Genomic DNA, 72089 nt, shown 5'->3' on the forward strand with positions numbered 1-72089 from the left:
CATCTCCTTAGCGTTATCCTATTTTTCACAGGGTCCGCTTACTAAATCTGAAGCTTTGATAAGTTTAGTTCTTTACAGAAGGGAGTTTTCTTTTTTTTATTATGTCCGTAATCTAAATACATCGTTTGAATGATGCCGTTAAACCACAGAGGTTTGTCTCGGCACCCATTCGTCGCAATATAACAGAAAAAATAAAAATACAAAATTCTTTTATATATATATATCGTGGCCATATCATAGAATTGATCATTTCATGAAATGATCGACCATTTCATGAAATGGTCGTATTTCATGAAATAGAACAACATTCGTTGGCCACATCATGATGTAGTTTGGCCAGATCAATGAACACAAAACGTTTAACGATATGACCAACTAAATGCATGATTACTTCATGATATGGCCAAACGTTAGCGATCATATCGTAAAATAGTAACATTATCCACCGGTAGTGGCGCTGGTGTCGCTTTGTTTTTGTTTTGCATAATGGCGGCGGTCAATAATTATTCTTTTGTGAACGCGAATAATACGAATAATAATGAGCAAATACAAAATAAAAGTGCAGTGAAGCAATGTTTTGACACTAAGGTGAAAAGAAAAACTCGTATTAACAGTAGACAGCAACTTTATTTTTATTTTTAGGTTATATGGCAAATAATGAAGATCGAGTGACCACGCTACGTAAATCAATGGACTATTATTGGATTTCAAAATATGATATAATTAAAACTGCGAATGAAGCTATATTAATTTAAAAAAAGAAAAATATAGACGATCCTCCTGTCTGTAAAGTTTCTTTTTTTTTGACGTGACTTATTGTAGATTTGCCGCAGATGGCATTAACTACTTGAAACGGGATTCTATTAAAACGCATAAATGTTTTTGTCATAATTTAAATTGTCATAATCCTTTTTTTATAATTTTTACAAGGCATAACAGTAGGTTAGGGTGCGGCGGGGGTGGCCCTTGGGCCACCCCTACGCCGCCAGTATGTTTATCTTACACACGAGAAGTATACTGAATGATGGCCAATGGCATGAAATAGTGTCAAAAAATATGACGACGACTTCAAAGCGAGATGCAGTTACGGCGTATATGTCAACTACATCAACACTCCGTTAATCGAAAATGACTTTTTAATTTTTATTTGAATTTTAAACATTTTTGAACTTTGTACTAGAGTAATACATTATTTCCTACCTTATTTCGCGTTTTTATTACACCACTTATCATGGACACCCTACATTAACGATATGGCCAAACGTGGATGGAAATATCATTAAACGCTGACGTTTAAACGATATGGTCAGTTGAAGTTGGCCATTTCATGAAATACGACCATTTCATGAAATGGTCAATTCTATGATCTGGCCACGACATATACATAACCGGCAAACAAACAAACAAACAAACAAACTGAAGTAGAAATAAATTTTGCAATAGTAGCGACTACAATATTCTTTCGTCGGCTAGTCCAGCACGCTATTTGCCGGTTATTTATATATATATATATATATATAAATAATAATAATTAATATATATATATAAATAAATAACTAACAAATAAAATACATAGCGTGCTGGACTAGCCGACGAAAGAATATTGTAGTCGCTACTATTGCAAAATTTATTTCTACTTCAGTTTGTTACCCATGAATTTAAAAAAAAAGATAATATTATCAAAGATGAAGTCTTAAGTATAGTACAGTTTTATTTTGTAGTTAGCTCAGGTTATTGCAAATAAGTATATTCGCATTTAGAAGGATTATAAAGATCCATTACATGTCCAATAAATACAACAACTCATGTGCATCCTACGAGCGTCTGGCTGTGGTTTATTTAACGCAATGAAACAGTCATTAGTCAGAGGCATTCTTGCCGATTCAGGATTATTATCCGTTTATGGCTTATTGACAAAACGGTTTTTGTGACTACAGCTACTTAATCAAGAGGTTCCGGGTTCGATTTCCGATTGGATCAGTTTATGAAATAAACTTTTTCTGTATTCACTTGAGAACAGACTGTTTTTGCCAATTCGATTTCATTTTTGCATCATAAATAGTTATCACATGCTCAGCGGTGAAACAAAACATCGTGAGGAATTTCCCGGGAAATGCGTTTCGGAAGTATGTGACCTAACCTACATTGGTCAGGCTTTTCCTTCGTTAGTTGGAAGGTCAGACAGGCAGCTCCTGAAAAAAAAACCGGACTTGTCAATTTTTCAGGTTAGGTTAGCAGACCCTGCGAAAACGGGATAACGCTAGGGAGACAATTACGAAAGTCTTCAAGACGAGATGGATTAAAGTTATACAAAAAATGCTGCATATTATATTCATCTTCTATTTATATCTTGTGGGTTGTAAGGTGGATTACCAACCTCATAAACCCTATTACTAGGGTTACTATTTAGCCGCCAAAGGCCCATTACATGACTAATATAACGACTACGTACTAACATCAGTAAGTAGTAACCGGGACCAACGGCTTAACGTGCCTTCCAAGGCGCGGATCGTCTTACTTTCGGACAATCAAGGGATCAGCCTTTAATGTGCTAACCAATCTAGGGATCACAAAGTGATTTTTGTGATATGTCCCCACCGGAATTCGAACCCAGGACCTCCAGATCGTGAGCCCAACGCTCTACCACTGGACCACAGAGGCCGTAATAATATTCTGACGACTTAACTCTCTGCCTACCCTATTTGTTACTAGATATTATTATATATCAATACAATAATCAATCAGTTCCTGCCTGACTTATCGCCAGCGCCTGTATCCGATGAACCCCGTCGACCTTTCTCTCATCTATCCATTAACGAAACCTATTTCTGAGGTTATTTATTCTAAGACTAGTAGGTGGTCGGTTGCTTGTTGTTGGCCATCAATTGATCCAGTTATGCTGTTGATTGCCAAGGTACGTTATATACGATCCTGGTGACCCGATTACTCTAGCTATAGAGGCTCGCGACAACAAACACTTTAGGACAGTACCTACCGAGACCCTGCCGGCGTAGTCGACGATTTACCTCATTCGGCGCTTACCGCTATCGACCAACTAGAGTCGATTAATTATTTCAAATATGATCCCCTCAGATAACGCTGTGGGCCGAGGTTTGCTCCCAACTAGGGAATGCTATCTGCGGCAAATCTACACTTAAATCACGTGAAAAAAAAGTGTTGATCGTGTTTACCCTAATGAACCATATTCGTTAAAAGTTATATCGTCTTATTACAAAACAAAGATTGAATATAATACCAGGTTTAAAATAAAGTCCGGACCACAAAAGAAGGGCAGCAGCCACGGGAGAGGCGAAAAATAATAACAAAGTAATAATGGAAAAATCATCTCTTCAAACCTCCACATGCTTATAACAACAATAACGTGTCATAAATTCATTGCCTTTAAAAAAACGGAAAAGAACTTCCAATAAGCGAAGAGTTCACTCTTTCCAAATTAACTTCGCAAAGCTCAAGTCAAACTTTGTCCTGTCTGGAGCAAAATTGCTTTTTTCCTTTCTGAATGTGCCGTTCAAATGAATGCAATATCGTGGAGATGCGGCGGTGAACCGCTTTTCATATATCACGAATTTTGGCTCACTCTCCACCATATTTCTTCGGACTTCGCACTCATATGAGACTGGAGATTTTTAGTTTTCAAGAAAGCAAAGTTTTTGGCTGTTCTCGTAACAACGCGCTACGAACATGCTACGCGCGTAAACACTCCGCGGACCGCTATGGTTTTAGTTTTACATTTTATCCGGTTATTTTTCTTATACTAGGGTTGATGAGGTTGGTCATTGCCCTCACACCCCACATGAAAGAAGAGAAGATTTTACCCGTTCGTAAAGTACGCAAGTTTTGTTAAGTTGTATATTTTTTTTTGCATCAAACTGACATTATTCTGGACACTGTCTCATGGGTGGAAAGAAATACGCGACGATTATTTATGCAGGAAAATACATTTTTCACGCTACTAGAACCAACACAACACTAATCATAAACCGGACAAAATCCTCTTTCATTCCCGAAATAAACTGGAACATTTTGTATTTGAGTCGTCAGTATTTTAGACTATAAAAGAGTTTGACGAGCGAACACCTGGATCGCTATGGTATTCAGAAACTGGTACTGATCTTCAGGACGGCAATAAAATGAAAACAAATTCGCCGCGGGGCCATCTGCGGAACATTTCGGTTTTATTTTCAATACCGCCCCGTTGTATTGTGGTTCAACGGGACACTCCCATCTGCACTTCAGTTGTATACAATGAAATACTATTTTATTAATATAAAATGAAAAATATTAAAGGCAATAAACAAAATACGCCGTGAACAATAAACATCAGCGTTATTTTTAGTTGTTTGAACTGTATTAATAATTACATATTGTTATTGCACGAAGGAACAGCCTCAACGCTCATTTTAATTAAAGTAAAAACAATATTCTCTTCTTGTTTTGGATACAACATTTCACTTTAATTAATTTTCCTCATTTTTTAGCGAAAACATTGTTTTTGTTCTTTTAAGCGTGTTTCGTTTTTTTTTTAATGAGTCGAGTTGAGGAAATTGATGTTTTAAAGAAATTAATAAGAGCAAAGTAAGACATCGCTCTTGTGTTTGTTTGTTGGCGTCAGATACGTTGAAATTAATTTTGCCAATAACGTTAGAGGATGTGCGCGGCGTACGAAAGAAATTAAATCATTTACTTTTTATTATCCGCTCGGGGCGCCCTCTGAGGGTCTGTGTCGGTAATCGAATTAATCCTCCTTCAACCTGCTTGTTGTCGGCTGGATGTGGTATAAACGCGTACTAAAATGGCCTTTACCTCCTTCTGAATAGATCGGCGACCTTTAGCAAGTTTGGGTGTCGTAACTTAATTTCGTGGGTTGATGGAATGTTTTTTGTAACTTACACATTATTCAGTTGTATAAGCAGTATTTTTGTTTTTAAAATACTATCGTTTAATCCTAAGAATCGGAATAACTCGCAACGACTCGTAATAATGATGATGAATTTTAAAGAGGACTTCGACCAATACACGCGGCGAATGCTATCTCGGATGTAATATGTCATACAGTAAAATAAAAGGCCAGCGCAAAGTAAAAGAAGAAACGGCTTAGATTATAATCTATATATTATACTAGATAATTATTTAGTATAATACAACTAAATAATCAGAACTTTTGTACCTTTTAAAATGCTTATTACGTGATCCTTGTGTCCAGCAGCATCAGCGCTCACCACCTAGTCGGCGGGGTCCAGTAGGAAACGAGACAGTTCCAAGTTTAATGATTACACACTACTGTTTATCTTTTTCACTTTTATCACTCGCATTACTGTCAGTTAGGTAGTCTTACCTCCAAAAAACTGGGAAGGTCAATTTTGTAGATTCACGCACTTTCACTTTATAATATTATTACAACCGGGTCGATACACGATATGCAACGTTTAATAACTTCAAGTAAAAAAAAAAAAAAGTTATTTTCTCGGCGTTACCGTTGCGCTGCAGCAACCTTCGCCGCGGTCACGGCATAAATGACGAAACGACTGCACTATGACGTTGTAATTGTAACTACCCTCATTTCATAATTATTTGTAACTGATACACAACACTAAATAACAATGAAATAAACTAAGAACTTCCTTTAATAGTGTTCTTTTACCTTTTGAATGTGCCATTAAATTGTTTGTTGCGTGTAAATATAAAGTTCGAGTTAAAAAAAAGCAAGACAGGAGTAGACCGGTATCGCGATTCACATCACGTATCTCGCCAAAAGCGGCCGTCAGCGCACAAAGCGCTTTTTATGTCGATGTGTTCATCCGTATGGCAGCACGGGTTGCGCTTAGTTTTTATAGCGCGATTAGACCTTTACGAATTAAGCGCTTTATATGCTATATCGCCCCTATACACACACGTCGGGAATTTTATTCTCATATATTTGACTTTTATACGCTGTTTGTGCAAGGACTTAAAATCAGGTTTTGTTTACAAATTGTGATTGGATGCTGATATTTATTTACTAAGCTTATTTTTTGGCCCATTGATGAAACAAATAAATCATTGATCTGTTACTTTTTTTTAACAGCCTATATACGTTCCACTGCTGGGCACGGACCTTGATCTGTTATTACCGTAATATAAATTTATTTACCAAAAATAAATTAAACTGGTACTTAACATTTTTTTAAGAAACTTAAAAACGTTCAAGTTGTACACCAATGAAAGAAAAGGAGAAATATATTTTTGGTCGCAGGACGTGTTTTAAATAATATTATTTTTTTGTAATAAAATTGATTAATGTTGTAATAAGTTGTGTTACTTTAATAAATAATGTACATTCATTTCATTATAATTGATTATAATTTATGTTTCATATTATAATTTCCAAGTTGTCTTAATTACAGTATTTTGTGAGGCAAACACTATAAATCAAAATTTAAGTCTTTGCGAGATGAATTCAATACTGGAAGGTGCTATCAAATTTATAAACATAATTTATTACTCTTCTTAGTCGATGAAATAAAATACGCGTTCATTTATAATAAAGGTCGCCAACAGTCATAAATAGTGGGCAAGTGATGTAGTCGGTCCCGGTTGCTCAGGACCCCGATACCGACCCCGCCGGCGTGGTCGACGGTTTCCCTCAATCAGCGCTTATCGCTATCGACCTAGTAGGGTCGATTAATTTTTTCAAATATTTTTCCTCTCAGACGACGCCCTGAGCCGAGGTTCGCGCCCAACTGGGCACCCTCAGGCCTGTTGTTTGTACCGGGTGAGAGCCTTCAGCGCTCCCCATTTGTCCGCCTAAGTAGTTACAGCCATCTGCGGCAAATCTACAATAAGTCACGTAAAAAATAAAAAAATAAATAGGTCCCGGCTGCTATTTCTTACGTAAATACGTATGTAGTCGTTACATGAGCTATGTCAGAGGTTTTTGGCAGCTCAATAGTAACCTGAACACCAGAAACCGATAATGTTAAATCATCAAATACACCGCATTGAAAAACGGCCGTTTTTGAAAATGTCTAGCCGTAATGTAATATGACGGATTATACAGTCTGGCGGCGACACCGACGCAGACTTCCGAACTTAAATATTCTTAGACAACTTGCAGCTACTGTTGATATGAAGTCTAAAATGGATATTAGGATCTTTATCGTGACAAGGTATTAGCTTATCACCCATACCTACTTACAGACAAAATCCACGTCTCTATTTTTTCTCTAACGGGGTGGGCAGAGCCATAAACTTTAAAAGACAAGTAACCGCCTCAAATCCTATCATTAAAATAATAAAGTCAGCACCACCACTATACCACCATAACATATTTAAATTTACCTCACCATTGCCTCTATAGTACAACTACAATAGACACTAAAAACAATTACTTTTAAGACAATCATTTACGATTTGCGCACCCCATTTCTATGTAGAGTAGTTTCTGCCGGTGAAGCGATCGCTGGAAACAGCAATATCACAAAGTGCTCGCTATCACGAGACTGTTGCCGAATTCCTCGCAAACTGCAGGCTAGGCATAGTAATGGAGCAGTACGGTTTGCGCTATCGCTCGTTTCGACCAATAGACGCAAAGTATGCTATCTACGTAGATAAACGTCGTACGGGTATTGGTCGAAGCTTGCGAAATAATTCGCGCCGCGCGCGTTTATGTTGCTATGCCGCGGCTGCTGATATTTCAAAAATAGACGTAAAATAGATCGAATGCAATTTACTGTAAAGTACTAAAGATATGCTTGTACGATTCTTTCGTGGAGAAAAAAATAACGATAGATGATTAACGAAACAAATCTACTAAAGCAGATTTTAAAGAAAGGCCTTGGAAAACATAACGAGAGCAAAAGATTATACATTGTTTTAAGTTTACGCAGTTATTATCATAATTAAAGCACATAATAACGGGTTCTTACCGCGTTTAAATGGGGATATGAGACTCCCGATATTTCGACACTGTTGCAAGTGCCATGATCACGGGATGACTGATGAGATTGGAGTGGAGTAGGTAGATCCATAATTTTCTACGGGCAGACATATCTGTCTACCCCAACAAAACGGTCTATTTCTTGCCGGATTAAAGAACATATTAGTGCCATGAAGAAAAACGACGTGCAGAAATCTGCTATAGCTGAGCACGTACTGGAGTCGGGCCCTAACCACTGGATCGAGTTTAACAATCCACAAATATTATCGACAGAACGTCATTACATCCCCAGACTCGTAAAAGAGGCTATTGAAATCAGAAAACATAAAAATTTCAACAGGGAAGACGGGTTCAAGTTGTCGAGTATCTGGAATCCAGTAGTAGGTGTTGTAAAAAGCTTGAAACGGCCTAATGTGGTGAAAAAACGTGAGGACACAGTGAGTGCGGTTTGTCGTAGTGAGTTTCGTGCGAGTTCAGATGGTTCCGAACATTCCGGTATCAAAAACATAAACAAGCGGCAGATAAAGAGGGTAGACAGATATGTCTGCCCGTAGAAAATTATGGATCTACCTACTCCACTCCAATCTCATCAGTCATCCCGTGATCATGGCACTTGCAACAGTGTCGAAATATCGGGAGTCTCATATCCCCATTTAAACGCGGTAAGAACCCGTTATTATGTGCTTTAATTATAGCAAAAGATTATATTGAAACTATACGGAAATTGATGTGAGTTAGTTTCAGTTATGATGTTAATATTTGACTACACTAATTGGATGCAGCGTAATCAATATGCTTTGTCCCTTTGAGTTATAGAGCTAAAACCTATACGCTTAATATACTTATAGCTTAGAATGATATTAATTGTATCTACGCTCTATTTTCCGCATTTATAAATGTTTTAATATCGGCTGATAAGCTTCTGCCGGGTCTGCATGACAACCGCGCTTGGACCAATAAACGATACGAATGCTATCTACGTAGAAAACAAAAGGCTACTGGTCGAAGCGCTCAATATAATTCGCGGTGCGCGCGGCGCGGTTGTCATGCAGACCCGGATGGTATCCTATTTAGAGCTTTTCTAGATAGTAATAGTACCTGACACCTATCTGGGTATGGTTTATCGGAAAGTGGATGAACAGGCCCTTAGATTCCCAAATATTTTGCGTGAATATCTGTCCGTATTTAGATTGTTATCCTTACTTAACTTCCATTTCTTCGCTCGCAACGAATTTCCAAAATAATTAAGACGCTATTTCTCAAAACATTTAAACAAAATACCGAGCATTTCGCTATTTAAATAATAAAAGCTCTCGACAATCCGCTACGGTGTCACTATCCCATGATTTATACGTATATAAGGTCGTTCATTAAAGAATTATGTAAAGTGTTACGGCGCGAGCCCAGGACTTGTTAATATTCATTTTTGTAATTATGAACAATTCAACGGCCTTTAATAGCCTTCGCTTTCAATGGTTCGCGTTTTGCTTAAGAAATTTCGTAATGGATGAAGCTTCCTTGCATGGCGTTAATTACCCAGATATGAACATTTTGAACGAAAATAATTTTAGATTCATATGAACGAAGCATCACGGCTGTATCCCCAAAGGGGTAGGCAGGGGTGTTTGATTTAAACACCCACTTCTCGCCAGCTACGTTTAAGTCCCATGTAACATGGGGTGAGCCTCTTACCATTATCCGGGCACAAGTCTTGGAACCACGTGATATGATCCAAACATTAATTCAGACTCGTAAAGTGTGTTTTACCCAGATCTGGGCAAGCAAAGGTGTTATTCTCATCATTCTCTAGTTGGTTTCAACTATATTCTGTACTAGCTTTTGCCCGCGACTTCGTCCGCGTGGCGTGTTATAAAAGAGAGATCTTTGTGTGTGTGGGAGTGTATGTCAAATTTCAAGCATCTAACTTATGCAGTTTAGATATTTTCATACAATTTTTTCCCGCTAACTCCCATTTTTTAAAATACACCCATAACTAAACTTTATATTTACTAAGGTATGCATGCATGCTAGATTGAAAACATCTATCTTACGCGGTTTCGTTTTTTTCATACAAATGTTTTTTCCCGCTAACTCCTGTTTCCGTGGGAATTTTGCAATATCCTGTTGCTACTAAGCCTTAAGTTAACTAAGGTACCTGCATGCCAAATTTCAAGCGTCTAACTTAAACGGTTTAGATTTTTCATACAAAAGGATTTTCCCGCTAATTCCCGTTCCCGTGGCAATTCCAGGAATACTTTTCATAGTGCACCTCTACGGTACCTAAGCTACGTCCCTTCCAAATTTCAAGTGCCTACGTTTAGCCCTTTAGGCTGTGCGTTGATATGTCAGTCAGTTTCTCCTTTTATATATTTAGATATAAAACATCTCGTAGTTGTATTATGCAACATACTTCACTACTCTGTTACACTGCAGGCCGGCGGAGAAGTGTTTGAACTCCAATTAATTTAGGAAACTTTACTTCCTATGTCGTCGCTTCGAAAAATCACATTTTGATGTGATTTTAGTTCAGAAAATTTCGCAAAAGACTCGATATATTCAGTCCACGTAAGAAAATTTAAGCTCAGTTTTTACTTAAAAATATTGTAAGTTTTTGCTCAGTTTTTTTTTTGTTATGTTTGTTTCCTTTTGTTGGTTGCCTGGAAGAAATTGCTTTAGAGCAATAAGGCCGCCCAAATTGTACTGTATTCATGTGTTATGTCTGATTGTTGTCTGAATTTTAGTCCTGTGCAATAAAGTATATTTGATTTGATTTTAAAATGAAAAAAGCGTGTCCGTATCAAGGTTTTGTTGAAGAAAATCACACCAGATGCGATACTGACAATGGCGTTTAAGTAATTTTTTTTATTATTTTTTTTTTTTATATATTTATATTTATTTTTATTTTAGTAACCGTGACACCAGGGTTGATGGGGTTGGTAATCCACCTCACAACCCACACGATAGAAGAAGAAGGGACGATATTGTTGGCGTTAACGATGCCGAAACCCTACACCACTACAGCCGTCACTTCGTTACAATCTACACAATAAAGAACAATTCCACGTAATGAATTGCGACTTCCCATACACCGCTCACCTTATTAACTGGAGCATGTAACATTAAAAAAAATCCAAACAAAATCAACGTTTTCCGATTAACCCGCATGCACTTGTACGTCATTTCTTGTGAATTTTTCAATAATTCCTGCAGCAAGTTACAATGTTCGTGTCGAGGAAGCAAGTCGAGTCACGCGACACGACTTGTTAATTTGAAAGCAACATTAGCGGCCTCGACTTGCAAGTCAACACGAGTATGAAACAAGTGAAGTCAACACAAGTATGAAATACCCGCGCCTGTTATTGTTACAGTTAAGCGGTTGCATGTTTCCGTGACTTGTACTTGCATTTATTTCAGCTATTTGTTGTTACGAGTTTGACTGTTGTAGATTGCGGGTTAAGGTGTCTGGAGTTTATTAGGCGAGCAACTTTAATTTCACAGAACATAATGTTTTGGCTGTTTTGTTGGATTGTTTGAAACTACGGGCGCGTCAAGGCGAATAATTACCGTTCGTTGTTTAAAACCAGCAGCTGATGTTAGTTTTTAAATGCAGAGATATCATTAAGTAATAGAAATTGAAACATTATACGTCACTTGTTTTTTTAATAGTAATTTCAACGAAGCCTTTTTAAAAACGACAACAAAGTAAAGAAATAGTTACTTAGACAGTCATAAATTAATTGCGGTGGCAAGAAAATATTCTTAAACTTATAGTTTATTTGTTATAAAAATAAAATACAGAAGTGCTGCAACAATATCTCAGTGAGTCGAGACAAAACGCTCAAAGTGTAATTATTATAATTGCACATTTAAAGCGAAAGGCGAATGAAATAAAATTTTCATCTGAATAGCTTTAAATATCGATAAACGTTCGCTGAAAGAAATTCAGAAAGGATAGTTATAGTCGGTTTAAACGGCGCCAATTCTTGCGATAGTGCGCTGGAACAAAGGAGTCGTATTCTGACCCGCTTCACATTGGCTTCGCTCGGCTTCGCTTGGCTCCGCACCGCTCCGCTCCGCTCCGAAATGAGTTCCGAGTTTTATTTTCAAACGGTTATCGCCTTTCTAAGTCGGTAACAAACGGACCTCTTCCAGTGCCATATTATTATATAAATTTTGCACAGAACCTTTCTTGAAAAAGTCTTATTTATACTATAGTTGTTGTAACTATTTGAATGGATTGTAATGGAGATTGAATTTCAAACGGGTTGCAATTTCGTTACGTGGGTCTCATTGTAATTGTAAACATAAATTGGGCTCAAACTTTGACGAGGTTTTGAATATAAATTGACCGGAGCGTTCATTTTACAGATTTTCAATACCAGACTTTTAACAGGACAACTCTTTATTTTTCATTTATTTTTAGTTTTCGAAACAACTCTTATTATAAACATCGTACATCATAGCCTTTTGTCATCATTTGATTTACGAAAACGACCTCTACCTCTACTCATTAATATATGAACAAAACACGTATATATCCGCGTCATTATCTAAAATCGACTCGTTCCTAAAACCTCTGTGCACTGAACAAAGCGCTTTCTTTTCATTCCCTTTTGAATTAAAAACTCTTCGTCTGAAATCTAAATCTTAAGGCCTTTGTCTATCTAAGGCAGGGTCGCGGTTTCATCGGGGGTTAAAGACAAAGGCAACTGACACGCATGGGCACAATAGGCCGTCGCGGCGCGTCGCGGCACGTCGCGGCGCGTCGCCAGCCGCCGTCATAGTCGTCGCTCGGTGCATCACAAAAGAACTGCATCGCTGTCATTCCCATTTTCTCGCTGCAAAAACAGGCACTGATCAATTGTTGGGCTTTGACTCCAGCGGTTGTGGTTGCGTATTGTGTGAGTCCGCTTTTGTTATTGGGATTTCTTAAGGGCCATATCCACAAATCCATAAAGGTCGCGTAAATGTAAGCTAAACGCCACCTCAAGTGTTTATGATTGCGCCACCATAAAGTCGTATGTTCTTTCAATAAAATATCTCGTATGAACTACGAACAATCAGCTATTGTACTAAACGGCAGAACATTTATAATTAAAAACTTGTTATGAATTCCATTTTCTATATTTCTACTAAATTTTACGGTTTTACCAGCTTTTTCGAGTAAGGTAATGGTTTATGTACTCGTAAACCATCAAAATCATGAAGACCGTAAATATTTCCCACTTCCGAACAAAAGCCTCCCGTCGATGAAACAAAAGAAGAACTCGTGTGAAGCATACTCCACCACGCGTTTTCATTCCGGTTAAAAAAATATCATAAAAAGTTATTATTATTAAAAAACAACATGTAAAATGCACAGTTAAATCATCCCGCGAAGCTTGTAGCCCGCCCGCAGTTTTACATGTACGCATTTCTGGTAGGCGAGGGCGCAAAGGCTCCGTTCTTATTTCCGGTCGGGAACGAGTGACGTCACGTCCGGAAGCCGCTACTCGTATAATGACTCCTTGCTCATGTAAATGTGAGCTGTTGTTGTTATTGTCCGCCTTTTATTGTAAACTTGTAAGTTGTAATGTCAGACTTTATTGCTTGTTACGGAGCGGACGAAGTTTCAGAGTGAAACGGGGTTAGGAGGGTTTTGTTTTTCTCGTCACCGCAGCTTGTATATGAGTCCATCTCCCTAGCGTTATCCCGTTTTTCTAAGGGTCCGTTTACCTAACCTAAAGATGTGACTGGTCCAGTTTTTTACACGTTAAGTCACATTTCTCGGGAATGTGCGATCCTAGCGTTTGATCTGTTTTTACTCCACACATAATATACTATTAAACATAACGACTAGTTCAGTACAATAAATTATTATATTTCAATGACATTTATTTTACAATCGTCTTAATGCGCGGTAAAAATACGTAGTCTAGTGTTGTGACATTGTCGATATTAGGTCGATCGATTATTTTCTATCTACCAATACATAATATTATATACATAAATCCACTGCAAGGTATAAATTCCCAATTGGCGTAGTCCGTCTACACCCATCTCATATACGCCTTTCCACCGTGCTTTATAGATATAACATAACATATTGACTATATTCCCAATTCGGGCAGTGAGAGGTACATTCATCGCGTGATGAACTACGTATGTGCCTCACCGAGCTTTCTGTTAGACCAACGTGATAGGCGGTGAACCGTATCGCCGTATATAATGGTCGAGCAAGGTGCAAGTTCGATTCCGGGGATAAAACCGGCTCTCCTCTTTTGAGAAACATGCAATCCCTGTGAATTTTTACATTTATTACACCGTTTTTGTTTTTTTGGTTATGGCAATGGGTCGCTTAGGATTACGACCTTTTTAGTCGTATCTAAACATTACCGGTTAAATTATTGCAAAAAATATGCACTTACTCAAATGCCTATATAATATTAGCTTGAGTAAGTTGTAGTCTTGCACCCAATATTAGGTATCTAATACATTTAAAGTCTAATAAACAATTGTATTTGTACAATAAGCTCGCCAGCTTTATTTCAATCACATATCAATATATTTGTGAAGTATCTCTCTACCGATACAAATCACCAATGATTGACATGTTACTCTGAAAAGAACGAAATTCATGCGTCAAGATATACAAATCGACGTAAAATGATATTCGGCAACAAACTGTCACCATGAGAAAGTAAAATATTTCGCCGAATTTCAATGTGTTTATTGATTTTTATTGCTTACAACCTATTCCGCAATTTCCTTATGCGGTTTACAATATATTAAAGCTCGATTGGGGAAATATGTTACATTAACAACCCGCGTTACATACACAAAATTACGTGAATTATTAATTGGTAATCTGCTTCTATAGATTCGAACCCAGGACTTCCGTATCATGAGCCCAACGCTCTAACACTGGACCGCGGAGGCCGTATAGGTAATCTGAGGCTACAGTATTCCAATTATAAAATTCTGATGTACCACTTTCGTTTCTTCCACTGTCAAAAATTTTTTATACATGTTCGTCGGTTATGAAATCAACAACCTTTACCTTTTTAAAACATCTATAACACTTTCAGATTTGTATATAATTATGAACGCACTTGTGTTAACATTATCACCTCCAATAGCTGGGCCAATTTCCTCACATACACTAAAGTCGTTATTACAAAATTCTATTCAGCCATTGTTTGAACTCGTATCATAGCAAAGGGAGCCATCAAATTAGGCTTTGAGTCGCGCTGTTTGTTGACACTGAACGAAAACACGCCCTGCTACACCAAGCAGCTAATTTAAACGCGTTTAAAGTTTACTTGCCATTTTCTGTAACAAGAGTCGTCTGGAAAACAGGCAGTCAGTCAGACAGTTAAGAGTGGCTGTCGACAGATTAAGAGTGGCTGTCGACAGATTAAGAGTGGCTGTTGACAGATTCGCCCCGTGCGTGCTCACCCCCCATTTATTATTCATGAGCGCCCGTTGCCACTTCAAGCCGAATTGTTATCCTTGTTTCAAGAAGACACCGCTTTTAGAGCTTGTAATGGACACCCGAATATAAAGAAATCTGATACCTAAGTCTCATTATGAATTGTATTACTTTTTGCTTAGGGACGGTACTGAAAAGTATCGGCGTCCGAAGGACGTAATATACGATCCCGACGACCCGATTACTCTAGTCATAGAGGCAGCCAATCAGCTCGCGACACCAAACACTTCAGGACCCCGATACCGACCCCGCCGGCGTGGTCGACGATTTCCCTCATTCAGCGCTTATCGCTATCGACCCACTAGGGTCGATTAATTCTTTCAAATATTTTTCCTCTCAGACGACGCCCTGAGCCGAGGTTTGCGCCCAACTGGGCACCCTCAGGCCTGTTGTCTTAAACGTTGTACCGGGTGAGAGCCTTCAGCGCTCCCCATTTGTTCGGCCAAGTAGTTAATGCCATCTGCGGCAAATCTACAATAAGTCACGTCAAAAATAAAAAAATAAAAATTAAAGAATTGTATTACAACTGTATACTTGATTTTTGTTTTTATAGCACTTACTTAGGTGTCGGCTTAACGACGATACATAAATCGAAAGAATTTCGCATGGACAGGAGGAGGACCCGAGGTGTAATAGTTAACACGCTCGTCCCGGCTTGACAAGAGCTGCGGGTTCAAGTCCCGTCCGAGTCAGAAAAATGTTTTGATTAAAATTTTCTCTCACTGTATGTAATTAAATGATTAGATACAGACAATAAAACGCCGGTGGGAAATAGGCGTGAGTTTATGTATGTATGTATGTATGTATGTAGATACAGACAGCTGACAGAGACGAAGCTCTGTAGTTAAGAAGAAGTTGGTGACGTCGTAACGAATACTGAGGGGGATGAATCAGACCATGATTCTGAGAGAGAGAGAGAGAGAGAATAAAACACAAAGAAAATCATGAATTTTGCGACGGAAAGTTCCACTTGATATCATCACAGAATCATGGTCCGTATTCGTTACGATATCACTAAGACCCTGTATAGAGCTGTTGTAACCCTTTAAAGTCTTCAACTTTCATCCTTATTCCATCTGGTTCACGATTTGTGGGAATTGTATGAACTGTGCAAAGCGTTTCATTATCATAATGGCGTGTACAGTTTTAAGTGACGTTATTTAGACGCGTCGCCGACTGTACTAATTTAATGAACAGCTGAACTCGCTTAAGTTTTGAGTTGAGATTTCTACGGCCTCCAACAAAGGATGGGCGATGTTAGCGCGAACGGTTTTAAGTAATTGTTTTTGGCAGTTCTTTCTCAGAAATCAGAATCATTTATTCAACGTAATTATCATGGACAAACTTGTTGAAGGTCAATGTAACATTCTTGAATTTACGTCATTTCGCAAGGTGTTATGGCTGAGGAGAAGAAATGACAAGAAACTGCAACAGCAACACATCTTTTAAAAACCAATGAGGGTAAACATTACAAGTTATTTAATAACTAGAGGAACACATTCAATACCAGACATTTTTATTATTTAGGTAGTAATTAATCTTATAAAAAGCTTTTTTACATAATGTAAGTATTTTTTCTTACTGGATAACTACACAAGCAATTTTGTCATTTCAATGAATTATGTACATCAAAATAGACATAATTACTTAGCAACAATTTATCCTTCCACCTCAGCCTACCTCTTTAGGGATACAGGCGTGATACTATAATCTGTATAAAGCGTCTCGATGTAACGACAGTTTTTACATGGTCCGTTTACCTAACCTGACGATTTGACAGGTTCATCCTTTAACAGACGCGACTGCCAATTGATCTTTCAAAGATAAAACCAGCCCAATACAGATTAGGTCACAAACCTTCGAAATGCATTTCTCTTAAGTTTATGAACTATCCCTAATGATTTTTTTTTGTTAACAGGTGTATTACCCGGCGTTGGTGGGAGCGAGACAGCACCGCAACGGCCGTACTTCGACGACGTGTCGCCTCGGAATGTGTCGGCGGTTGTCGGGCAGTCCGCCATCTTGCGGTGTCGGGCCAAACACATCGGCAACCGGACGGTGAGTGAGCTATAAAATAAATACATAAACAACCCATATACTTCCTACTGTTGGGCACAAACTCCGATCGAACAATATATCAAATAAAGTTCCAAAAGATACTTTTTGTTAGCCGTGTGACCGGGAGTCGAACCCAGGACCTCCAGATACGCTCATCCACTAGACCACGAAGGCCGTTTACAGAACTATCATGATATTAATACCATCAACATCATCATTAATTTTAGAAACGTTCTTGTCGGTGTAGCGTTCTGGATTCTTGTCTATCAAAGGCCAATTCTTTGACTTCCTTATAAGACACGACGTTCGTCTTTTCTTTAATTTATTCCATGTAAGTTCTTCTGGTCTTTCCTTCCTCCGTTCCTTTCTATCTTCCCTTTTATGACGTTTTTAATAAATTCGTCGTGTCCTATTAAGTGTCCAATCATCATGCCTCTTCTGTCCTCAATAAAACCAATATTTGTCTTCTTTCACTAGCAAGCACTTCTTCCAACTTTCTTTTCTTTTATTCGAGACTCAACCTTTATACGGTATATCTATATTTTATTAGTTTCCATTCAGTAGGTTAATTAATAAAATATTCAAATCCAATCAAGATCTTGTCCTCAATGCGTCTCCTTACCAAACACAAAGCAATTTATCAACGTGGTGTCATAGTGCCCGGCCATAGTAAGGCCGCTGTAAATTACTATTATTACGCTCAGCGACCCAGGGGTCAATTAATGCAACATTACACGCATTGTGACCACAGCTGCGCAGGGGGTTTTATTTACACTATTATGGGGGTTTTATTTTGTTGAGCTTACTGTACCAACTTTTACACGAGCGCGCTGTAGGTCAATCATATGCAAAAACAGTATAACACCCTGAGAGTTCAGTATAATAACGCGTTCCGGGTGCTGGTGGGGCTGCCTCGTTTCTGTAGCGCATCATGGATGGACTGCTTCTACACCATCATGCGGAAACGCAGCACATCACTGGTGCGCAGGGTGCGGGCCAGCCCCAGCAGCGTCCTGAGCGTGTTTGCGAGTAGGTTTGACTGTCAGTACATCTGCCATTGTTGTATGATGCTTATATTATCTATCTATCTATCTATATCAGCCTAAATTTATATCCAATTTTGGACGTAGGCCTCATCCATGTTTTTCCATTTCCGACGATCCTGGGCTATCGACATCCAGCCATATCCTGCGTGCCGCACAATGTCGTCCTTCCATCTCATTGGTGGTCTTCCTCTCGGTCTTGTGAATGCTCGTGGGCGCCACTCTAACAATCTCCGGGTCCATCTTTCCTTGCTCATTCGAGCAATGTGTCCCGCCCATCTCCACTTGCGTTCGGCAATTACTTTTACCACATCCCTAACCTTGGTTTTAGATCGAACCCAAGTATTTCTCTTCCGGTCCCGTAAGGAAATGCCGAGCATAGCTCTTTCCATTGCTCTTTGAGCAACACGGAGATTCTCTGCGGATTTCTCAGTTAGGGTCATGGTCTCGGCTCCGTATACGAATACTGGCAGAACACATTGCTCAAAGACTCTTCGTTTTAAGTGCATTGACATCTTGCTACGTAATATACTTGCGTTAGCGCCGAAGGATGCCCACGACCGAGCGATTCGTTTCTCCACTTCTGCGGTTTGGTTTTCGCTGCCTAGCGTGATATATTATATTATTATATACCGTGATATATACGTATTATACGCATATATTATACTGACTAACAAAAAGTACTAGTAATCTTACAATTTTATTTTTATTAATTAGTAAATATAATTATTTTCCAAAATTTAATTAGTAATTATGTAATATTAATTTTATTGTATTTTAATTTTGGTTTTAATTTTGATTTTATTTTAATTTATTTTTAAAGTGTGTAATTAATTAATGTAATATGGACCATCATGTCTGAAATACATGATTTTTTTTATTATTATATATCTAAAATCACCCGATTGTCTGTAAAAACTGTGACTCCGTGCATCGGAAGGTACATTAAGCAGTTTGTTCCGCCTATGTGATTGACCTCACCAAGGCAGAGGTGGAGATGGGAGCCATCGGTACGGCAATGCAGGATGGAAGAGGCGAGTCACAGGGACCTGACAGAGGGCAGCAGTAACTGTCAGTACTATTCAGAGGCGGAGGACAGGAGTCCTAGTACGGCTTTGAAATAGAATATTCTGGGCGCCATCCCACTCGCGTTAGACAGAGTACTGCTTGGCGGAAGGCAAGAGGGAAACCACTGCCCTATTTGTCCCTAAAAAGTATGATGGAGAATGTTACACCGACAAGAGCGTGGCTCTTAAATTAGTGATGATGATGATGCTACTAACTGAAGTAAGACCGTAGGCGGTTCAATAATAACCCTGACACCAGCATTACACCTGTATCCCTGAAAGGGTAGGCAGAGATACGTAGTTTATTCCCATGTAATAGGGCGCGACCCTATTTCCATTAACCGGGTAAAGATTATGTACACCACGTGATATAAATTTTAAATATGATCCTAAAAAATATTCAAAGTCATAATGTAAAGTGGAACTCAATGGTTTAGAGTCCAAGCTTGGATTCGACCTTACTGTACCAACTTTTACACGAGCTCGCTGTGGGTCAATCATACGCAAAAACAGTATAACGCCCTGAGAGTTCAGTATAATAACGCATTCCGGGTGCTGGTGGGGCTGCCTCACAATACGAAGTCACGCATTCTCCGAACAAGACTATCCCGGATTGTTTTCCTTGTCGAATGATCGTATTTTAGTAACACCCCGTATATGTATAACTTTCACCTTAAGAAATGAACTTTAATGTCCCTTTAATTTGGGGGTATTTGCGTTCGTGAGTTTAAACCATTATTTAAGGTGAAGTAAGCTTGACACTTTATGTTTTTTTTATATCATTATTTTATGGACGTATTTAGCTTATCTTACTTACTTAGGTATATTATCTTACTTACTTAGGTATACAAGAGACGGAAGTAAACAATATAAATCGTAGGTTGTTACATACATACATAAACTCACGCCTATTTCCCACCGGGGTAAGCAGAAACTATAGAATTCCATTTGCTTCAATCCTGACACACTTCTCTTGCTTCCTCCACATTCATAAATCGTATTAAACCTTTTCTAAGGACATCGAAGGTTGTTAAGATTTATTGATGTAGGTATAATATTATGTTACTATGGTTTTATGTATAAAAAGGTAATAAACGTCAAGCAAAACTTACTTTAATCTTTTGAAGAAAACAGATGTAGAATCATTCAAATATCCCATTTCCCGTGCTCCGTAATGGCACTCGCGAATCCGCAAAAGCGGAACGCACCCAACTCACATTTGGAAAAAATAATTCCCGAGCGAAATTTCGCAAACCCTTCAGAAAAACACCTCTTTCTTTCTCGTGACGTCAGATAATCCCCTTCGAACAATATATTATAATGCATCGCGGGACACGTCACAGGGCTATTTATTTTCGGCATTGGGTTGGGCCATTAATATGGCGAGCAGTGGACCGCGGAGGGATATCGAGGACCAATGAGGACTTCGACAGTGAAAAATGATGTTTTGGAGAGTCCTGCAGGTGGTCTGCCGCAGATAAAGGGCCGGAGTGACACCCACTTGCCCGCCGCCCGGTCACGCTGCCAAGGTCGATTATTATAGACGAGCGTCCTCGGTAGCCTACTTATCTTAACAGCATTGACAGCACGAAACTAATGGCCTCAAGAACGCATAAAGTGTTTTGTTTTTATGACCACCAAGGATGCTTATATTGTTTATTAATAAACGTTTAAATTTAAATTATTTACAGAATTACACGGAATATTCCATAAACGTGGATTTCTCGATAGGAATATTTTTAATTCGTGGCATTCCGGCTACGTTCACGGAATTTGCATCAAAAAATTCGTCGGCCGCTTAGCCGTTACTTAATTTTATTATTTTAAAGGCTGTAAAGAGACTGCGGACGCTCCATCTTGCTTAATTACAGGGCCGGCTTACAGCCTCGCGCTCGCTCTAATTACGTACAAAAACAAAAACCCAACAAAGGCGGGGAATTTATTTTCTAATTTCTCAGAGTCGAGGCCCTCGAATTAAAAATATAATTCAAACGCTTATTGTCGGCGTAATTCCTAGCCAGGCGTATCTCAGCGTCGTACAGGCCTCAAATAAATAATAATTCGAACCACTTCTGAGGTCGACAACAAAAGTTGAACGTTTGATAAATCGGTGAAAGTTGGTGAGAAAATAAATCAAAGTTAATTAAAGTTATGAAAGCCTAATAATAATTCCTTTGAAAGCGATAATTGCTATCGAGGGAATGGTAATTTCTTTCAAGAAAACTAAAATCAGTAAGGTAATTGTAAGCTGAGGGATAGAAAAAGAAACGCGGAAATACGAATCACTAGAAGAGTTATAGACGCGTCCGAAATGGCGAGCAGGGTGAAGTGGAGATGGGCGGGCCGTGTAGCTAGAGTATAGGATGGACGATGGAGCGAGAGACTCCTACACTGGTACCCGCGTGACGTGACAAGACCGCGAGACAGACCAAAGCGACGATGGTGTGACGACATCGGGAACATAGCTGCCCGCACGTGGACAAGACTAGCCCATAACAAGAAAGGCTGGCAAGGGACGGCCTCCCCCATGTCTTTCCAAAAAAAGGCGTTTAAATTCTAAACCTATAGGTAAAGATCTGCTAATATTGTTATCTTAGTAAATAAATATATTGTTCAAAATTCCATAAGGGCAAGAAATAATTGTACCTACCTACATCAAATTCCAGACTCTATCTTGCGGGCATTGCGTTTACTTTGCTTCGTTCATGGACGAGTGTTCAGAGTTGTAAAGTAGAACTTCAGTGACGTCAGCGGGGGTGTTCCCCGAGAGGGGTGAAAATATTCAAAATCTGAATTCTGCAACCGAACTGATTTTTTTTTTAAATAAATGCTTTGTTGTTATTATAATTTAACTTCTTTGTAGAGAAACTAGACTGGATGTAGCTTCGACGAAGAGCTTAGTATTCTATGACTGTCACGTTATACACACATACACATACTAGCGCCCATTTCCCACCGGGGTAAATGAGACTATGGTATAGGGTACTTTCCAACTAGTCAAATCAGTTACTTTTTACTAAACGTCAATACTATGGAATTTGTATGAAAAAGCAACCTGTGACTTCATAGAAAAACGTGATAAAATGTCGCAATTATTATTACATTTTTCTTTATTAAAATTCATAAATAAGTTAAATAGAAAAAAAACCTTTTTTGACAGTTTTAAATCTGCCTTTATTTAGTGGTCAGAATTTCATCATTTGTTTTTGACATAGAACTACCCAATTCGATTTGCTTCGATACCATTGCTTCCTTCACATTCATCAATCGTTTCATATGTATGACGACGCACGCTGGTTTCAGAGTAGATCATACTAAACCTTTTTTTAAGCACATCCTCAATTTGGTCAATCTAGATCTTTCTGTGCCAGCCCTACCCACAACCTTCGCGTTATAAAATATTCCTTATTAATGTTAAAGAAGATATAATTAGCAGTTTAGTGTCGCTCCAGTGTCATAACTAGTGTCAACTCACATCTAAGCGTCGTTTTAATATGAGTGTCATGAACAACTGGAACTCACTTAGAAACTCATTATAACATTTCATATTAATGTGACTGACGTCAATGCCAGCGAAACATAAACTAACGCAAAACAAAGTCAGTGTTAACAGGCATTTTCCAGGTAACGAGGATCAAAAATAGAAGATTTTTCAATGTAATTACATCCAAAGCATGTAATTTTCTTGATTACTGAAAGACGAGTAATTTTATCTGATGTTTGTCATTGTAGAATTCTTATTAGGTACAAAACTAATGAGATCTCATTTGAATAAGTAAAGCCTAACGACATTAGGTTATTATTTAGATGACTAACTACTACGACATGCGTGGGATGATAAGCAGCATAGTATGTTAATTATGATTTCTCATAGCTTCATAACTGTATACCCAGCGCCCGCTTGGCAAACGTCAACAAGCCGTCACAAATACAAACGTGTAGATACTGTGTTTGGCTTCATTTGCAGAGGTTTTCAAGCTCTTGTTAGCGATCCACAAATCAAATGAATTTGCCGCAAGCGCTTGCGTCGCGTTCACACGTTTGTGTACGTTCTGAGTGCTCAAAAATGAGTGACATGTCGAATGAAAATATTTAAAAATTCGTTAGTGAGTCAGTCAGTAAGTGACAAAATCGGGGTTTTTGCAAATCAATAAAATTTAAAGTATAATAGCTATGACTTTGAAACTTTATACCTTTAATAAGTCCACTGCTAACTACATATCCTGAGAATTTAGTTTATCTAGTATAATTCAAACCTGAGTTACGAGGGTTCAAAAAATCGACAAAACGTTTCGAGTAAAGGTAGGTATTCTCCTGGCCTTGCGCTTTGCTTTGCTCGTCTTGGCGAAAGCACTCCCATGCCCCCAGATACTAAACGCAGGTGTGATGCTATGGTATATAATCTTATCCTTCGTCACAAGACCTTGCGAAATGACGTAGATTCAAAAAGTTAAATTGACCTTCAACAACAAGATTATCCGTGATAATTATGTTGAATCAGTGATTCTGGTTTCTGATCGAAAATAAAAATATTTGTTTTGCTCCTCAGGTATCCTGGATGAGGAAACGCGACCTCCACATCTTAACATCGCACATCTTCACATATACCGGTGACGCGCGGTTCAGCGTGCTCCACCCTGAGCCCTCGGATGACTGGGACCTTCGCATCGACTACGTCCAGCCGAGGGACGCTGGGGTTTACGAGTGCCAGGTCAACACCGAGCCCAAGATCAACATGGCTGTCATGCTTAATGTTGAAGGTAATATTTGTTTCTGTTACCTTAAGTATAGTCACACCCTAAATACTTCATACAAAGCACCTCGCTTTACACAGACACTATACACATTGACCTACGTTCATGAGGGTTGTGTAAACCTAGCTCAACTGCTGGTGGGGAGCGGAGAGTTTCCGTTCTATACGTAGTATTATTCCTTATTCTAGAGAGTATAATTATTATGCACATGACTTTCAATATAGGGACTATAGAAACGAAATTTTCCATCAATGGTGTAGGGTATTAAATGTTAAAATAATAAATTATGGAATTGTCCCGTTTTTCTTGATTACAATTCGTAAATAAGTTAAAAAGAACCTACCTAAAGCGAGGAGCGGTTTTGAAGCGGGAAGAGGATTTCAGTTCAGAATACTAGTAATTTCCACGGATTGCATTATAGCACGCCTCTAAACCGACAAGTCCATGCCATGAAATAAGGCTTAGTGTCACAATGGGACTTTACTACGATAAGGTTCTCAATGTGACAGTTCAACAGATGCGAACGTCAATTCTGTTAGCTGCGCTAAATTACGATCACACACCTGCCTCAATTTCAGGTTAGCTTAGGTCAATATAATTTAGATTAAAGTCTGCCTCTGGGACAGTAGGAAAAAAGTACCTGCAACAAGTTTTAAGTAAACTATAGAAAAAATAATCTGATACTAAACTTCAACCACACAGTCGAATATGACCTATAAAATAATAAACGTCAAGGCACCAGGCTGCATGATAACCGCGCCGCGCACGGCGCGAATTATATCGAGCGCTTCGACCAATAAACGATACGAATGCTATCTACATAGACGGACGTCAAACGGCTATTGGTTGAAGGCTTCGATATAATTCGCGCCTGACGCGGCACGGTTGCCGTGCAGAACCTACAGGAGACTATAAAATGCAGGTGGCGCAGTCAGAAGGCGCATTGCAAGAAACAAATGAAAGATTAAACCTAAACTAGGTCAAACCGAACCTGTATTCGGCACAAGTCGCGCAATGAAGGTGAATGTCCCAAACAGCGACTCTTATAAGAAACTAGGACTTAATTAGGATGGAAGGTGGAGATTTACGATCGCCGCGACACCAGCGCAAGATAAAGGACAGCAATAAAACGACAGACAACAAAAACATCTTCCTTATAATTACTGAGATACTATTCATGAAAGGTGAGCGCCAATTTAAATATTCCTCAGATTTGTTATTCACAATACGCCTGTACTTTACACTTATTTGAATTGTAAATTAGATACAAAGCACCAAGTTATACTGGCTGATTTCCACCTTATATAACATTTTAGGAAATATAAAAGCTAAATTTAAATTAATCACAAGAACTCCAATCTCGCAAACAAAAATAAAGTTAATTAGCGAAGTATGCAGCCAGTCGGAGTTTATAATAAACTTTTTTCGAAGCGAATTATCTTGCGAACTTCAAACAACTTCATTGTAATCTAATTCATATTTCGTTTATTACTTAATTTTAATTTTCATTTGGAACTTCGCTTCGTGCAAATATAATTAGCGGTTTATTACACCATCTTTGTAGAAATTCCTAAGGTGACTCAAACTTCATACCACTAAAACCAGAATATCCCTTATCAATCTTCTTGGGCGAAAGAAAGCCATATTTAACGCTTGACATATTATATACAAACAAGTAAAATTTACTTTTAAAAAATATGCATCTAATTCTTATATCATATACATTTTATGCGCAGTAAACGGTAATCAAAGAAACATGTGAACATTGCTTAAAATGAAAAAAAAAAATATCACCGAAAACTCGCCACGATTCAATTTTGCGGAGACTTCAGCCTTAACTCAAATCTTTTTCTAAAAACCTTAAATACGCTTTAATATTTTGCTACTATTTACCATTCAGAAAAGCGCTCAAAAACTCATCTAACTGATGACAAAACATGGTAATATTACCGGAAATATCGGTGATACCCGTGTAAAACAAGTCTCTAATATGGGGTATCCATCGACGGCACAACCAAGTAGATGCCAAATATTTTAGTTTTTGTGCAAATATGCTCTGGCAGCTAGCTGAGGTAATGTAAGCCACATGAACCAAGAGCGGTGGGCCAATATAGTCACTACCTCAGGATTACTATCTTTGTACCGGACTAATTGGCGGCTAAAGTCACCGACATAGCTCGGAGAATTGCAAAACTTAAGTGGCAGTGGGCAGGAAACATAGCGAGGAGAACCGATGGCAGCTGGGGCGGAAAGGTTCTAGAATGGCAACCACGTGTCGGACGACGCTCAGTGGGTAGGCCCGCTACAAGTTCACCGAATCGTGAGGATGAAGGAGAGGAGTTTCTCCAACAGTGGGACAATATTGGCTAGCAATAGAAATAAAAAATAGCTGAGATAAGAAGGGACGAAGTAAAGTGGGATACACGTCATGCATTCTTATTGAACACGTCAAAATCTCACGGGAGCAGTCGTAAATTTGATCCATTAGTCAGATGTCTCGACAGAACCCGTCCATCTGGAGTATAGAGGATGTATCGTCGATGGAGCTTCTAATGCCCTCTGTAGTGAGGGACGGAGGGCGAGGAGGGTCGTAATATGGCATTCATCTGTCATCGTATTAGCGAACTGATGTTGCGATACAAAGGGATAAAATCCTTCTGCGCACTATTAATTTTATGATAAAACTGGCTTAAGCAATATATAAAGACTGATAATAACAGGAATAAAATAAAATTGCTAGTAATTAAATAAGTTATGAAAATTATAATAAAGTCTAAATCTGTATAAATAACAAGTTCTTTGTTTAAATAACGTAGTTTTTGATCAATCAGTTCAGATGCGAATTTGTAAATACGAAAGTGTTTGCACAAGTATAAACTATAACTAGCCTCTAAAATAAATCAAATAAAATAGAAAATAAATATTTAAATATTATTTATAAGAAAATAATAATAATTTCAGTAAAACAACTAAATAACAAAAAATACAATAAAATTATCCAGTCGTTCTATAAATAATATGTAGTTTTAAAAATGGAATCTCGCGTTTGAAATAAATAAGGTTTTATTCATTGTTTTAAGTTTACGCGGTTATTATCATAATTGAAACGCATAATAAGGTAAGGTTTTATTATCATCAAGCAATGATTAAATGTAAAAAGAACATTGTTTGGTTGAATACGTTTATAACGATCGTGGAGTGCACACGTATTGCGCGAAACGAAATGCCCAAATTGCCCAATTGCACGGAAAGGAACGTTTTCTGCTTATTTTCACATTTTAATGCACAAAATAATATTATACCCAGGGGCTACTACTATATTAAAATTTACATTAACAAATTGACACATATGCATTTATGTACATACATTGGGAATGTCTTTATAAAAGGTTCAGTACGATTAACTAAGACAGGGCGCGCAAGTATCGTATGAAACGATTGACGAAGAAAGAGGAACCAAGAGAAGTATGTAAACAGGCGCAATATCTCAAGGTAGCATTTTTTTTAGTATGAATAGTCATATTTTACAAATATTCAAATACTTCTCTATTCTAAGATAAATTGTAAGGTTATGTCATATAACGTGAACTTTACAATCAAGGAAATTAAACTTCTAAAGATTCAAACGCCTATTAAATGGCATTTAAAACCGAATGAATGAAGAGATTAATGTAACCCCAAATGGAAAATATAATGAAATTTCGGTGAACATAACACTGGGTAGGCCGTTATTTAATCAAAAATTGATTACCGTCCCATTCAAATCAGAGATTGCTATTCAGCTAATGAATGATCAAAGAAAAGGTCTGGAATTAAATATGGATGTTCATAGGTTTCCCTGAGCCTCACTGTTGTGAATAATTTACATGCTTCCACGTCGCGCCGGATAAACATAAATAAAATTTAACTCTTTCAAACTGTACTTTGGTTCATCGATTGTGTTTCATGAATTCGTGTCGGCCTTAATAATTTACATTTCCTTAATAATATTTTCATCACAAACACTTTGTGCGTAAACGTCTGGCCTTTGCGGCTTTCCTTGATGTTTACGAATATTTTATTAGCTATCTTGTGTTTAACTTCTAGACACAATTTCCAATGTAAGTAATTTATCTTTATTGAATTTCTAATCAAATCTTGTTGTGGTCTCTTTGAAGTTAATTTTGTTTAGATTGTTTCAATTCTGCTCGAGAAGTGTTATGACGATGGAAGTACAATACTCCCCATACATTGTGATAACAGTAAAAACATTTCAGACACATCATACAGCAGTACGATACAAAACATTCAACGTTATTAGAATTCAAGTAGATTTGATTTTCTTCGTATAGCCATTCAGACATTTAATTCCAAATTTAAAACTAATATTTTTTAATGTAAAGGGTTTCAATCGTTCTATTTTTAAATTTATTTGAAATACGAATGGTTAGTGATTCGAGAGTCCATTCAAATAATATGTAATAATATAAATTACGGCATTAAATATGGCGGCAACAAGATGGCAGCTCTAAACGTAATGTATTCTATGTAAGTGTGTAATATGAAGTGTTCTTATTTTAACACTCCGTCTTTGATGGAGTCACGAAGCGACGCTAATGGTTCAGTCTATTTTTTCTCAAAGTATTAACATTCCCGTCAGTGTGGGACCATCTCCGCTAGAATACAAAGGTAAATAAAAATAATACTGTATTTTGTTTAGGTAGACTCATAAATTGCGAGGTACTATCGCAGTTTGAGATTTCTTAAAGAGGTTTCTGGAAAAAATACCTTTCCGAAGAATAAAAGATGAAAGAAATGTCTCTCACTTAAAAGTAGTGTCTTTATAATTTTTTTTTTAAATCCATGCCATTAGATTATGCCTTTGTACGTACCTACTATTGTTATTTTCTTCTCTTTTTATGCGGAGATACTTTTCACGTCACACGAGAAAATTGGTTTACCTGTTTAACCTATAAAATGACAGGGCTGATTACGACATTATTTTGTCATATTTATAGAATAAGGACCCAATTTCCTTCCATTATGCACGAGGCTATAATTTCACCGTGTAACAAAGTACTCAACGAGTAGGTTATGTATGTTCCGCTAAACTTATATGTATTAGTTTATGTAGACTAAGCCACGCAAATCATTATCATTTTTTAAAAGACTGTTAAGAAGTTCATTTTTACGGTATTCTCAAGATAATATTTTATAGTATGGAAACTTACAAGTTTTAGCCACCCTCAACAACAAACCAACGCAGTTAGCGTGTTTACAGTGACAGATACACGTTACCGTGAACGACCGTCAAGTAGAATCAGGTTTTCTGACAGCGCTTTATTTCGTTCGCCGATAGTAATGGCTCATTTATTAGTACACGCTCCACTAGGATACATCCTCTCAAATTCAGCGGCCAATTACAGCGCTTGTTATGCTGAAAAATGTCCGTCGGTTCACTGTGCACGTTTTTGCTACGCAACTATAAATTGTAGAAACTCTTTCCTTTTCATTGAGTTCTCGCTCCCGTTTTTTCGCCTCATTTTGCAGATGGCCAGATGAATTTTAATGCAGCATTTTCGAGATAACAATATTAAAGCTCCCTTTTCAAAGTACTCGCACATATTTATGTATTTCGTATCATTTTGCTAAAAGCATTTGCGGAGTTTTGTAGTCGTGATAATTTAACTCGGTTCAGTTCGAACTGTACGTATATTATGCTTTTAAATGCGGTCGTTAGATTTTAGTTTTGCTGTATAGAAGCAACTTCTAATTTTAATTTGCTTAAAATTCCGGCTCCTATTACGAAAACAGTGCCTTATTGTTAAAAGTTTGCTTGGATCGTTTCCAGAAGTCTCTGTAATCGAATACAGAGTAGCACATACCTGTGTACTCTCGGAGTAGATCAACAAGAGATAGTGAAATTTGAGAGGTCGGAACTGTCGGCGGGCCACGAAGGCGACATTATTCAAGCCGCGGCAATATTTTAACTCTTCCGTCTTCGTTGCCGGTTATTAGGGCCGCGTGTTTGGTATTCCTCAGTACAGCCCTTCCTAAGCAGTTGTCTTGTGAATTCCAGATGACTCCCTCCCCGCGACCCCGGCCCCGCCCCGCTCCTCAGGTACTTCAATTCCTTCTCTTTAATTAACATTCTTCATTCATGTTTCACTAGTACTTAGCGTTCATCTGCTTTCGTAAGTAGCTTAGTTCTCGTCTGTTTGTAGACGGGACTTCATATCATTGAGTGTGTTTGAGTTCTTAGGTAGATTAGTTGGCGTGACATTCGTTTATAGAGCGCTAATGAAAAGCATTGCTTTCGTAATGTTTCGTTCATTATATATTTAAGTAATCATCCAAAACTTATCCTTGCGAGATTAAATGACATAATCGATGTTGTAGGTATATAAAAAGCACGTATGTATGAAAATATTGCGTGGATGTATTAACAATTAGGGATTCAAAAGACTTCTTATTAGCCCGGGAGTAAAGTTGAACAATTTGCGTAATTTGGCCGGAAGCAAATCACGCCCCATTATCCGCGTGAACTTGCTCGCTGCTACTACCTACATCATTATAATAATTATATACCATTTTGTTTATCATTTTTGGGTATCTTTAGTAATAATACATTAGATATGGAACATGATACGTCCTATTGTGAGATATATAGCATGAAACACGACAGAAATATTCCACAAAGACAGAGGTTGTGTTTATATCAGTGTTTAAATACCGATTCAAGGATTCTATGTTAGCGGTTTAAAGACTAATTAAATAATTCCAAGACCCGAATTGCTTTGTTTCAATCAAGGCAGTTGTATTAAGTAATTAGGTTACTTGTTGAACTTTCCCAATCGCCTCTAAAATAGAAACAATCTCAACAATCTGAATACAGAAATACTTAGATTTAATTAGAGAGTTATTTAGAACAGACAGTATTAGTCCGAGGACATTTTGTAGCTTAAACATACGAGACTAGGATTTGGATTCGAGTCCAGTACGCATGTGCGATCTTCCTCACTGTACGACTCGTGCGATATCGAAGCAATACACGAAAAAAAAAAAACATTGAAACGCAGAGTAAAATATACTTTTTCGAAACATCCGAACGTTTTTCATAGAATTTGTATGAAATAATGACTTATGACGAACTTTTTGCTACATTTTGATATGAACAGGCACTTTTTGGGCGAGCTCGCTCCATCTTAGGCGTAGTCAATGCCTTCGGGCAAGTCTGGGGCCACGAGCAAACCCATCAAAGGTAAAAAAAAATGTAGTTCAATAATAGCAACCTTACCCCAATATTGCCAAATGCGATATTGGATCGCGCTGCGAGGGAAGACGGTAAATCTCGCATTCCTAATGCTGGAGTTAGCATGCGTCTCACGCTCGTGCAGTGTCCAAGACCAAAGGAATTTAAGATTTAGAATAGTGTTATTTTAAAGTGCATTTTTGTTTGTTGCAGCGGCGGCAGCGACCATCTGGGGTTCGCAGGACGTGTATGTGAAGAAGGGTAGCACGATATCTCTGACTTGCTCAGTCAACGTGCACTCGACGCCGCCTTCGAGCGCATCTGTCTTATGGTAATGTTTATTCTCGGCCATCGACGATACCTCCAGTCTCCTAATATAAAAAAAAACCCACGACGGTAAAAGTTTCATCGAAAAAGAATAAAATAACACAAAACCCCCGACTTAACCCAATTAATATGTAACGAAATATTATATAAGACCTAAAAATACTTTCTAAAAAAGAGTTGATATCTCGAGACGTCGGTAATAGATATACTTAAGTACCTAAACAATGAATATGGATGTTTACAGTTTTTTCCTAACGTGTCTGTTTCTCGAAGATATACTTAAATGTAGCGATAATAATTTTACCATAATACATAACCGAGGAATATCCGTCGGGGGCTGCCTTTTCTATATAAAATTTCTACGAAAATGTAATTATAGGTACTCATAAGTGTATTTTATATCGTCGTTAAACATCAACAATTCTTCAATAATTGTATTCACGTCACTAGAAAAACTTTAGCTGGGTTAATGGCTAATAGATCAGATATAACAAGCGCGACAACGTGCGAAAAATCGCGACCTGTTTAGTGACCTATCGGCGTGTTTAGGATCCTGAGTGAGCCAATCTGAATGCCCACACCCACTAATCATAGCTAGTCAAGTTAAAAACGAAAAATCAAACTTGACAGGCGTCTATTTGGTTGTATCGTCGATGTTCTCAGCTTATTGCCAGCGACGAGAGCTGTTTGAGCTCAGTTTCAAACGGATTTCTAAAGAGTGCAGTCAAGCAGGGTTGTATCTGTTTATGTATAATAAAGACTAAGTTCTACTTGAAGTCGCAGTATACTAGGCAATAAGTGGTTATAGTCATCTTAATATGCTTAGTAAAGTTTCTAGCGCTGCTTCGTCTTTCCAGCTATAACACTTATGAAAGATAACACGGTTAAACTATGTTTTTAGCTTCGGGTTATATAGGGTTACTCGTTTTAAAAGAAGTGGATACGCTATCTTGCTTTAACTAGCCATAGAGGTGGTTAATCGACTCGCGATAATAAACACATTAGGAATGACCCCGCCGGCATTGTCGACGATTTCCCTCATTCAGCGTATATCGCACCGATATCGATGATTCGTGCGTCGGAAGGCACGTTAAGCCGTTGGTCCTGGTTACTACTAACATAACATGAGCCATGTCAGGGGCAATAGTAACCCTGATCCAAGGTTAATGAGGTTGGTAATTCACCTCACAACCCACACGACAGAAGAAGAAGGAGCGCATATCGCTATTGGCCCACTAGGGTCGATAAATTCTTTAAAATAAAGTCGTCTCAGACGAACCCCTGAGCCGAAGTTCGCGCTCAACTGGGCACCCTCAAGCCTGTTGTATTGAATTTTGTACCGGGTGAGAGCCGTTTGCACTCCCCATTTGTCCGACCAAGTAGTTACGCTTATGTTTGCCATATGTAAAATGAAATACGTTTGCCATACCATAAACAAAAAAGGTATCTTGCATTACTGCAAATTCCGATGACAAAATATCCAAGGAACTGTTCAATACAAAATGTCAATCAAAACCCTTACACGTACTTCTATTAGAGTAATCATGATACATACATAAACAGCCTATATACGTCCCACTGCTGGGCACAGGCCTCCCCTCAATCAACCGGAGGGGGTATCGAGCATACTCCACCATGCTGCTCCAATGCGGGTTGGTGGAGGTGTTTTTACGGCTAATAGCCAGGACCAACGTCTTAACTTGCCCTCCGAAGCACGGAATCATCTTACTTGTTCGGACAATCAGGTGATTCAAGCCTGAAAAGTCCTTACCAAACAAAGGACTCACAAAGTCTCACAAAGTGATTTCGACAATGTCCCCAACGGGAATCGAACCCGGACCTCCGGATCGTGAGCCTAACGCTCTAACCACTAGACCACAGAGGCTGTCTAGAGCTTCTGTACCTTTATTTATACCATTGGACCCACGTATATAAATAAGCAGATTATTTAATGTAGGTAGTACGTATCCATAAATTATCACTTTACTTTTGTTGCCGACTGTGTAGTACCGTTCTACGAAAATACTATTAAATTTAGCTGTTCTATTTTAGATGAGATACACGTTCAGTGAATAGTTTAGGCAATTTATAGTTCCCCCGAGGTCAATTAGTGGAAGTTAGCGATGACGTCACCCAAAAATTATACCTAGTCTAACATGCTAGTATAACGACATAACGTTGTCGCGTTATAACACTGTTATTGGTTGCAAAGAGAAATGACAAAAAGAGATGTATGAAACATCCATTTTGAAAAGAAATGATTTTGTGTCAAGCGTCTTTTTTCGCTCTTTAATCATATTATATGATATACAGTTCTGTATGTGAGAGCATGGTAGCCCAGTTAGTAGAACGTTTACCTCTCACTTTGAGATCGCAGGTTCGAATCCAGCAAACCTAAACCAATGATTGTCGAATTTGTTTTCGAATTCATATTTGGATTAAGTATAAATGATTATCACACTGATGACGTAAGCGGAGTTCAGGTTACGTAAGCGGAGCCTGTGAATATATAGTAGGGTACATATTTCTGGATCGTTCTTCATATTTATGTATACTGCGTGCTCACTAGCAACACGTATTAGTTTATTGATGAAGCAAAGACAGTTCAATTTCTGAATTAATTTTCTGCATTCTTAGCTAAAGTGTAGACTACATATCCTTATAGACTGCTCAATTCGATCGACAAAACCTATCTAGGTACTGTCGCTTTATTTATCTTTTCTCTTGCTTTATTTAAGAGCTGCGCTCTTGTCGGTGGAGTAATCGCCATTCCTCTCTTCTTCCCGCCAAATCCTTCACCTCCTGATACGACACGACCTGCACCTTCTCTTTTATTTGTTTCATAAATGTTCTCCTTAGTCTACCCCTTCCTCTCTTCCCTTCAATCTATCTATTTATCTTTTAGTGATCACGCGTTCAACAAAACTAACCAATCCCAACAGGTACCACGGCAACTCAGTGGTGGACTTCGACTCCCCTCGCGGGGGGATCAGCTTGGAGACGGAAAAGACAGAGGGAGGCACCACCAGCAAACTGCTGGTTACCAAGGCCGCCCTCACCGACTCCGGCAACTACACCTGCGTGCCCAACAACGCGCACCCCGCCTCCGTCTCTGTGCACGTGCTCAATGGTAAGTGCTGTCACACTTTTAGTTCATGAGAACTCCATAAAAGACACTAGTCTCAACAGACTAGATGTTGTTTTTATGATGAATGTTGTATTCACTTGTAATTGGCGAAAGGTGAAAATCTACACGACTTGCATCCGTCCGATTATGACCTATGCAGGGGTAGTTGTCGCTCACGCGAGTCCCTCTCAAATCCACCGTCTACAGGTAATACAAAATCGTTTCATGCGGAAAGCCACGGGAGCTCCGTGGCTCCTTCGCAATGAAAATCTGCACATTGACCTAGGTCTGCCAACCATTGCCCAATGGCTCAAATTAGCTTCAAAACGTTTTTTCGATTCTGCTCCGCACCACCCAAATCCCCTGGTAGTTGCGGCTTCCGAATACATCCCGCTTAGGGATGGCACTGAAAAGTATCGGCGTCCGAAGGACGTAATATACGATTCCGACGACCCCATTACTCTAGCCATAGAGACACCAAACACTTCAGGACCCCGATACCGACCCCGCCGGCGTGGTCGACGATTTCCCTCAATCAGCGCTTATCGCTATTAACTTTTTCAAATATTTTTCCTCTCAGATGACGCAACGCCCTGACTCAGGGCCCCTGAGCCGAAGTTCGCACCCAACTGGGCACCCTCAGGCCTGTTGTCTTAAACGTTGTACCGGGTGAGAGCCTTTAGCGCTCCCCATTTGTCCGGTAAAGTAGTTAATGCCATCTGCGGAAAATCTACAATAAGTCACGTCAAAAAAAGTGTGCTTTTTATCATCATTTATAGTATCACACCTATATCCTTAAAGGTGTAGGCAGAGGTAAATAGTATATATACGCCTATTCCTCGCCAACCACGTTTGAGACTGATGTAAGCTTAAACCAAAACCATCACCATATACCATCAACCTAACCTAACCTTAACCTTAACTTAAGCTTTTATCATCATTATAGAACTAACTTTTTATTTGTTTGACCTGTAGGCGAGCACCCAGCAGCGATGCAGACCAGCAACAGAGCGTCGTCATACCTCACGTCGCAGCTGAGCTGCGCACTTGCGACATACCTGCTCACTTCCACCTTCTGCAGATGATCGGCTTGAACCGTCGGCTTGGACACACTGTCGGCTTGCCACTGTCGGCTTTGCCGCACTGACGGCTTCCCGACACTTTAGGCTTGGCGACAATGGCGGCTTAGCCACATTGTCGGCTTGGCTGAGCGGAGGTGGGGCTTTTAGTTTTTTTAAGTTTTAATCAGGATTTGAGGATGTGTTAGAATTACAATAAGATGGGACAATTATAAAACTGAACTGTTAACTGTGAAATAAAATTTTGTGGTGACATTTTTGTTTGTTCATAGACAATTTAATGGGTATGATGTTTGTTTGTTAAACAATATTTGTTTCAGGGTTGAGGAATAATAAGTGTTTAAATTCGTATGATATTGTAGTGTAATCGAGCAAGGATTTGAATAATCTGGATTTCCATAGTCAACGATCGAACACAACATTCAAAGGTCACAATAATATTGCAGACTGATTTATTTTTTAATTAACACATGTCAATTTGTTACTCACCTTTCTGTAACATAAAACGCTACCAAATTAGGTTGTGAATTCATCAGTTTTATAGAATTAAATATTATCTTTCATTCAAATTAAATATTTCCTTGTGTACTTAAAATTATTTTGACTTAATTAATACTTCAATAATATCCAATAAACAAAAGCTTCAACCTCCTATACTTATTATTATAGGTAATATTTGTTTATATTATATAAAATAGGCTTAAAATAAATCGTTAGAAGATTGTTATGATATAATTGAGAAACGAAGTGCGAGTGAATACTGCAATTACCTTATTAAGAATTAATTTATAATTATAATGCTAATGATTTTATTCAAAAAATTGTTTTATCATTTAAATTTAAAATAATGTATATTTTGTATATAATATTTACATTCCAATTTGGTTGAAAAATGAAGGTCAAGTCTTTCTTTTAAGTAAACGCTGAGATTTTGTACGATAATGAAGTTTTGCTCATTGACTTTAATTATATAATTATCGCACATGTTTATTTAATTTGACTGATTTTCGTCCGAAGAGGTCCTCAGTAGGTTATAAATTGACGGTTTGTAAATAGTTACACTAAATTATACGTAAATGTAGAATATAAAGTTTATATCAGACACAATGTACATATTTCGGATTATTGTAAATATATGTGAGTTTATTTATTAAATAGGTTCTAATTAAGTAGTCGTTACCATTCGCGTGGTGAAAAATGTTTCCGTTTTGTTCTTAGAACAACTTCGACCTGGTTTCGTCAGAAGCGAACGTTTCGAAATATTATTTGAAATTGTTAGGCGTGGTACACATGCATTGAATAAATTACGCGTGCGAAGGCTAAACTCGCGTGTTGCGGCTGAAACCGCAAAAACTTTCCGTGCACGTCCCGAGTCTTACCTGCGAGTCGAAATGTCAAATAAGTTTGCAGAACCGCCGAAGTTAACGTAAGCCAAGCCTACGTTCGCGCGAGTTTACCGATCGGCTTCGCAACTTTGATGCTCGACAGCAGCGGCTTATGGTATTACCGCGTCGATACTTCTGACGAGGCCAGATCGCCAATGTAATTATTAGGAAATAACGACAAATAAATGAATTTTTAAAAGAATCTATCGACTGTTTTCCATTTAAATTTTATGTGTAAACGATTCGCGCAGAATAGCATTTAATTTTTCTGTTAATCTGGCTTCACGCCGGCTGAGCCCGTGGCGCCGCGCGGGGCGGGGCAGGGCGGAGCGGGGTGGGTAGTTGGTGGGACACTTGCGATGATAAAACTTGCGCCGCTGACGTCAGGTGCCGCTCCACTAAACGCCAACTTTTTAAACTCGGCGTGATTTACGCGCCGCACGAGTCGGCCGGTGTGCGGCCAGCCTTGCCTCAAACTGTTGACTTTTTCATCTACTTGTATACTTGTAAAGTAGTTTATATTGAAATATTACTATAGTACAGTAGCTGAAATATACCTAGCTATGTTCCTTAACATAATGCGTAGAACGATGTTATAAATGTAATTCAGCGAACTTATTTGTACGGTTGGGCGTGTGGGGTAATATTTTAGCGGACGTTGCTGAACATCCGAAAACTGAATACGGATTTCTTTTCTTTTTGTATTTTGTAAATAAATTGTAACGGGAGAGAAGGGAGTATTAATAAACAAATCAAAAAATATGCCTGAGTTTATATTAAATTCCCCGAAAGTACATTATCAGATGAGATTTATTGTGACAGAATTAGGTCGCGTCTTTCTATCAAATGCAAATTACGGGACAAATCGAAGCGGGCGGCGCGCGCGGCGCGCTCTGTCAGATGTGACGCGGCTCCTAAATCGCGCTAATTCGCTAATGTGCTTCTAGCCTAAAACCTTAATTACTTAATTTGGGTCAAAGTGTAGAGAGTTGGAGATGAAAAGAGTTATGTTCGTCGCGAGACTGGCGAGGAAGAGGATGATGTAGAGACGTAATTAGTAATTTCTTGGCGTAATTCGAGTCATCAATTAAGGCATTCATAGCTATTGAAATGGTTCAATTATTCATGGGTCGGAATGTGATCGAGTCGGTTTCTTAGGCGCGCTGAGCAAATAGCGATATTGATCGGCTCTCGCCCACAGATCCAGTCAATTAGGCGTGTTTGCGGAGGCACGTTTTACTAATTGACATTTATTACGAAATCGAAGAATTGTCCGTCTGTTTTTAGAGAACGTAAATAAAATTACCGCTTGAATGAATCCCGAAGTAAACATTATAATTTGGGCCTTTCATGTCGTCAGCGCTGTTTAAATTCTTGTCAATTTCTCAAATAATTGCTAAGTTTTCTTTCGCGATTGTGTCAGTTTGATCGTATTTGGTTCAATTTGTTTGGAAATATATTTTTTTACGACCATACTAAGGTTTATGTAACTAATTGTAATTTATCCGAGAATATACTTACCACGTACCGAGCAATTTAGTAGATCATACACAACTTTTTTCTAATTTTACAAGGTACTAGCAACATTGAACACGAGTAAATTGTCCAAAATAAATGCAACCGTCAACACACGATTCTGAATATCAAGCGAGAATTTTACGAAAAAAAAATTACTTACCAACTCAGCGAAATACGTCCGTGTACAAATGTAGACAGAGTATGCCTCGCTCGTATCATTTAATGACGCCGGCGGCATCATAGCAAAATAAATAAGGTCACAAAACGCCACGCACTCATTCTGCACAAACTCAACTTCGGCAAAATGAAATCACTTTACACACGCACCGAAAGCGATTTCCCCAAGAAAAACCTCTTACTCTTTGAAGTCGCACCAATCTCGGAAATTGTATTTCCCTTTATAATCCTCTAAGTACAATATTTTCTTTTTTCGGGATGAAATCTTAAAGAGTATCAAGTGGTGGTTGGAAGGGGGCCCGGAAACCAGCGGAGTGACTCGCTAATGCGCAACATTACTTCATCGTCTCCCTAGACTTATCTCGTTTTACAGGATCCGTTTACCTAACCAAAAGATTTGACAGGTCCGGTTTTTTACAGAAGAGATTGCCTGTCTGACATGCCAACACGCGAAGAAAAAACCAGCCCTATACAGGTTAGGTCTTTTGCAAGACCTGGTTTTCTAAACACAACAAAAACCTAATTACTTACGTGCAAATAGTAACCCTGAAGCTAGGGTTGATGAGATCGGCCATTGATCTTGTGTGGGTTGCAAGAGAAGAAAAGTCCTGCTTATAATAGAAGATCAAGGGTATCACTGTGTATATTTAGGTCCTTTATTTATTCTTGGTAACAGCTGCAATAAGTCGTTTGAACGCTTGTGCTGGTATTAGTCCAAACGTCGTCGTGTACAAAGAGCAACACAAATACGGACGTACAAACATTTGTCTTTGGCAGTCATGAGACAGGTGTGCCCACTGAGCTAATTAGTCGACAAATGAGAGCCTTTGTTACCCTTGCGTATTAGCTGGGATGACCTGGTGGTCGTACTTTGCATTCTAAAGTCACAAAGTTGAACCCGTAGTAGGCTGTATACCTTACCTGTATACATACACCTTTTCTGTTCTATGGCTTTACATGTACCTGGTTTGCTTTCAGGTCTTCTGTCGATGGCATAGTAATTTCCAAGGAGAAGAATAATTTGGAGTTTCTGATTCAGATCATGCACGTTATATCAATACAACGTTAACGATTAAGGAAAATATTAGAGAGAGATAGCTTTAGTATATACACTAAAAGCAAGAGTGGGTCAGAAGCAACTTCTGGCATCGCACGCTGAACTCTTCTGATGACGTTACCAGATTTTTTCAAATTAACAAAAGAAAATTCGACCGTAACTATTCTTCAATAGTGATTATTATTTCTTAGAAAACTGAAAATTCTGACAGCGCTTGCGATGCAGAATTATTTGCTTTCAGCTTAAGCAGAATAAAAACGGTAAGTAAGTTAAGATATATTATGTTTATTGTTCTACCCACGCTCGTCATAGCCTCTTACCTCGCCTCGCAGACTTCGAAGCCTGAGTTGCAACGGCGCTCACGCAAGCGCGATGGCCGCGCCCGGGATTACGGCGAATTTACGACGTGCGTACAGGTCTTTTATCTCGTTTAAATTTTTATAATCCCATCTCCACCGACAAGCCGATTTTATTTACGTTCGTCAAGTATTTTGACGTTTTCGCAAAGGTTATCTGTGGAATGTGTAACGATGACATTTTAAAAGAAATCTTTTTGACTTAGAAATTATATATAATATAAGTAACACAGCTTCCATGGTCTAGTATACAGATTCCCAAAAGAAATATTCTCGGAATCACTTTGTGAGACTGTCCTTTGTTTGGACAGGACTTAGCAGGTTGAATCACCTGATTCTTCGAAACAGTAAACTGATTCCGTACTTCGGCACGCACGTTAAGCCGAGATATTACCCAAACACCTCCACTAACCCGCAGTAGAACAGCATGGTGGAGTATACTCTATAATCTGTATACGTCCGGTTGGAGGGACCGGCTTCCATTAGTGGTTTATGTTAAAATAAGTAAACATAGAAAGGCGATACTGGTTTCAGAATACTTAAATTAATGTTCCGAAATGAAGCTTATATAAGACACGGAAAGGCCCTTGGATATCAAAACGTAGTTTTGAAACTTCAACGCTCTCGCGGTATACCTAACGAAATCAGCGTGAAATAAACTTTAAAATTTAATGAGCACATAGTTGTTACATGAACTATGTCAAGCCATTGACATTTTTGTTTTGGTTTTCCCCGAAGGGCAAAGCAAAGGGAACTATGCCCATACAGCCATGTCTTATGCATTTTTTTTTCTTGATGATGATTAATAAAATGATGAAAGGTGATGACGATGAATGATGAAACCTAAGCCCCCACTCTCGGAGTAGACTCATACTCCGAATCCCAAACGAATTAACTTAAAAGTTCGCATAAAATTTTGAGTTATGAAGCGGCTTGTTGGCACGAAGCGAAAATAGATAGGTACACTTTGTTTATTGAATATTCCGATATAATAACACTGTCGCGAATGCTTTCCGACTAACTTAATGCGATCATTAACCACAAAACACCACTCAAGCAAGCAAGCGTCTTTTGTAGCAGTTATTTGTTTTTAATTGTTTATAATAATAATATATGTTAGTTTTCTGTGCAGTAAATAGAAGCGTGAAATTTGTCGTTTCATAGTCGTGAACGGACTCACTCAACCGTTGCATGACAAGCGTACCTATACAAAATTACAAATGTACACAGAATTCAGCACATTCTACAAGTAAAAGACGTCTTTGAACAAGACCACTAGCTTATCTACAGCGAGCAAACACAATGCAACGTCGGCATGTTTACCTAAACATTCTCCAATACTCAGTACATATTCTAAACGTCGAACATTCTAGAAGCCAATATTGGTTTACAGCGACCGTTCGACGAATACGTAAAGAAAAACATTTTGTATAGGAATTTTGAACAGAGATTTTTTTGTTTCGTCTGTAGAATGATAGCGTGACGTGGTATTAGTATAATAATAAAGGCTATAATTTATAAAGTTTACATTTTAAAAGTCACTGTGAACTTATGTAAATGAGCCGTGGGAGCCCAGTTGGTAGAACGCTTGCCTCTCATTTTGAGGTCGCAGGTTCGAATCCAGCTAAGGCCTACCAATGATTGTCGAAATTGTTTTCGAATTCATGTTTGGGTCCTAAATGATTATCATTTGCTCAGCGGTGAAGGAAAACATCGTGAGGAAACCCACATTCCCTTTTATTATATTTATTTATTTTACTTTTATTTGTTTTTTTTTTGTATTTATTTATAGTATTTATTATTTTATACAAGATGTTGCACTGTCCCGCACCAAATTTTAATAATGTTTCCTATCCACTGGTTGCCTGGAAGAAATTGCTGCTTAGCAATAAGGCCGCCAGATTGTACTGTATCTATCATCATCTGTGTTAATTTGTTTTGTATGTTGTGTGCAATAAAGTATATTTGATTTGATTGATTGATTCCCGAGAAATTCGTGTTTGGAGGTATTGGGCTGACCTGTATTGGGCTGGTTTTCCCTTCACGGGTCGGAAGGTCAGACAGGCAGTCGCTTCTGTAAAAAAACCGGACCTGTCAAATCTGCAGGTTAGGCACTATCCTAACCTTGTGAAAAATGGGATAATGCCAGGGAGATGACTGTGAACGTAAGTATGTATGTATGTTGCGAACACAAAGCGAGCGAAAGCGGTGTGCATTGCACACTTACTTTTATATGCACAAATGTCAAATAGCAATATAACTATCTGGATAAATTGCTTCGACGTGGCCTTTTTAACCCCCCGATCGTAGTAGGTAAGTAGCTAAGGCTTTAATGGCAAATAGGTGTGATGTTTTTATTTACTTATTTATCTTCTAAAATGAAAAGGAAACACTGAGAAAGGAAACAACATTACGCAATTCACCAGCAAAGCAAGAGAAAGGTACGCGTGTAAGGTTTCCAAATATCTCTTTCATAGAAATAAGCTTACCTCTAGGTACTGTTTGTTTGGTTATTTATAAATGTTTCTGTTCTATTGTGTTCAAATAAATAAATAATTAAATAAAATAAATATCTCAAGCAACGATTATCAGGGAAACTTCCGGAAAACAACTCGGCCTTGAACGAATACTTCATGTTTAACTCAATTATATTAAGAAAAATAATTATAACATGATTAATATTATTTTCACTTCTCCACCACAGTGGACACCATTACAGGCTGATCACCTGATTGTTCGAAAGTAAGATAATCCGTGCTTCGGAAGGCACGTTAAGCGGTTGGTCCCGGTTACTACTTACTGATGTAATTTAGTAGTCGATACATGAGCCATGTCAGGGGCCTTTGGCGGCTCAATAGTAACCCTGACACCAGGGTTGATGAGGTTGGTGCTCCACCTCGCAACCCACACGCAAAAAAGCACAGCGGAAAAGTGCATTTCTATCTCTTGTGATGCAAAGTACCTTTTTACCGAGTGTTTCGAGGCCTTGACTTTGCTGTTACCTTTTGCCATTCGTAAAAATGTTATTCATAAAAATATCTAACTATTAAAAATAAATTAAAACACATAATAATGGGTTCTTACCGCGTTTAAATCAGGGATTTGAGACTCCCGATATATCAGTCATTCCGTGATGATTGCACTTGCAAAAGTGTCGAAATATCAGGAGTTTCATATTCCTGATTTAAACGCGGTAAGAACCCGTTATTATGTGTTTTAATTATGATAATAACCGAATAAACTTATGAAACGCGAGTCAAATATCTGAGTGTTAGCACTGAGTATTATTTATTCTATGGTGTACGAGTAGCTATACCATGGGGATTGATCGAAGTAGGTAAAGTAAAGCAAGTCGTCTTAGATAGTGAAGTTACGCTAAGCGACGATGTACTGGTGCCAAGTAACTCAAGTCTGTCGCGAGAATATTCAATTTATATTCCGCGGTCAATCATGTTCCGTGTCGGCGCTGAGCGGAAGACTCGGTCAAAAATGTTCGTATATTTTATGTGCATACAATTTTGTTGGGAATGCGGTCATGAAGTTAAATCGTCGCTGACGTCGCTAACTGAAGTATCTGAAATTTTGGTCGAATCTGATTTGCACCTTTCGCTCGTCACACTCATACTGTCATACACAAATCTTCTTATTTCGGGTCTGTCCATTAGGCACCCATTCCAATACGCCCCCGTCCAGCACGCTCCCACATTTGAAAATTTGTTTTTTCCACTACGTTCCCATTCCAATAAGCTCCCACTTTTGTATTTTTTGCCAGAATACATATAAAAGTACTGTTGTGAACAAAATTGTTATAAAGGTTAAATAATTAAGAAAGTCACTAATTCTTATTTGTGTAATTATTTATTAAAATATTCCCATTATTGGGTTTTAGCAAAAAATTGCAGATACGTCAGTTTGCAAAGTCAGCCACGAAATGTTATGATTTTTTTTTAAGAACTAGCTATTTCTGAGTGTGGTATACAGAATATAGTTACTACATGGTTTAGGTTCGTGCCAAGACGTTTTAAAAACCAATGAGAGTATACATTACAAGTTATTTAATAACTAGAGGAACACATTCAATATCAGACATTTTTATCACTTAGGTAGTCATTAATCTTATAATAAGCTTTTTTACATGAAGTAAGCTTCACGTGAGCTTTAAATTTTCACAAAATGTCACATGCCAAGTGTCAATGGACATTTGCCTCTATGTGACAACTCGTGCAACTTTATCACCCTCTACATCTACACTGGTTTATTCAAGTACTTCCTTACTTAAAAGTCCACACTAGGTTTTAATACGTCTATCTTAAACTCTACTTTGTCAGGCACATACTAAATCAAGGTAGGTACCCGTATTTTACGCTCGACTGACGTTTGTGGGTTCGTTTCAGAAACGACGACAAGTCATAAATAGTCTTTGAAAATTAACTCTATAGTCACTTGTTTTAATTTATACCATATAAGAATAAACTGAATGTCTTAAAAGGAAAATTGAGGCTATCTACTTAAAAAGTAATATTGCATTTTGACACTTGCGCATATAAAAGTACCTAAGTGTGCAATAAATGTTCTTCTTATCGTGTGGGTTGTGAGGTGGAATACCAGCCTCATCAACCCTGGTATCAGGGTTATGATTGAGCCGCTAAAAGCCCATGACATGGCTCATGCATCTCAAAGAACATATGTTAAAAACTGCTTTTTGAGATGAATTACTTTAATGTGGCTTTTAAAACCCTTAGTTTTGTTTTGTTGTGTTCAAATTCAAATTCAAAAATATCTTTATCCAGTAGGTCGTCATTGTTTTACATAAGAAACCTTGATGTGTTCCATGACACTCATTCAAGATTTGTGAGAAATGTCCTGAAATACTTAAGTACAAATTCTAAACTATCTAGTAAGTAATAAGTAAATTCATAAGTTCATTTTTTTTTTATTCTACTTTACTTTCATATTTTATTCATATTTAAATAAGTAGAGACTGCTGTGTTAATTTTATTACTAATTTGTAGATGCTATGTACACTGTAATTGTCATATATATAAGTCTTAATTTTAGTAACTGTATTACTTGTGAATGTTTTATATATAATATGATGTAGTTGTACTCAATAAATAAATAAATAAATAAAATTATATAAGGAACGTCTCATCCGCCTAAAACTACATAGTTTGTTGTTTGTTTGGATACAACATTGCAGCCTGAGTCACTTGATTGTCCGAAAATGTATGAGTTAAAGTGTTGGTCCGGGTTACTAGCCCACATACTTCCACCAACCCCCAGAAAAGCGGCGTGGTGGAGTATACCAGGGGGCATCCTCATATTGATATATTGAAGGGAGGCCTGAACCCAACAATAGGAAGTATGTATGCTGTCCATTACCATTAAATGGATCGACAAAGTTTTTTGTACCTAATACCAACTTTGCTTGTCTACTTAATAAATAATTAAATATAGAATGCGTTCAGTCGTTGCTTTATTAACTTGTACAGTGTAGACAGGACAGATAAAATATTTACGAAGATGGCGCGCCTTTGCCTACCTTAGAATAAGTTTATCCTGTAAATGTTTTGTTGTGTGCAATGAAGTGTTTTTTGAAAGAAAGAAAGAAAAAATATATATGTCGTTTCCATATCTAGGGCCTATGGAATCTTGGACTTTTGGAAAACGTGCGTGAGGCTGAAGCGAACACGTAGACAATTTCATCCAAATGTTGTGTGACAACAACCGGCGATTATCCCTGTATGCACTATGGGAGTGCACCCAAAGACAATCCCAGGTTCGTGTAGGACTGCTGCAGATTATGGGAACAAAGGGAACTGGGCTATTGGGTTGGGGGTTAGTGGACCGGGATACTGGGGCTATGGGGGACTGTTATTATTAAAGTGGTGAGTATGAATGTGGATGGATATAGACGTAGGAACGACCCAAGAAAGTGTGAAGAACGGCCTCCGTGGTCCAGTGGTTAAACGTTGAGCTCACGATCCGGAGGTCCCGGGTTCGAATCCCGGTGGGGACAAATCAGAAAAATCACTTTGGATCAGAACAATCCCTAGTTTGGCTAGAACATTACAGGCTGATCACCTGAATTTCCAAAAGTAAGATGATCCGTGCTTCGGAAGGCGCGTTAAGCCGTTGGTCCCGGTTACTACTTACTGATGTAAGTACGTAGTCGTTACATGAGTCACGTCAGGGGCCTATGGCGTCTCAATAATAACCCTGACACCAGGGTTGATGGGGTTGGTAATCCTCCTCACAACCCATACGATAGAAGAAGAAGTGTGAAGAAGAATATATATGTGAAAGGTGTCAATATTCAGAAGACGATTGACAGTGATGAATGCAAGAGGAATACATGTTAAGGGTAGGAGGGTGATAGGTGTAGGATAGATAAAAGGAACATACAAAGAAAAGCGACAGTAAAGTAGAGATTTTTATTACTTACAAAGAGATTTCTTTCAATTTACCTCCGTGACAGGATCGATAGAGTTTATCCATTAACCGAGTGACATTTCGATATATTTACCAACCTTTTTCAACTGACAAATTAAATTAATACTGCAGCGATAAACGGAATTATCAATTTAATCCGTCATAAATGGCATCCGGTTGATATGCGTATTAATTTCCATCGCTAGCTTTTTTTGGGGCTTTTTTTTGATGGATCCGGAGATCTCGGGTTCGATTCCCGGTGGGGACATATCGCAAAATTTACTTTGTGGTCCTTAGTTTGTATAGAACATTACAAGCTGATCACCTGATTGTCCGAAAGTAAGATGATTCGTGCTTCGGAAGGCACGTTAAACCGTTGGTCCCGTTTGCTACTTACTGATGTAAGTAAGTAGTTGTCACATGAGCCATGTCAGGGGCCTCTGGCGGCTTAATAGTAACCCTGACACCAGGGTTGGTGAGGTTGGTACTCCGCGTCACTACCCACACGATAGAAAAAGAAGATTGGGGTTGAATCTGGCTGCATCTCATCACAATTTCCCATGCTTCTATCGATTTCTGTCTCTCAAAATCATCAATTGCTAGAGCGAGATATGGGCGTGATTAATTTAAAATACAAAAACATAAACAGACTATTATACGTCCCACTGCTGGGCACAGACCTCTCCTCAATCAACCGGAGGGGGAATGGAGCATACTCCACCACGCTCCTTCACTGCTGGCGGGCGTGTGTTTTACTTCTAACAGTCAGGACCAACAGCTTAACATACTCTTCGAAACACGGAATCTTACTTTTTCGGACAATCAGGTGATTCAAGCCTGCAATGTCCTTACCAAACAAAGGACAGTCTCACTAAGTGATTTCGATAATGTCCCCATCGGGAATCGAACCTGAACCTCCAGATCGTGAGCCTAACGCTCTAACCACTAGACAACGGGAGCTGTTGTGAACTTGTGACTATACTATAAATTCGAATACGCTACTTGACAACCTAGTCAAATGAAATACTTTTTATGAAACGTCAGAACAAAAGTTTTCTTTTGAGTTTGTATGGAATAATGTACTGTGGCGTCATCAATAAAAGCGGTCAAACGTCGTACTCATTGTTACTTAAATCGTTATTAAAATTCGAAAATAAGTCGTAAAGTAAAATGAGATTGATTATTGATCATGTTAGACTGGCTTTTATTTCTAGATTATCATTTTATAATTTATCTTTGACCCAGTCAAATACCCTATTCCGAGATTCGAACCTGTGATCTTACAACGTAAGTCACTTGTTATCTCAACTGGGTTTTTTTTTTTTTTTTTAATCTTTTATTTAATAAAGGACTTGGTACAAGAATAAAGACCATGTCGTCCTCGTAATTAAACAGTAAATAGGAATTATTTTACATGATAGAAGCTTATTCATATAACTGACAATTTATTCAGTAGCTATTCTACTTCCAATACCTAATTTTACTAATTTGTAAAGTGATCTGGCGTCCTCGCTAAGCGGATCTGCCAGAGCACAATTGCAGCCTCCTACCTCCAAAAATAAATTATTATTATAAATTTGTCTCCTAAAAGATTCGTTCCGGACGCACTCCACCAGGATATGATACACATCTTCGACGGTATCACACTCAGCGCAATTCGGAGAAATCGCCTTGCGCATGAGGAAGGCAAATTTGTTTAAGGGAACGTGTCCCGAACGAATCCTGAAGGCCATTACAAGTTCTGTCCTTTCCATACTTCCAGACTTGAACCACGGGTAACGATAAGGGTCGTTTTGGATTGTTCTGTACCAAATACCTTTAGTTAAAGACCTTTCGTCAAAATATTCTTTGAATAGAGCAAAAATCTTTTCTTTTAAAAAAGGAATCAAATCTGTGTAGAAAGGCAAGATATTAAACCTAATACCATTCACTATAGCTTGTTTAGCCAAACAATCGACCCTTTCGTTACCATCTATGCCGACATGGGAGGGAACCCACTGTAACTTAATAACTTTGTTTAGCTGTTTTAATTCACAGAGTGACTCAAGAATAGTGTAAGCTAACGGGAACCCTCGAGCACTCGAGGTGCACCGTGCCACGTGTTGAAGCGCGCTTCTAGAGTCTGATAAAATTACAAATTTGTCAAAATCAACACTTCTAACATAAGAGAGCGCTTCACTAATAGCAATTAACTCTGCATACATAATGCAGACATTATTATTAATTTTAAATTTCACCGAAATGTCACTCTGGTAATCAAACATTGCAGCACCCACTCCCTGAACATCTTTGGAAGCATCCGTGTATATTTTATAATAATCCTTATATGTATGACCCAACATAGCCGTACATTTAGACTTCAATTCATATGATGCACTCGCTTTTTTAAACCCCTTACAGTCTTCGATTTTATATTTAATTATATCACTCAGATCAATATATTGAACCCAATAATTTAGAGAAAACATTTCCAATAGTGCCGCCGAATGGACAGGTAAAGATTTCAACATATTGTATATAAACAATAGTGCCGGTATTTTTTTCCTACGCCAATAAATGCTACCGTCAGACAAACGGGACAGTTCTTCAACCATATCACAAATTTTGCTATTTTCCAACGATTTATTCTTAAGCCAAAATTTACCCGCTAGGTACAGACGCCTTAAATGTAATGGCTGGAGACACAACTCATTCTCCATAACGTGGATTGGAGTTGTTTTTATAAAGCCGCCAATAATTCTCATACACTGATTTTGGACCTTGTCTAGGCTGCTTATATTATTTTTAGCACTTGTATCGTACAAGAAACTGCCATAATCCAACCTACTTCGGATTATAGATATATATAATCTACGTAGGTGTTTGGGATGTACTCCCCAACTAGAACCGGCCAATACTTTAAATATATTTAAAAATTTTAGAGTTTTTTGGGTAATTTCCCTTATATGTCTATTCCACCTAAGCGAACGATCAATCCATATACCTAAATACTTGACACATTCTACTAACTGTAATTTGGTGGTTTTAATATTAATATCTATCGGTTGTCGGTTGACGCCTTTCTTAAATAAACAAATTTTAGTTTTCTTTTGTGAAATTTCCAAACCAATATTCTCAATAATATTATTAAAGCAGTTAAGTGCCAATTGCATTACTTCGGATCCCTCTCTCAGGCTATTGCTATAAACATACAAAACAAAATCATCCGCATATTGTGAAACTATAACATTCTGAATACTTTTACATATAGAGCTTGTCACAACATTAAATAACAAAGGAGACAATGGATCCCCCTGAGCAATGCCTTTGCTAGTGATTCTAGTTAACTTAGATGAATTTAATTCAATACATAACTCTCGAGCTCTAAGAAACTCCCAAAGATACTTACATATAACAGAACTCACCCCTAGTCTATCTAAAGTACATAATAATACTGAAATATCTACATTATTATAGGCATTAGAAACATCTACAAAACAACCCAAAGTCATTAGGTCTCTAGTAAAACCTAACTGAATATACAAAATTAGTCGAGCTAAGCTATCAAGACTAGAGCGGGCACGTCTAAAACCGACGGTGCATTCAGAAAAGCACTTATTTCTTTCTAAAAACCACTCGAGTCTAAACTTTAGGATGTTATGAAAAATTTTACAGGGACAGGATATTAACGAAATTGGTCTTACTTCAGGTGAAGTGGCTGAATCTATACCTGGCTTCGGAATAGGAACTATTTTAATTTTCCTCCATTGATTGGGTATTATACCATTATTCAAAATCTTATTATACATTTGTAGTAGTAACTGTTTTCCAGATTTTGGGAGGTTTTTAATCATTGAAAAGGATATATTGTCAGCTCCAGGAGCGGTGTCGTTATTTTTTATAGCCCGCTCCAATTCTTGCATAGTAATAGGAGTAATTAGAACCATATTATTAGTATTAAAGTCAGGTGAATTTGGACAAACGAAATCTGGACATAGTTCATGAAGTAGAGTATTCGCTTTTGCTTCATCTATAGTAAACGTGAAATTTCTATATCCTTTAAGCCATCTCATATTGCGCCAAACCTCTACAGCCGACATAGCTCCAGCAATGGACGTACAAAATTCCCTCCAGCACTTTCTTTTGGCCCTTCTTATTAATTTTTGAGCAGCTGAAATCTTTGTTTGAAGGACAGACAACTTATCCGGGGTAGGATTTCTCCTAAAGATTGCAAGTGCTTTTCTTCTTTCTGCAACTGCGCACGAAATCTCCTTATTCCAGTATCTTTTAGGAGTGAATTGTTTGATGCGTTGAGGATTTTGACATATTTTAACGTATGGTATATTTGCATCAGCCGCTTTGTCTATAATATTGGTCAACTGATTATAAGCTATTTGAACATCTTCCGAGCAACGTAATAAGGCTAGTGCTTCATCTACATAATTAGAGTAGTCTTTCCACTTAGCTTCTTTAAAATTTCTTCTCTTAATTATTTGAGGGGATACATTGATACAAGAGGTAACTTTAATTAACAGGTGGTCACTCCCTAAATTTTCATTCATTACTTTCCATGTAAAATTGAGAACAATATCCGGAGAGGCTATAGTAATATCCGGCGTAGTCTTCTGTGAAGCTCCGTTTACTAATTTGATGCGGGTATGTGAACCATCGTTAAGGACTATCAAATTGCTAGAAATTGAAGCATCAAATATTTCCGAGCCTCTTCGGTTAGTTTTATATGACCAGGTGCTGTGGTGGCCATTAAAATCACCCATAATCAAAGTCTTCTTAGGAAAACGAGAGAATATATAGTCCCAATCTTGTGATGCAGTTCGTGCTGACGATGGGCAGTAAAGTGATATTACATATTCTATTTCGGCACAATTCAACAGCTTGACACATAATATCTGAATATCCGGGTTAGTAGAAACGAATTGACACCGTTGTGCTTTGATGGAGAGGTGAGTGAGAATCGCAACACCGCCATAGGAATCATATCTATCCTGACGATAAACATTATACCCGCTTATTCTGAAATGGCTGTCCGGTTCAAGCCATGTCTCATTTATGCAAGCTATATGTATCTTTTCTTGTGAGAGAATGAGGTCAAATTCATCAGCCTTGGGTCGGATACTTTGACAATTCCACTGTACAAAATTGAGGTGTTGAATATTTCTATCCATTGTAAATAAACGACTTAATCATAGGCCAACCTGAAAAATATTGCGTAATCCAATCTAATATCTCCTCCACAATAATCTTACCACAAGATTTAACTTTTTCTGCAAATGACATCTTCTTCATAAATATAATATCTCTTATTTTATATAGTAATTCCTTTAATGAAATATCGTTGCCCTTGGTAACTGACTCATTTGAGTGATTTTCATCTCTACTGTTTATTTCTTCTTGGTTTGACTGTCTCTTCTTCTTTCTTTCCCTCAAACGGTTCTCTTTAGGTTGTTTTTTTCTTTCTTCATGGATTTCAACAGTTGTAAGCAACGAATGTGTTCCATGATTTTCAACATCTGAACTTTCTGGACTATTATTGGCTGCAGATGACATTATATCTTTTTGAAATGGTTTATCATGACGCACAACATCAGCATACGAGGGATAAAGGTTTCTGTCGGATGGTTGTTCTGGCACGTTAACTGCTTGATCTGGCACTGTAACTGGTTGATCTGGCACGCTTGATCTAGCCGTAGAAGTTCTTGGTGAAACGTATGCAGTCATCGCCTTCTTGTATGTACAGTTATATTCTGCCATAAGTTCCCTAATCCTCTTTTCTTTTAGGAAAACTGGGCACGTTTTTGACAAGGACATGTGTTTGCCCGAACAATTAATACATTTGAAACGAGTTGTTTCACAGGTGGGATGAGAACCAGAGCATTTTGGGCAGAGAATTTTCTTAAATGGACATACTTTCGAACTGTGACCAAACTTCCAGCATTTTGTACATTGCGTCACCGGGAACACATATGGAGTAACCTTCACTCTAGTATTGTGAGTGAAAATGTAAGCCGGCAGGGAAGGTCCCTTAAAGCATAATCTCACAGATTCACAGTCTTCCCATGTACTGGTGTACGAGTCATAACGTTTCAACCTTTTAGCATGCATGATTGGGATGTCACTGGTGAGGTTTTCCAATATTTCTTCGTCTCTTAACTCCATTTCAATGTTTTTGATAACCCCATACGACATTACGACTTCAAAGGTTTTCTGACAGCGATAGTCCTGATCTTTAAAGTATTTACACTCGATCAACCTTTCCGCTCCTTCCTCGCTATTAAATTGTATCAACACTTTGTACGGATTTAGATATTTTACCCTAGTCACTCCTGTAATTAGTTCCGCCTTCAAAATTCGCGCCAATGCGATTTGTTTCGGTAATTTCTCTTTACTTGACAAGCTGATTTCAATTTTTTCCTCTGATTTTCTATCCGTCTGCTCACCTGATTCACTTACTGCAACTACCTTACCCCTTCGTCCCACCTCCATCCACACTTCGTCCATATTTGTCTCCCTCCTACGTTTACTCACACGCTTAGCACACGAAACTTTATTCGTTAAACCTTTTAACGGAGGTGTAGTACATGAAGACACTGCATTGTTCTCCGCTGAGTCATTTAAATCTATTTCATTCTCGGCTTCGTCGCACGACATCGAACTAACGCCATAAAACCAGTTTCACAAAAGATAAGCGGAGATAAGACGCGCAAACAACTTAATACAAAACAGTAGCACGTCCAACTCGAATGTGGTCACGATCGCAACTATCTCAACTGGGTTACTACGCCTTTAATATGCAGCAACAAAATACATAGCTGTGATGTTTGGTAACCTCAGGCCATCCATTCCAGCGTTAGGACCATCCTGAGCATTGTCTTTGCTCCACAAGCACTACTCGTATTTCGTCTCGCTATCAGACGGCGGCATCTGATAGTAAATATCTATCAGCCTTACAACCTACTCTATAATATCCTGATACTACTAAAAAATAAACCAACAAAAATAATTTTATAAAACGACTAAAGATACTACTTATCAATAAAAACTATTAAGTACACAGGTAATTAATGTATAAAAGTTTAATGAAAATGAATATTTATAATTATATTTTATAAATTAAATCATAAGAATTATATAAAATAATACTTTAAAATAAGTGCAATTCTTAAAATATAAACATAAACTACTGAACACAGGCCTCCCCTCAATCAATCGGAGGGGGTATCGAGCATACTCCACGCTGCTCCACTGCGGGTTGGTGGAGGTGTTTGGGCTAGTAGCCCGACCAACGACTTGGCGTGTCTTCCGAAGCACGGAATCATCTTCTAAATTCTTACTTCTGTACTTTTATAAGACCATATTTTGTACGAACACATCGTCGCACATTTACCCATTAGTACTATCTATGTAGGTACGTGTTTAGAAAAATCGAGGGACGTCAAGCCACTCGCCGTAAATAGATTCGCCCTAGCGGGAATCGCCGTTCGGAGAATCGCTGTCAACACTACAATTCGTATTTCGTGTGAGTTATTTTGATGTGATGTTATTGTAATGTGTTCATATGTGATCCGTGTTTGTGATGTCCTAAAATAGTAAATGTTTCTTTCTTTCTTTCATTTCTATTTCTATGTCGAAATTATTATTACCAAAGTCAAAAGTCAAGTATGTAATACTCACCCAAAATGGTACCATGACGTGTAAAGAAAGAAAAGGCTAAAAGTCATTAACATAATCTCACTAGAAACACGAACAGGCCACATTACCGAAATCCATTCCTCAAAGAGTGCGCGTACGATCATCGCAAATAATAAGCCACCAGATTACCCTGAGCTCGATGACGAAGCGAAAACGAGACGAAAAGCGAAAATTGTTTCGTTAACTTTGCGATGGCTTTGCGATAACCGACTCGAGGCGAGGTTTTATCGGGGCTTCGGGAGATCATTACTCGACTTCCTATCTATGTGATGACATTGGCTCGCTCGTCCTAGAAAAACTTGCCCCTGGAGTAATTCAAATTCAAATTCAAAAATATCTTTATTCAATAGGTAACATAGTTACACTTTGAATCGTCAATTTTTACATAAAGAACGTCTCGCCTAAATCTACTGCAGCTTCTCACAACCTGTATAACCGGGGAAAAAAAGCTGCAAGAAAAACCTCGGCACAAGGCCGTAGACAATCCTTTTAAAAAAACATAGAATATTGTTATACAATTGAGTAATTTAGCTGCCTAATATCAGTTCTCAGACAGTTAATGTCATGCATTCATATCTTCTAAATAATCACTAACCTTATTATAACCTTTTTTGCAAAGTTTCTGTTTATCTACTGTCCTAATCACTTCCACCGTACCGATACCTGGAAATATTGTTACGCAACTACACTCCAATTACAAAATAATCAGGATCCAACAGCATGATAATGATTTCGAAATTCAGTTACTAGCTGCTGCTAAACAATGCGAGTTCACATCAGTAATTTAACACCGTACAATGCATTTGTCAAAAGGCCCATAACGTTAGCCTCAAATTTATTGTCGCCCATTTTCTCCGTACATTAGAATCACCTCATTCGATGATACATGTACTGAGTGTATGGGGAACAAACAAAAAAAGAGTACAAAAGCCAACCCTCCGGATGCTGTGGCTTTCTGAAAATTCGCTCCGACGCGAGTTACGAAACGGGGAGGGAAATTTAAAAACGTGGAATGAAAAGGCATGGCCGGGACTATCTGTAGGTACCTCCGAAACGATTTCATTAAAAATTCGTGCGCCGATGACTGGCGTAAACCTTGCAACCTTATTTTCACTGCTCTCCTACTGGCCTCTCATAACGTAAATAGATTTTGGAAAATAATACGAAAAAAGTTCCTAGAATAAATACACAAAAGTACGTTTCCTCCGTGTACGTTTCCGATGGCCGCTGGGGCGGAAGGGTTCTGGAATGGCGACCACGTGTCGGACGACGCTCAGTGGGTAGGTCCGCTACAAGGTGGACCGACGATCTGGTGAAGGTCGCGGGAAGCCGTTGGATGCGGGCAGCGCGGGACCGATCGTCGTGGAGATCCTTGGGGGAGGCCTATGCCCAGCAGTGGGCGTCGTACGGCTGATGATGATGATGACGTTTCACTTTGAAAAATCGCCATCACAATATTTCAAAAGTAGAACATTATATTATTATCTGACATCAGCAGTAACGCTACATTAACAAAGTATTACAATGTTATCAGAGCCCAAGTCATCAGTTCTGAAGACAAGGTCGCAGCCGTCATGGAACCTTCAATTTACCCGTCGAAAGAACTTGATGTCAACGAAACATATCGGCGATACAACCAAATAGACGCCTAAATTTGCATAGGAATAATTCCGTCAACTACTCGTAGCTTGGGTAAGGGTAAAGCGAGGGAAACGGGACGTTGCGTTTTGATTGGCTCACTTAAGATCCTAAACACGTAGAAAGGTCACGGAAGTGGTCGTAATTTGTCGTACGTTGTCGGCTAACATGTTATATGTATATGATCTATTAGTCAGATGTGTTGACCGAATCCGCTCGTAGATTACGGTAAATAAATGATTCTTTTAGTCTGTTTTTAGCAACCTAGACGTTGTATCGTCGATGGCTTGATGTCAACAAAACATTTCCCTAATGTACCCTCGCGCCACTGGTAATTGGCAAGAACAGAACTAGATGGCGGGATCGCGTGACCAGCCACAGCCGGTTAGTGGGGAAACAACTCCATTTTCCATGTGTGGACATGCAATTAACTGCTAGCGAATGTTGGAGTCATAAATTGTTGCTGCTTTGTACTTTACGAGACAATGTGAAAACATTGTACTTTTGATATAATAATGAGCTGAAAGTAGGTAAGTAATTTACAAGAAGAAAATATTTAAGATCCACGAAAAAGTAATTTTCTTTCTTCAGATATAATTGTTCAATAAATAATTAATTTGAATTTATGAAAGCTTTCTTTTTTATCGTTATAACGTTTTAATATCCCACTCTACCAAATACTTAAGCCAACCGTAGTTTACATTTGATTAGCAAATAAACAGTACAAACGGTTTACTATTACCAGAGTCACCTATAAAACCTTTAAAACCCAATAAAAATATCATCCACTCGCCTGAATTCACGAATCAGGACACGAGCAATAACAGCGGGCTCATAACAGCTCCCTGCGCAACATAATACGGCATAACAAATATCGTAACATACCAATCATAATTCCTTTATCGGCACTTGGGGCTATAAAAACAATGATATTAAATATTTATGTGGCCGCCATCGTCAGTTTTTTCCAAGACAAGCGACGAAAGAAGTGGTTTTATTAATACCATAAAAAAAACAATTCGTCACGAGATTCAGCCGTAAAAATAATAAACGATGATTTGAAATATATGAGAAGTTTAACGAAACATTTTGTTTACGACGAGTTTATTTGAGAAATAAAATTGGTAATTGAACGAATAAAATGTTTTATTGAAAATCGTTATTTAACACGTGTTCTCGATAAAATAAAGTGGAACTTTTATAAATCCTGTCTGCCAGTTAAAAACACTTTTTGGCAGCAAAAATTTTTCGTTTTATTCTTTTGATATTATTAGACTTATTCCTCTAGTACAGTACAAGGGATATGAGATCACAATTTAGAGCGTAAGAGCTGTGATGGGGACATGTCATCCATTAGGAAGAGTAAAACTTTTTATTGGTCTGGAGACACTTTATGAGCTATCTGCCAGAATGCCAGATGACCACAGAGACTGGCAAGCTAAGCATCAATCTGGGGATAAAATAAATATCAGATGAAGAGGGAACGACTTTGTCTAGCGGGGAGCGAATACTAATACTTGAAACATGCGCTGTGAAACTTTATGGTTTTATATATGACGCATTAACCTAGTTGGAGCGCACAAAGTGAGTTGAGCTTTCAGGTGCGCCCGTGTCATATTTGTCGTTGGATTCTGATATATTATGCGGGCTCTTTATATAGATTCGTGTATACTATGTTAGCGGCAATAACGTGAATTTTAAATAGGAAAGTATTACCGTTTTACGCAAGTATTTTTATCTATAGAAAGATGTGGAAAACTTACTTCATTACGCGTTGTATTGAGGCTTGGGGCTACCGTGGTCGTCTGTGACAAGTACCGTCTACTACTAACGAATACGAATTTCTGTTCTATGGCGTTTTTCATTTAAATAACATTATTTAATGAGTGTAATAAACCTTCGTGTACGTGAACTTTATTAAAACAAACGCATATAACTTTTCTAAAAGTTTCATATAGAACTGCATACGTACATTACGCAAGCGTGGAAATAGTTCGACATAGAAGCCCGTACAGTTTCTAACGCAGCCAATTCCCGAACAAATGAGCGTTCTAGTCGCAGTGGTCGTCGTGGACCAATTTTTGTTTCGGCACAAGTTACGACTACGAAGTTATCTTTCGATTCCACTCACCACGATAAACTCGAAGCGATCTCTATGGGCAAGTCCACTTTATCCAATGTCGATACGACCTGTAGACCCTAATAGCAGACGATCGGATTCTGGCCACACATCTGATGACTGATACCGCCTGACGACGTTCGACAAATCGTGCCCGTATCTGACTTTTCTTAGCTCTTAGTACAGATAGAGACAATCAGCGCGTTCCCTATCCCTTACCTCAACTAATTGACATAATTTATTGTAATTCGTGCGTTATTGGTTTTTTTTGACGTGATTTATTGTAGATTTGCCGCAGATGGTATTAACTACTTGGCCGGACAAATGGGGAGCGCTGAATGCTCCCACCCGGTACAACGTTTAAGACAACAGGCCTGAGGGTGCCCGATAGCGATAAGCGCTGATTGAGGGAATGCGTTTTTGGCACTAACGAATATATAGGGTAAACACTTTTTAACAATTGACAAAACATGGATCTATTAAAGTATGACATAAATTTGAATTTACTATTGTATGACATAAACATAATTTTGAATAATATTGCTCCGCAACCGAGTTTGGCTGAGATAGTTATGCGAACCGGGGTTGGGAAGGAAAATAAACCCGATGAAAACTGGACCTTAGTTCAACGTAATAGACACAAAAATCGCTTTGTAGGCCAAACAGGAAAAGCGGTTACTAAACCACAAACAAAATTTAAAGCCGCAGAAAGCTTGATACCATTGTTTATCTCAAATGTAAACAAGGATACCTCGGATAATGATATATGTGAATTCATAAAAAGTAAAAATCAAGAAATTGTTAGTATTGAAAAAATTAACATGAAGAATAAAAGGCAATATAATTCTTTCAAAATAACAGTATCCCGGAATAAAGTTGATACCTTTCTGAATGATAGTTTTTGGCCGGACGGGATTACATTTAGAAAGTATATATACTTTAGACAGCGTAGCGTGCAACAGGACGTAAACAAGACTCCGCCGCCGAGTAATAAAATTAACACAACGGTAAACAATGGGTAGTACATTTATTAGCTACAATTGTAAAAATATTAAAAGGAGCGCGGAGTGCGTGAGAAGGTTATGTAAGTCCGCCGATATCATAGCTCTTCAAGAAACTTGGTTGTATCAACATGATTTATCTATGCTAAGTCAGATTGACACAGGCTTCAGTTACACGGCAAAATCTTCTATGGACTCATCTTTGGGCATTTTACGAGGCAGGCCATATGGCGGAGTGGCGCTGATGTGGCGGAAGAATGTTTTTCAGAGCGTTTCTGTAGTGAAGTGTACTAGTGATCGCATGGTGTGTATCAAGGCTGGTATAGGTGAAAACCGTGAAATATTAGTTTTTTCTGTGTATATGCCGACAGACAAACCGGTCAATCTTCCGGAATTTACTCAATGTTTGGGTGAATTAAATGCCATAATACAGGTTTGCGATGTGGATGTTGTTTACATGTTGGGGGACTTTAATGCTCACCCGACGGCAGATTTTGGTGATGAGCTTATGAGCTTCTGTGACGAAAATGAGTGGATTATTGCAGATATTCTGAAGTTGGGCGTGTCGTCCAATACTTATACTTTTGAAGATGAGTCAAATAAGCGTAAAAGTTGGTTAGATCACTGCCTGGTTACCAAAGCTGCTGGGCCGTCGGTGGTGAGTATTAAGGTTCACAATGATATTTACTGGTCTGATCACTTCCCTGTAGAACTCAAATGTAATTTAGAGATAATTAAACCTAAACTAGTGTCCAAAAATAATACAAATAGTCATGTTATATGGGGAGTAAGGGACACGGAAGAAATAAATAAATATTATAATATTTGTAATGATAGACTAAGAGACGTTGATTTCCCTGTAGAATTTCATAAATGTGCCGATTCCATGTGTCATGATTTAGGACACAGACTTGTTATTGATAGGTTTTGTTATAATGTTGTTAGCATTTTATCTCAGGCATCGCTGAAAAGTCGCAATAACTCAGCTAAAAAACCAGCTAACATAAGAATTGTCTACGGCTGGAATAAGCACGTTAGAGATGCTCATAGGCAGGCTAGACTGGACTTACACATGTACTTATATTACGGTAAACCGGACAGAGGGCCTATCTATGAAAAAATGAGAGAAAGCCGTAGAATCTTTAAGTCTCGCTTAAAATTCTGCCTCAATAATCAAGAGCAGATTAGAATGGATATCCTTGCATCCCAACATTCCACTAAAAAATTCAACAAATTTTGGAAGGGTACAAAAAACCTTAATGGCAGGGTTAGCCTGCCTGTGAGCATTGATGGTGTTAGTGAGCCTAGATCCATAGCGAATATCTTTAAGGATAATTTTCGTGTGAAATCCGGCCTGCCTTCGGAGCCCATTTCTGGGCCCTGCATGGTGGAGCAACCGGTCAGATTCTCTGCAAAGGATGTTCTTAATGTTATTAAGTATATGAAGAGGGGCAAATCTCCAGGCCATGATGGGCTCAGCATTGAGCACCTTCAGCATGCCGGACCACACCTCAGTAGGGTACTGGCTATGCTGTATACGTTCTGCTTGCGACATTCATACTTACCATCAGATCTTATGAGAACTGTAGTAGTGCCCATAGTAAAAAACGCCACGGCTGATACTTCTGATAAGTCTAATTATCGACCTATTTCCTTAGCGACGGTAATAGCTAAAGTTTTTGATGGGTTATTGGACAAAAATATTGAGTCAGCATTGACATTGCATGATACGCAATTCGGATTCCGGCGGGGTCTCTCTACAGAAAGTGCTATATTGGCTTTGAAGCACACTGTGAATTATTATGTGAAACGGAAAACCCCTGTGTATGCCTGTTTCTTGGATTTGTCCAAAGCTTTTGATTTAGTATCATATCAAAAGCTTTGGACAAAGCTAAGGGAAGCTGGGGTGTCATCAGACATAGTAGCCCTCTTTTCATATTGGTACAATCATCAATGCAATGCAGTTAAGTGGGGTAATGCATACTCGGATGACTACCGGCTTGAATGTGGTGTGAGGCAGGGAGGGCTCACCTCACCAAGGCTTTTTAATGTTTATGTAAATAAACTTATCGAGGGGCTCAGCAGTATGCATGTCGGGTGTCATGTAGATGACGTATGTGTAAATAACCTAAGTTATGCTGATGACATGGTGCTGCTGAGCCCCTCGATAGGGGGTTTAAGAAAACTCTTACATGTATGTGAGACTTATGCTGGGGAACATGGTTTAAAATATAATGAAAGAAAGAGTGAGTTCATGCTATTTAAAGCTGACAAAATATGGCCGACTATCATACCTCCAATCACTCTAAATAGCACACCTTTGAACCGTGTTTCCCAGTTTAAATATCTTGGTCACATAGTCACTGAAAATTTATGTGATAATGCTGATATTGAGAGGGAGCGCAGAGGGTTATCGGTACGTGGTAATATGTTGGCACGCAGGTTTGCTCGGTGTTCAGCAGAAGTTAAAATTACGCTGTTTAAGGCATACTGTCAGACTTTTTATGCGGGCAGCCTGTGGGCCAACTTTACACTTGGGGCCTATAACGCTCTGCGTATCCAGTACAATAATGTATTTAGGGCTCTGTTTAGGCTCCCTCGTTACTGCAGCGCCTCAGGCATGTTTGCCGATGCTGGAGTCGACGACTTTTACGCGGTAATTCGCAAAAAAGTTGGCTCATTAGTACGCAGAGTGCGAGGGAGCACGAACAGCGTCCTTAGGATGGTGGGGGACCGGCTGGACTCCGCGCTGCTGGGCCGGTTCACCGAGCTGCACGTGTTGCGCCCGAGCGCACGGTGAGGGTGCCCATCTGCTTATTATCTACATTACTTGTTACTAACATAGCATGTAAGTTAATCATACTAACATATCTATGGACTGTAGTCTGAGAATAAATGATTTTTATTTTATTTTTATTTTTATTTATAAAGCGTCAAACGTCAAACGTCGGACTTTTTGTTACATGTTGTCTAATTCCGACAACCTAACTCTGATATCGCACCAATGAATATCCGATCACTTAGGTGTCTACCTGGTTGTATCGTCGATGACTCAAACGATCTCTGTGGCAAGTTCACTTCGTCCAACGGAAATAGAGCCAGTCGGAACTTGTTGGACATTCAGTGAAATACTGTTATGATCCTACTGACGTATTGTCTTTTCAACTTTTTCAAACTTTTTCGAGGGGCTGAATAAAATGGTTTTTATGAAATGTTTTTAACGATATCAAGTTTCCAGCTGCAGTAACGAGGTAAGAGATACCTTTGCGCCGTGTCCGTTCCAATGTAAAATAGAACCTTCCAGAATAATATTGTATCTGGAGCACCATGGATAATTTGCTTAAATTTTGCAGTAAATCCTCATCGTCCTAGATGGCAAATAAATCTGCTCTTGCCAAATCGCCTTCATCAACTCTGGATTTATCCAGCCAAGTAGCTAAATGCCATTTGCGGCAAATCTACAATAAGTCACGTCAAAAAAAAAATCAGCTCAGGGTTACTATTGAATCGCGAAATACTAACGTGGGAAATGAACATGCAAACTACAGGTGACAGGTATAGTGATATAGATATGACACTGATCTTCTTATCGTGTGAGTTGTGAGGCGGAATACCAGCCTCATCAGCCTGGTGTTCTTCGGAAGGCACGTTAAGCCGTTGTTCCCGGTTTCTACTTACAGATGTGTCAGGGGCCTTTGGCGGCTCAATAGTATCCCTGACACCAGGGTTGATGAGGTTGGTACTCCACCTCACAACCCACACGATAGAAGAAGAAGAAGATTATTAATAATCTGTTAACAAATAACAAGTAGCTAGTACAACACAAAAACCTTTAACGAACAATTCCAATTCAAAAATTTCTGCATATCACGAGTATTTACCATCACAGTCAGAAAATACAATGAAATTATCAAAATTAGTAATCGCTTTTATCTCGGCATCAAATAGCGATCTGTGTGGAGCTACCAACTCTGGGACAAAGGCAACTTGCGACTGTACACAGCATCACTAAATACAGATGATTCATTTGTCACAAACCTGTTGATTAAAAAAATAGATGTTCGCGTATGACCACAATTTATTTTTAAAAAAAAGCTTGCTTTGACTGAGTTTCGCTTTGACTGCATCGACGTTAGCGAATAAAATGACACAAGCGAATCATATAATATTATTTTGCTTTGTTTACATTCAACCTGATTCTCCAATTTGAAGCTAATATCAACCACGAAACTTGCTGCTTTATCATTCTTCCAATTATTGTCTCTTAATTTGCATGTTACGTCAAAGAATTTTTGAATGAAAACTAATAGTTATTCCATAGACCTACTTACTACCTGGAACCTGACAGAGGGCAGCAGTCTGTAACTGTCAGTACTATTAAGAGGCGGAGGACAGGAGTCCTAGTACGGCTTTGAAATAGACTACTCTGGGCGCCATCCCACTTGCGTCAGACATAGTACTGCGGGGCGGAAGGCAATAGGGAAACCACTGCCCTATTCGTCCCTAAAAAGTATGATGGAGAATGCTACACCGACAAGAGCGTGGCTCTTAAATTAGCGATGATGATACCTACTTATCCATTGTACATATTCTTTAATAGTTTTTTGTGGTTTTTTATTTTTTTATTATTGTTTTCTCTCTCTTATGTTATTTCATTGCCTATGTGAAATGTGTATATGCCTGCAAAGGCAAAATTTTGTGAGACGTAATTTGCAACTATAACTGCAACTATTGTTTATAACTGTACCTAAATTTATGCACAATAAAAATCTTTATCCTTTAAATAAATACAATGTGATCTATATAATGTGCTGACCTGTTCGATACCAAACACAGGGACCTTTCGCCTCCTCCGGGAATTGGATTCGTATTGAGGGGTCAGCATTAGCTATTCTGTTTTATTTTTACATGTGAAACCGAATTTCGATGGGACGCCATTTCCTTGTTCCTTATAGGTATAATCTTATAACGTCAACAAGGTGCTCTTGCAAGGTAACATGCCAATATCCGGAGTAAATAGAAGAAAAATAATAAAAGGAATATGTAAACAACGTTTGTATTGGTGGAAGACAGCTGTTATTACAGTAAAAGATCGCAAAAGGATATAGATATAATTGTTTTAATTCATTGAACCAAATAACCTCCAAGTAAAATAACAAACACAAAAAAAAAACAGTACAAAATAATAGTAATAATAATTTAAAGAATACTAAGGAGGATTATTCAGACCACGATTCTGAGTTAATATCAAGTGGAAATTTCGACGCAAAATTCACGATGTCTTTTTTACATTTTTTAAATTATTTTCAATTTTATACTTCTGCGATGGAAAATCCCACTTGATATCAACTCAGAATCATGGTCTGAATTATTATTGTTCTTGTATTATGTCACCAACACCCTGTATTATTAAATGTGAAGCTAAATCAATCAATCCAATCAGCTCGCGACACCAAATGCTTAAGAACACGATACCGACCCCGCCGGCGTGGTCGAAGATTTCCCTCGTTCAACGCTTATCGCTATCGACCCACTAGGGTCGATTAATTCTTTCAAATATTCTTCCTCTCAGACGACGCCCTGATCCGAGGTTCGCGCCCAGCTGGGTACCCTCAGGCCTGTTGTCTTAAATTTTGTACCGGGTGAGAGCCCTCAGCGCTCGCCATTTGTCCGGCCAAGTAATTAATGCCATCTGCGGCAAATCTACAATAAGTCAAGTTTAAAAAAAATCACTATGCTTCTACGTATCTTCTTGCGATTTGTTAACATCGCGAAAATACTAAATTGCAATGCAGGAATGCAGGATGCAGGGTGTCATTGACCCAATAAAGACCCCTGACTGGACATGGCTCATGTAAAGACCAGTTACTCATATCAGTAAGTACCTAGTAACCAGGGCCAACAGCGTAACGCGCCATCCGAAGCACGGGAGGAAAACAAAGAAAAAAATATACAATTGGTACAACTGTATTACGTGGACTGAGGCGGCGCGCCGCCTTTGATCCGGTGCAAAGCTTTGAAGCTGCCGCCGCAGTGACTTTTTCCGTCATCGAGTGATATAATGGATATGGTTTGTGATGCGACCGCTCATTTGTGTTCCGTTTGCTGTTAGTCACAGAGTGGGTTGTTTCGATAACCAGCTTTTGAAGATGGCACTTTGTGAATCTCCAGTTATAAAGAAGTTACCGATTGACAGCGAGTCTACCTTTATACTCGTTTATTTAACCTTGAGCGTTGGGCTCATGATCCAGAGGTCCCAGGTTCGAATCCCGGTGGGGACATATCACAAAAATCACTTTGTGATCCCTAGTTTGATAAGGACATTAGAGGCTGATCACCTGATTGTCCGAAAGTAAGATGATCCGTGCTTCGGAAGGCACGTTAAGTCGTTGGTCCCGGTTACTACTTACTGATGTAAGTACATAATGTAGTCGTTACATGAGACATGTCAGGGGCCTTTGGCGGCTCAGTAATGACCCTGACACCAGGGTTGATGAAGTTGGTATTCCACCTCACAACCCACACGATAAGAAGTAGTCTTAACCGCAACTATGGGTAAGTATTTGCTTTGAAGCATAATAAATTCTCCTACCACTTATGAGATGATAACGCGGTGAAGCCTTTATATTAATTAGCTGCTTCAGCTTTATACCTAAAGTGTTAGTAACTTTATTAATTCTTAGTTTTTATTAGAAATATTAATTACGATATTTTGAACAAGTTTCTTAATAAAGTGCATTTAGATTCTCGATGGCACGTGGCCTAACTTTTGATTGAGCAAGTTTTTACAGATCAGAAGGTCAGATTGACGGTCAATTATGTGAAAAGTCTGGACCTGTGTACAACTACACATCATTATGTAGCGGACTCCGTCAAACAGGATTGCATTGTGATAGAAAATCTTAAGTTATTCATACATTTTTTCGACGTGCCTTAATATAGATTTGCCGCGTAAGGTAATAACTACTTGGCCGGCCAAAGGGGAGGGATCTCACTCGGTATAAAAATCAAAACAATTGGGTCGTGTACTAGGTTTAAAATAAATGCTTCGATATCTCTTTTTTCTTAAGTTTTTTTTAATTTAATTAAATTTAGTTTTTTATTAAGATTTTTCCTAATCTTGTTATTAAGTTTTTCACGTGTAGTATTCTAAACAGCTTTATTATATAATTTTGTACCTAATTACTCAATAATACTATTTATTTAGATATTATAATATTATTATAATAAGCCACATAGTGGCGCCTCGTTTATATTGCCGTGCCCTTGCAGGGCGTCACATGTACCTTTTTACTATGTTCCACTTTAATTTATGTTTGTGATATGCAATAAATAAATGAATATGAATAAATTATGAAATTCTCAATACTAAATAAAGACAGAACTAATGAAAAACATTTTAATAAGTTCGACATATTGTCACGTTTTTCCATGACGTCACAGTGTGCCATTCATACAAATATAGTAATTTCGTGTTTTGACGTTTAGTAAAAAGTAACTGATTTGACTAGTTGGAATCTAGCCTATTGGCCTGGAGGCGTCCAGTTTAATGTGAACCTAGTCTCAGGGGGTCGTTTGAGAGGATTGTATATAAAATAATTAATCGACCCAAGTGGGCCGACAGTGGTAAGCGTTGAATGAGGTAATCGTCGACCACGCCCTCGGGGTCCGCAACAGGGTTTATTGTAGCAAGCGGCTGCTTCGCTATTAATACAATAATCGCTTTCCACTGTTAAAAGCTAAATTTAATCGCAATGCTGAATCCACTTCAATCAAATGTTTATGGCAAATACAGAACTGCTATTTAATCACAAACTTTGATTGAGGATCATTACCGCGGAGTGCATTAATAGTGATGTGATTGTAGTCATCGGCTCATCCGAGTTTAGTATTGATTGATCCAGTCGAACTATGAAGCCAGCGTATTAACTAATGGAAAGTTCCTAGATATTAACGAGCTCGTTTCAATAACTTTTAGTTATGATACGAGTATTTTCAATTTATCTTGTGATTTGGATTTGATGCGAAATGTTGGGTTAATAACAGAATTTGAAAGTCAATAAGCATTAAATGAGGATGATTCAAACAATATTACTTTTTACGTGTAAAACTTTGAATCAATTATGGCCTCACGGTAAATTGCTATAAAAAGACGTCCTTTAAAAGCGATGGAATAGTTTATCTACGATGGATCAACAGTAATGTATAACTAGCTAATTACCCACACCTCACCGTGCTTTCTGTTAGACCAACGCGCTGGTGAGCCGTATCGCCGTCTATAATGGCTGAGCCAACTGTATCATAAGTATCAAGCAACAACCGCAACTGGGTGATGGACTCATCACCAATTTGGCAAACTTTATTTACTTTTTACCCCAAAAACCTGGAAGCCCAGAAGCGATTTATATGCTGAGGGTTCCCCCAGTCCTGTGAAGATAAGGGGGTCGACCCGCGGTAACAATCATTGCGCCCATAACAGTAATAATGGTCATTACGCAGATTATTCGACTTTGCAGAACAATGCCGAGACTACTTTATGGCGCTTTTATGGAATTCGATAAAGATATTGTGCGGGTGCGCCGGTGTGAAATATCATGTGTATAATAATAATTATATCTCTTTGACTTTTCTTATAACGCGATAAAAACATGTCATAAGCTCACGAATATATACCAATCAGGGTAGTCAGAGGTACATCCATTGCAAGATACACTAAGTACCCACACCTCACCCTCCGGCCCCCTGTTGTGCTTTTCTGTATATGTTGTCCTTATCTCTGTATTTTGTGTCAATTGTGCTCAATAAAGTATTTTATCTATCTATCTCACTTTCTGTTAGACCAACCTCATAGGTGGTGAGGGTAAGTACAATACGACTCACCAAGTTATACTTAACATGAGCATTGAGGTGTATAATAAGCTCCCTAACTCTCTAAAGTTATTAAACGGCAAAATATTCAAAACCGCTCTAACAAAATGGATAAGTAATTTAGGATTCTTTAGTGTAGGAGAGTTTTTAGACTATAAAGATAAATAATTGCCTATATTGTTATTAACATATTATTAGTTATTAACCGTTGACTTTTATTTTTTAAATTTTAATTTTGACCTGTTATAACATGACACGATATTTTGGAAATGTAAATTTTAATGTTGTTGATTTTAGAAAGTTTTATGTTTTGAGTGCATGCCAATTGTTTCAAGCTTTTGTATTATACTTTTTATTGTAAATTAATATTTGTACGCCTGCAAGCAGGCTGAATACACTAAGGACATACATATTACTTATTAAGACCATTGTACTATGTTCATGCAAATAAACGTTCTATCTATCTATCTATCTATCAAGTGTGTTAGTGAAAACTGCACTGAACATAAATTAATAACTTATTGGTGTAAGTCCGCTTCCGAAGTTCGAACCGGTGCACAGGACCACAGTGATAATAAAAATAAAGAAATATTATTATTAACTTTCCCGGTCCTTGATATTAATTTCTCGGGACATCTTGCGTACGGATTCAACTAGACAAATTATTTGAGAATTGTCTATTTCAAAAGCTTTATAAAGAAACCTGTCGTATTTATTCATTCTTTTCCCAGGTACGCTTCATAAAGTAACTAAGAATAAAAGTAAAAAAAAAATAACTTTCATAGCTCGTTCCTTTCCGAGATATTCCTTTTATAAATTTCAATTACTCTAACTAGTCTGTACTGTACTTCAACAGTATTGTATTAAACAACGCTATTTTTATAATTATACTAACCTACCTTACAACATTGTGTAGTTACTTGAGACTTTTCAAAAATGATTATAGATCATAAAATATACAATGAATACAAAATTTAAAATAAAAGTATTTGTAACACAAATAATATAACTTTTTTATATTACCATGAAAATAATGAATAATAATTTGTAAAAATGTTTGAAGGTCCTATTTTTAAATTTAACAGAACATAAAATATATAAAGCTTGCCTGGTTTTATTAAATATAAACCTGACATATTTTTAAAGTACAAATTAGGAGTGCAGTGTTTCCAATTTATTTATGGCGGACGTCAGGCGAGTGTGCCGTCAAAGGCGGGCCAAATAAAAAGTAAAACACGTGACAAAGGTTGAGAATTTATTCATATACGTTGATGTTGAGAAAAGAATGCAAAACAATACGAAATATCCGCGGCATTATGTTAATATAAACGAGCAGGCCGCTTCGTCGCCAACGAAGGAAATATTTTGATTAAAACTTATAAAAACTCTTTGATATGGCCAGCGGTGTAAGATTAGAAAGCAAGCGATGGAAAGAGGGAAAATGGCAGTGGAAAATTGTAAGGAAATTTAATTAAATTCCTGTAAGTAAACACGTGTTCAGTATCGATATCCAGTTATAGTTTCCTTGAAAGAGATTCAAACAAGACAACAAAGTTGAATGTAGAAGGAAAATTAATTTTCTTGTAAGAAGCAATGTCCGTAAAGAGTCTTACTAGAGTAACGGCACGTTATAATGGGCACTATGGCATAATCTTCTATCATGTGGGTTATGACGTGGACTATAATTATCAATATCATCAAGCCTGGTGTCAGGGTTACTATTGAGCCACCAAAAGCCCCTAATATGACTCACGTACCGACTTCGTACATCAGTAAATCACACCTATACCTCCGAAGGGCTAGTGGTGCATACACCATTCCACGCCAGCTATGTTTAAGTTCCAATATGTAATAGGGAATCAGCCTATCGCCATTAGCCGGGTACAAATCCTTTAAACCACGTCACATCAAGTGTATATGATCCAAACATTAATTCAAAATCAAAGTCGAATGCAGTGGTTTAGATCGCGAGTCATGATTCGAACCCGTGATATTGTAACCTAAATCATGCGTTCTCCGAACCGGGTTATCGTTGAATTATTAATTAAAACGAAAATTGGTGAGCGGGACAAACGGTAAATCCGCCATCTCAGGATGCCGCTAGTTGAGCCAATATTTTATCTCTACTCTATCTACTTAAACATTTTTTACTGCCTTATAACATTGTCAAACATTTACCACATCGAGATCAATGACTTGTGGTCTGTGTAGTTGACTGTGGCTCCGATTGTGGCACCTCCTAATTTTCTTTTAAGTTATACCCGTCATTTTCTTATCCGCCGAAAAGGAAAGGGACGGATGATTGACAACTGTTAATTTTAAACCCGGGCGAATAAAATAGGCATCCCGCTGCTATTCAACCTGTTTAACATGTGCTGTCAACTTAATTCTGTTATAGGCCAATATTAAATTCTGGGATGGGTTTTTAAACTGCCTAAAATTGACGTGTATTCCATAAATTTTATGCCAGTCGATTGCCCGTCTCTTTTCTTTTCGGGGGATAAGAAAATGACAGGTATAACTTAAAATAAAATTAGATGGCGTGTACTGGATTCCAGTACGGTGACGAGCATTAATATGTATATACACTTTGGTACCATGTCACATTAACTTTTTTGACAAATTGAACTGTAAGTCTCACTAAATGTCAAATATGTTAGTGCGAAAGAGTCCTAAAGTGGGTACATTATATTGCTCATGACTGTACCATTGTTAAATAAAAAGGATAACATAATGTTCTTACACTAGACGGTTTAATCAAAGCGGGTCCTGTACCCTTATAATTGGATTTGGGTTCATGGGGTCGCGTATAAAAATTATTTAGCAGCTGGGGGACCTGAGTACCGCTCACGTGCTATACAAGTAGTATCTGCCTAATTCTTCTCACGTGTAGGCTCATATCAACCTGGTGACAGGGTTTTGTGCTGCAAAAGACCCCTGGTATGGCTCAAGTAAGGACTACAGACGTACGTTAATATTGTGTGTCCTCCGTAGCATGGAATTTTACTAGAATTTAATTTTAAATCTGTGAGAATAATTTTATTATCGCTAAAACACAAATAAATACACATTTCGGCTACTCCTGTAAATTTTACAAATGCGGGTTACTGTATTTTGCTTTTGGGCAGCCGATTACCCACAAAATTAAGAATACACACATACACATTGACGCAATAGTAGCAAGTAACCACGAATGATATAGTAGTTACACGAACCGTTACGTCGTTGAGACTCGTTACATGAGCCATGATACGATCCTACAGCGGCTAAACAGTAACCCTGACACAAGGGTGATGACAACCTACACAAGAAAAGATCTGTGTATCTTTTGATTAAGTAAAAATATGACATAAGTTTATGTCACACTACATACTTATCTATATAAAATCGTAGCCGCGTCTAACTGCTTACCGTGCGTGTTTCGGACAATCGACTGAACAGCCTGCAATTTGCTAACCAAACTAGGAGATCACAAAGTGATTCTTGTGATTATTCCTCACCGGGATTCGAACCTGAGAGTAACACCGGTGTAGACCAGAAGACAATTTAATACAACCCACAGCCACTTTTGATGTTGTAAGGTATTGTACATAGTAACTCCCGACCCTACAGCATGTGGATAAAACCCAGAATTTATTCTGGTTTCGATACCTAATATTTTACATCGGGACGCAGTCAACCTAAAATACGACTTTCAATAAAAGCAAATATCTGAAACTTACACGACGTCCATGACTTATAGAAGTGGGGGACTTCTCA

General features: G+C 38.2%; 1 protein-coding gene across 1 annotated transcript; it reads left to right on the plus strand.

Moving 5' to 3' along the window:
* The first annotated feature begins 16538 nt into the window (after positions 1–16538).
* LOC126370780 (T-lymphocyte activation antigen CD86-like) lies at positions 16539–37784 on the plus strand. Its single transcript, XM_050015804.1, has 6 exons — positions 16539–16545; positions 17326–17465; positions 24125–24335; positions 31774–31891; positions 34830–35017; positions 35990–37784. Exons 1-6 carry the CDS (start codon positions 16539–16541, stop codon positions 36097–36099), a joined length of 774 nt encoding a protein of 257 aa, XP_049871761.1. The 3' UTR covers positions 36100–37784.
* The last annotated feature ends 34305 nt before the right edge of the window (positions 37785–72089 follow it).

This window comes from Pectinophora gossypiella, chromosome 11 (assembly GCF_024362695.1).
Source record: "Pectinophora gossypiella chromosome 11, ilPecGoss1.1, whole genome shotgun sequence".
Classification (NCBI taxonomy): Eukaryota; Metazoa; Arthropoda; class Insecta; order Lepidoptera; family Gelechiidae; genus Pectinophora; species Pectinophora gossypiella.

Bases quoted from the DNA above. Each gene is read 5' to 3' on its own strand.
- LOC126370780 (XM_050015804.1), top strand. The intron at 31,892-34,829 runs GTAATGTTTATT...CAATCCCAACAG, and splicing joins TCGAGCGCATCTGTCTTATG to GTACCACGGCAACTCAGTGG. The intron at 35,018-35,989 runs GTAAGTGCTGTC...TTTGACCTGTAG, and splicing joins CTCTGTGCACGTGCTCAATG to GCGAGCACCCAGCAGCGATG.